Raw genomic sequence first — 60,948 nt, 5'->3', positions numbered from 1 at the left:
CGCGGCGCCCCGGCCTGGGCAGGGCCGGTCCCGCAGCCCCGGAGCGCTCCCGGCCCGGCCCCCCCCGCTCCGCCAGCCCCGAGGCCGCGGCGGGGCCCGAGCCGCGCTGGGCGCCCTCGTCTCCGTCCTTCCCTGCCCCGGCCCAGCAGCTCCGTGGGGCTCCGGCCCGCCGCACCCCAGGGGAATGAGGGGGGACCGGCGGGGCGGCGCAAGAAGGGACACCCCGATCACAGCGGGTGATTTTAGCTTTACTCTCTTCCGGAGGACAGGAAGAGGAACCCGGCTGCTCCTCGGCTGGCTCAGAGCTCCCACATGCCAGCGGTGGGAGCTGGCTTCCCCACCCTGCCCACTTAAGCCCGGGAGAGCTGGAGCAGCACGGAGGGAGGGCAGCGGTGCAGCCGCTAAGACGGGAGCAGGGGGAATTGACAGCTGCCCCTCCTCACCAGACTAAAAAAATACCCAGGTGGCTTTTCAGTTTTGGATTATCTTTATTTTACAGTTTATAAAAAGCTTTACCCAATGCGTGTGCTCCATGAAACTTCCGTGCCGTCGTGCAAATTGCCGTGGACTTTGGCTTCCATGTGCACCTGCTTCACTTTCCTGCCCTGGCCCTGGCAGAGGCCGCCGCGTCCCTCGGTGGATGAAGGTTCCTGACGGTGCAGCAGCGGCCGCCCGCCGCCTTCGGGGCGCCCCGGGGCAGCTCCACCTCGGGTGTTCAAGGGGAGCTCCTCGGGAGCACGGACCACGCAGTGAGGTGTCCTGCCTTTGCGATGGCATTAATTCCTTCAGGAACACGAATAATGTGTTTTTAAAGAGCTTTCTCATGAGTGCCTCAGGGAAAAAAAAAAATGAAATTACGGGACTAACATCCTAATCTTCATTTCTTGTATCAGAGGTGAATTCTGAAGGCCCAGAGTCTACAATTCACCAAGTGTTTGGGAGGTCCTGGACAGAGAAGTCCATTTTGGGCTACCAAAAGCACTGGGTACTACATACCTTTGTGGGTTTTCCAAGCAAGGCAAACACCCTAGTCCAGGAGCCAGCCCCGTGGCCTCTCTCCCGGGCCACCCTGGCCAATCTACCCACAAGACATCAATATGATGGATGGCGAAGCAATGGTGTTTATTGCAGGGAAATTTGACAATTTATAACCTAGGGTCACTGTGTTACTCCCATCTACATACGTCACACCTAAGTGCTATTGGCTAATTGCAGGTTTTGCTATCCTAACAGAGAGGGGGTCTAGCAGCTTCTCGTTACATCCCGAATTCTTCCGCAGCGCAATGCCCTAGACTACAACATATTCCCCTCTCTCTATGAATAATTAGTTTGCTAAAATATAAGGTATATTAGTCTTAAAAATTCGAATGTTATTTTTTTATACGTATTTCTAAACACTTTGTCTAACTTATCTATATTATAAAGTTTTAAAAATGGATAATATAAAATTGAATAAAATATAAAATACTTAACTAAAAGGCTAAAAGCTTATAAAATGGATACTACAGTTTTCATTAGTAAATATGAGGCACAAGCGGTGACTAAGTATATTTTTAAAGCATCTGTTGCCTTTCTATAAACAAAATGTTAACTTTTTCTAGTCAGCTTTTAACAAAGGATACAAGCTTATTTAAAACACAGGGTCCAAAGATTAGCACGAATAAAATCATCACAACTGGTCCAATCAGGGTAGACACCAGGGTGGTTAGCCACAGAGATTGGTTGAACCAGGACTGGAACCAGTTTTGCTGGGCTTCTCTCTCTGCTCTCCGTTGAGACAGCCTGTCTCGTAGCTCTGCCATGGTGTCTCTCACTACTCCGGTGTGGTCAGCGTAGAAGCAGCATTCTTTGCTCAGGGCGATGCAGAGGCCTCCTTGCTGCATGAATAGAAGGTCGAGACCTCGCCTGTTCTGCAAAACAACTTCAGAGCTTCAGAGAGGGAGGAGACTGACTTTTCTAAAAAGGATATGGATTTCTCAATTCTCTGTAGATCTTCATCTACAGTCATCTGTAGCTGAGAGAGACTCTGACTCTGGGTTATCAGAGCGGAGACACCCGTGGCTGCTCCAGTTGCTCCCAAGCCGAGCAGCATTGCTATTGCCAGTCCTGTCAACAGCTCTCTTTTCTGAAGGCGGCCTGCTCGCTCAAGGTACTGGTCCACTTCTTCTTTGGAGTGGTATAGGACCCTGGGGATGATAACAGCTAATACACGAAAGTCAGCAGAGGAGTTAAAGCTTTGGGTGTAAATGCAAGGGCTTGACTATTAGATCATGGGTTTTCAGCTTGTACCACAAAACTGGGGCTCACTGCTTCAGGTGTTATAACTATAAACAGCACAATTACTATAAGCAGTTTACCATGTAAATGACACCATGCTTACAAACTCACAGTTAAAACTTTTAACGTTAAATGAACCTTTAAAGATGCTTACACTACCTCTTAAAGGAAAATACTTATATTTTATACTAACATAACAATTACTACACAGACTAAACACTTTATCTTAAACTATTATCTAACTACTTTTAACACACGTGTTCTGGTATATATGTAGTCTAAGCGTGAAAGCAATTTGTTAAAAGGATAAACACACAATTACAATTTACTTTATATATAGTTAGATGGAGTCTGTACACTTCCCAAATCTTCTACAGAATTTCTCCAACACGATTCAGTCCTGGAATGTTCACTGCTCCTGTGATGTCAGCTGGCAGCTGATCGGTGACTGAGGGCTTCGATGTTCAAGTTGTTCCTCAAACCCTTCTAAATCTTAAAACAAAGGACAACTGAAAAATTAATAGAAACACCACATCATAATAACAACATAAAATTTCTGTTGGCAACTGTCTGTGTATTGTTCAGACACAACTGTGTCCTGACAGGTCCACTTCTGATCCAAGTCTGGAGTACCAAGGCTGTGTGATGACTTCTCTGTTCACTGGATCTCGTGTGTTCAGAGGCAGACAGTCTGGTCAAATGGACAGGTGACTTTTCTGAACCTGCCAACAAAACACAGGCACTTCTCTCTTAAAGTTAATGAATTACACTAATCAAATTGCTTTTAGGGTATCAATTTCCCCCGTTTTCTTAAAAAAATAAAAATGAAATGTATTTCTGTTCAACATTAACACAAAACCTTATACACAATCAGTAAAAACCTATAACAGTTAAAAATCAATCAATATAAAAATACTGTTAATTATTAAAACACTGCACCAGCATATTTAACAAACAAACAGAAACAAAAAATCAGTGAAGGATTGGATCATCACCTCTGGAAAATGATTCTCCAAGCCCACTTCAAAATTGATCCAGCTGTCATATTAATAGGGTCAAATTGCAAAGTCAAAAAGTGACTCAAATACTGATTTAGGACAGAAAACATCTGGATCTGTTAGCAAACATTCTGTCCAGGTAAAGTTAAGACTTGGCCAGGGCCTTAGACTTTAAACTGGAAAGATGCCTCTTAACTCATTTTTAAAACAAGGTTTTCAATAGCAACAGCTATGAGATGCTTACAGCACAGCAAACTGTTAAAATGCATTTGTACAAAGCAAATGATCAGAAGTCTTAGGTACCAGACTAATTAAATCATTCAGCAGTTGGTTTAATTTGAAGCTTCTTTTATGGCAGCTAATCCTTAGCAATGGTATATCTTTTTAAAATTCTGGAAACACTGAAAAATAATAAAGTTATAGCAAACAAAACTGCAAAAATTGCAACAACTAAATAGAACTCCCAATGAAGTCTAGGGTGTCACAGTCTGCATTCATTTCTGTCCACAAGCAGGTGTTCATCAGTGGTTTATCACAGTTGCTTCAGTTGTAGCTGTCTTCATATTTCTAGGAAAATAACTATACTTTGCAATTTAAACAAGTGTTTCTAATAAAACATAAAACAATTTAAATTAAACAACATTTAAACTTAACAATAATTATTTATAACAAAAGGAAATAACAAACTTAACCTTAAAAGAATATCCAAGTTAGAAAACTCAACCCAAAAACATTCAAGCCCAAACATTACAAAACTTGACTATCCTCAATTCTACCAACACCCAATCTATACCAAATAAAAACACAACTCAATCTTATTCTGTTACTACAAAAAGCAACTAAAAGCCTGATATATACTCCTTAAACACAATATAACAATAACATGGATTCACTGTAAAAATTATAAAAATAAACCAAATACATCACAATTCTATGTTATCTAGCTTTGAGAATAACCCACAATAACTGCAAATATTACTAAAAATACTCATTCACAACAAGAATTTGCCTAATATATGTTGAAATTAGTTAAAATTCTAAAGTGCAGCTTCTCTAAAAAAAAGCCACAACACAGGATTGGGCAAGTTGTCATTTAGCTTTTGTAGCACTTTTCAGGAACATCAAGTCTAATTTTTAAATTAAAATCTAAAATCCAAATTGATATCTATGCTGTTATATGTGTTTTATTTACCAAAAAAAATTCACATTAAAATTTCCTTATTAAAATTGTCAAAAACTCAGCAAATGGGTAATATATAATTAACATAACTTTAAAATTACTGAAACAAAGCAAGAATCTTTTAAGTTTCTTGGGATACAAAAATACAGCATTTAAACTTTTTAATCTATTTTTAAAGGCACTTCAATAAAAACTTATTTTTAAATCTCAATTTTAATTACAACAATTTGCTAATTTATAAATAATACAATTTATAAAGCTTCTAATTTTTAAATTGTCTAATTAAAACTCTCTCTTTTTTATCACTCACATATTTAGTGTGCAAAACCCCTGTAAGAATAAAACCTGCTTTAAATATCTTAGGCATCGAGCCACACACACGCCTATGAAATTCAGCGCAGCAGTGACAAAAAAGGGAATTATTTCCTTAACCTGCGAATAATCACCTCTAAGATTCTGTGATGCAGTTGCCACTGCACACAGCCACAAGCGGCCTTTTTATGAACAGGCAAAAGAACAAAGGCAATCCCAATTTCTCCCTTCTTGTCTGCAAAGAAACAGAGAAGGGAGAGATGCTTCTCAGAGGAGCATGGTAAAAAGACACGTGGTGTAGAATATGGAACAGCTGATGGTTCAGCATCTCTTCCACTGCAAGATCTAGGGGATAGCTGATGATACCCTGGAGGCAGGAGTAGGAATATAAAGGAGCTCAAGGCTATCTGCTCTTAGGTTTTAGCACTGTGACCTTTACCTTAACTTACATTTAAGTGTTTCTTACAGTGTAAATCCCTTTTGTTTTGATTTTAACAGAGTACAAGAATTCAGGGAAGTAACAGTGGCATACAGCCTTTAATTTCCCCTGGTCTTCTCACCCAGCAATGAGGTCTCACAACAACAATACAACAATAAATAGTTATAGAAGGTAACTCACTGTGCTGAAGAGTTCTTCAGAAGGATGGGAGCCACAATTGAGGCAGATCCTTGGACAGACAAGCCAGAGGTGTTTAGGCCTTGTGTTTCCTTGTTACCCCAGAACCAGCCCCTAAAAGGGAACACAAAGTTCACACGCTTGTATTTGAAATGAACACCATCTAAAGAACAAAACATCCTAAAAAAGCTACATATCATACAAATAATCCAGCTAGCTTCTTTATGCTGCTTTTCTGTGGAGCAACAACTTTACAGAATTAGATCTTGCTCTATCAATACAATGTTTTATTATTGATGGGCTTGTTAAAATCAGAGTGAACTCCAAGCACCCAGATATTCACAGCAGGCAAACATCTCTCTGAATACAACTGAAAAGGCCAGAAGGGCTGCTCCATGTTACCTGTAATAGCCATGTTTGTCTCTGGAGTACATCAGGTGATCAATGCATGGCCTTTCATCTATTTTTTTTTCCCCCTGTGTTCCTCCTTTCCATCCTTCTGCGTAGCCTTGTAGCAGATAAATCTGTTCAATAAAGGGCCCACCTGACTCTGAGCAGAAGGCAAAGCAGAGGATTTGTCAGCATGAAAACCCACACTGCAAAGATGAACGGGCATCATCAGTGGCAGTTAAAAATCTGCTAGAAATGCTAATATACTAATATACACTACCCTCTTCCCTGATTTCCATATAAAAAAGGAAAGGAAGTTGTGTGTGAGCCAGAAAAGCTAAAAGGCTCGGGCAATGTGCTCACCTGCCATCCCACACAGCTGGGTGTGACTTAATGCACCAAACACCAGGGAATCGTTGCCAGCTGGGCGATGGACACCACGAAGCACACAGGTTTTCAGTGCTGTCAGCAGCTGCAACGGGAGGATTGCCTCTGAGAAACTTACCAAAACAATGAAAATAAAAAAAAAAAAAATTAACATCTATTTTCACAACATGTGTTTAAATTTATATACTATATTCATTTATATATAACACACAATATATAAAGTATCAAAATATATTATTTTAACATGTATACATATATTATTATATATTAAATATATTATATACATTTTAATTATATATATATTTATTATATATATAATACATCTATTAAATAAATATAATGTAGATATATAGATTAAACATAAACCTGTTTGTATATATTTGCATTACTTCTATTTCTTTACCTTTCTGGTTGCACATATCTCTATATCTTTATATATTTAATATACATTTCTATGTTTTTATTTTTGTAGTATTTATTTAAAAGCCCCGAAGCAAACCTAATAAAAACCAAACAGTCCCTTTATCTTAAACGGTATTTAAAAATCTTTTAATATATATTTTTTATCAGATTTCTATACCTTGTTGATATACATAACACATAACACATCCTAAAATATATCATATTACCATCTATACGTACAGAAATCATATTATAGATTATAAATCAATATATATGTATATATTTCTTTTACTTATTTTTATGCCTACATATATATATATATATATATTTCTCTATACCTTTACATATTCATTCTTGAAATATTTTATTTATTTTTTTCTTATTTATTTAAAAACCCTGCCTCTAACTAAATAAAAACCAAGCAGCCCGTTTATCTTCAATATTTTTTAGTATCTATTTTGATCATCATTATACTTCCAGGTATATACTCGGTGGATAAAGTGCCCCCGACCCGCCCGCACCTCTCACCGTTCCGGCACACAGAGCATCCCCTCCTCGGGCCGCTCTGGACCCAGCGCCGGGGAGCGACCGTTGGGAGCCGAAGCCATCGGGGGGTTCCTCCATTTCCCCGGGCCGGGGGGAGAGCACGGAGCGAGAGGAGCGGCGGGAAGGTACGGGTCGCCGCGAGGGCCAACCCCAAAAACGCGGCCGCGGCAAGGACCCCGTCAGAGAGAGGCGTCCTCACCGCTGCCTGTCGGCGCCCGGCTGGCTCGCGTCCGGCCCTGGCGCCGCTGAGCGTACAGCCCGTGTCGGCACGGCCGGAAAAGCCGCGGAAAATTGCGCCGGAGCGGCGTCGGCGTCGGGGTGTTTGTCAGGCAGTCGAGTAGACACCCACCGCCCGGGGTCCTTGCATTTTCCCGCCTTTTCGGCCGCCATGCTTGGAAGGTCAAAGCCAGCCGCGACTCGGCAGCCATCTTGTGAGTCGCGTGACGTCACTTCCGCCCTTCCTCGTCGCCATCTTTGTTGTGGCTGAAGCCACTTCCGGCCGAGCGGCCATCTTTGTTGTGGCACGATCGAGGCCCCCGCTGCTCTCAGCGCGTCTGTCTACCTTACTTGCCTGAACGAAAAACCCGACGAAGCCGGCCGACTCCGAGCACTCCGCCCGATTTTCCGCCGCCTTTCCCGGGGCGAGGCTCAGCGGCTCCGGAGCTGGGCTAGATCAGGACCCCCAAAATGGGCATTGGGACCCCCAAAATGGGGATCAGGACCCCCAAAATGGGCATTGGGACCCCCAAAATGGGGATCAGGACCCCCAAAATGGGCACCGGGACCCCCAAAATGGGCATTGGGACCCCCAAAATGGGGATCAGGACCCCCAAAATGGGCACCGGGACCCCCCTGAACCTCCCAGGAGCTCTGCAAGGTCCCCCTGTCCCCGTTGAGACCCCCGAGATGTCCCCAAATGCCCCCAGATGTCCCCAAACACCCCCAGATGTCCCCAAACACCCCCCAGGTGTCCCTGAGCCCCCCCAGGAGCCCCCAAACGCCCCCCAGGACCCCCGGAGCCCCCAGCCCCACCTGCAGCACGGCGCGGGCGCGGCGCAGCCCCTGCACGGCGCGGTGATACTGCGGCAGGTCTGCCATGTCCCCACTGTCCCCATCTGTCCCCTCGGGGTCACCCAGAGCAGCCAGAGCCTCCTGCAGGGCGGCCACGCGGCGAGTCTGGGCCTGGGGGGGACATGGGGGGACATGGGGGGGTCACAGGGGGGTCACAGGGGTCACAGGGGGGTCTAAGCCTGGGGGTGTCCCCAGTGTCCCCCACCCCTCAGGGGTGTCCCCAGAGCCCCCCAGCCGTCCCCCAGCGCTGACCGTGGCGTCGCGGCGCAGCGGGAACTCGGCGAAGCTGCGGCGCATGAGGTCGTGGGGGCGCAGGGCGGGGGCGCGGAGCAGCAGCAGAATCATGGGGTACGTCAGGCGGAACCGCGACTGCAGCGGGGACGGACGGCCCTGGGACGGGGGACAGGAGAGGGGACACGTGGGGACAGGAGAGGGGACATGTGGGGACAGGAGAGGGGACACGGTGGGACAGGAGAGGGGACACGTGGGGACACGGTGGGGACAGGAGAGGGGACACGGTGGGGACAGGAGCAGTGACACAGCGGGGACAGGAGAGGGGACAGGAGAGGGGACAGGAGAGGGGACAGGAGAGGGGACACGTGGGGACAGGAGAGGGGACACAGTGGGGACAGGAGAGGGGACAGGAGAGGGGACACGTGGGGACAGGAGAGGGGACACGGTGGGGACAGGAGAGGGGACACGGCGGGGACAGGAGAGGGGACACGGTGGGGACAGGAGAGGGGACACAGTGGGGACAGGAGAGGGGACAGGAGAGGGGACACGTGGGGACAGGAGAGGGGACACGGTGGGGACAGGAGAGGGGACACGGCGGGGACAGGAGAGGGGACATGGTGGGGACAGGAGAGGGGACACAGTGGGGACAGGAGAGGGGACACGTGGGGACACGGTGGGGACAGGAGAGGGGACACAGTGGGGACAGGAGAGGGGACAGGAGAGGGGACACGTGGGGACAGGAGAGGGGACACGGTGGGGACAGGAGAGGGGACACGGCGGGGACAGGAGAGGGGACACGGTGGGGACAGGAGAGGGGACACAGTGGGGACAGGAGAGGGGACACGTGGGGACACGGTGGGGACAGGAGAGGGGACATGGTGGGGACAGGAGAGGGGACACGGTGAGGACACGGCGGGGAAAGGAGAGGTGACATGGTGGGGAAACATGGCGCGGACATGTGGGGACACGGTGGGAACACGGTGGTGACACGGCGGTGACACGGTGGGAACATGGCGGTGACACTGGGGACACAGTGGGGACACAGCGGTGACACGGCAATGACACAGTGGTGACACTGTGGGGACACAGGGGGAACATGGCGGTGACACAGCGGTGACACAGTGGGGACACAGCAGGGACATGAGGGGAACATGGTGAGAACATGGCGGTGACACTGTGGGGACACACTGGGAACATGGTGGTGACACCGCGGGGACACGGTGGGAACATGGCAGTGACACTGTGGGGACACAGCAGTGACACAGTGGTGACATGGCGGGGACACAGCGGTGACACGGCGGGAACACGGGGGGAACATGGTGGTGACACTGTGGGGACACACTGGGAACATGGCGGTGACACTGTGGGGACACGGGGGGTGTTGGAGTCTGAAATACAGACTGTGTGCCCTTGCTTTTAATTTTTAGTTCTGGGATTCAAGAGAACACTGAATTTCATATTATATGAAATTCATGATCATGTTTTCATAGTGATACATGAAAACAAATGTTAAAGTTAGATAAGAAAAGTAGGTGTGTAGATTAGAAAGTTTCTTAAATCACTGGGTGAAAAAGTAGTTTAGAGAACAGGAGACAAGATGGAGGATTTAGGGTGTTGTCCCTTGTCTTTCTTCTTTCTTCTTCATGTCCTTCTCCTGGAGGTTTTTGGGTAATAGTTAGTGATTGGATAGAAAATGCCGCAGTGCATCACAGAGGTGATGGGTCATTGGGTCATTAAGAAAAATAATATACGTGTCTATTGTTAATTGGGTAAAAATAGGTATAAAGATAAAAGAGCTGCGTAATTCGGGGCCATTTTGTGTATCAGACATGAAGTGTGCCACAAGGCCTTGTTTGTACCATCAGAGGAAAGAAATGTACCAAATTGCAAAGATTAACCTTGTAACCAGCCTGAAGAAACCTGTTAACTTTTGTAAGGATCCTGCAATAAACACGAGAAACAAGATTCTAAGGAGCTCGAGAGTTTACTTCGAATAATGAGAATTGAGATAAGTGGAACTCCCCACGAGGGAGGATCCCAGAAGAATTCAGCCCAGAGAAGGCTGGGGAACTATAGAAAACTGTATTCACAGAGAATTCAGCCCAGAGAAGGCTGGGGAACTATAGAAAGGCTGTATCTACAGAAGAATTCAGCCCAGAGGAGGCTGGGAGACTATAGAAAGCTGTATTCACAGAGAATTGAGCCCAGAGAAGGCTGAGAGACTAAAGAAAAGATATATCCACAGAGAACAGAGCCCAAAGGAGGCAAGAAAAGAGAGACAGAGGTAACAAGTGGTGCCCCGTGTGAGGACAAACTCACAGAAGCTTCAATCAACACCTGCAGGATCACAGCAACCAGTTCCTGAAAGAAATCCGTCTGGAGAAAAACATCTGCTATCACATTCCGAAATTCCAAGGGCCCTGGACTCGGAACACTGGATTCTGCTGGTCGGTAATCTGAAGATAGCCAGGTCTGGTAAGCTGTATACAGTCTAGGTAATGGGGTTGAATATTTATAAAGAGAGATTGTTTAAACCCAGGATATGGGGGAAAATATAAATATGATGTTTAAAGAGATAATAGCCCCGGGAATGTGGGGAGTTGAACTGCCCTTTCTGAAAGCGCGGGAAACCCAGATAATTCCCCAGCGGCGTGGTTCCCCTGTCCCTGTCCCTTCAGAGAACGTGGGGGGACGAGGGAGGAATGCGAGGGAAAACTGAACATCGGGAAGCTTGTGTTACTTCAGAAAGCAGAGTGAGCAGTTTGTTATATTGTTAGAGGTTAAAAGATTGCATGGAGAGATATGATGGTTTATATAGAGTCTTTTTGGAATTATTGCAGTTAGAAGAAATCGCGGGGGGGGGGGAATGGAAAAAAAAAAAAAAAAGTTAGAAAAGTTCCACACTGTTTCTGAAACCACGCCTTTAGAACAGCCCCCTGCCCTGCACCCTCCATGCACGTCAGAGGAGCCAGAGCGAGGGAGTGAGCCTACCCCGCCCTCTGACGAACTGAATAACACAGAGATGTTAAAAAAGGCTGGTAAAGGTGTGTCTGCCCAAGAGGGGACACGGAGGGGGGTATTTGCTCAGCAGGCAACCCCGAAAATACCCGCCCATCAGGCGGAGATAGAAGCTGCCCAAAGAGGAGAGGCTTCAAAGAGCGGCGGGAAACGGCGGGATGGCCGCGCCGCGGAGTGACCCCGAGCAAAGGGGGGAAAGATTAGAAAAAATAAATATATTAGAACGCTGCCATAGACAGACAGCGAAAGAAAAGGGGCTGGCCAAAGTTATAAAGGCACACCCCGGAGGGAAAGCACAGCCGTGATCTATAAAGGAGAAGACCCGGCCCTCCAGAGGGGAGATTGGCGGGGTCCCTGTCGAGCCGCGCATGCGCGTTTCGGCACTGAAGCCGAGCCTGTGAAGTTCGGAAAATCAGCCCGGCTGGCTCAGCCGGCAGAGCCTGAGACTCTTGATCTCAGGGTCGTGGGTCCGTTTTCTGGGACAAACAGCAGTCACCCAAAAAGGGATTTATCTCCTGAAAAGGAGTTTCTTCCTAAATATAAGTTTTTAGAGTTTTTTTCTCAGATTCAAAAGCAGCACTTGATAGCACACAGCAGCTAGAAACGCTGTCGCCATGACAACCACCGGTAAAACAACTCAAGCAACTTCGATGAAGCTACAGAAAGCAACAAAACAAAAGAGAAAGAACAGAAAGCTGGACATCTCAGAGAGGGACAAAAAAAAAAGAGTGTTTTAATAGGACAATTAGAAAATTAGAAGCTTTACAAATTGTATTGTTGGTAAATCAGCAAATTGTTGTAATAATGATTGACATTTAAAAAGAAGTCTCTATTGAATGAAGTGCCTTCAAAAATAGATCAAAAAGTTTATAGATATTTTATAGTAAAATATATATAGATGTTGTATTTCTAATAATATCTGCTGGTTTTATTTTTACAAAATAGCATGGGAAATGATATTTATACATCCCAAGAAGTTTAAAAGATTTTCCTTCTGTTTCAGTATTCCCAATATATGAAGGTTTTGAAAAGGTTATCTTCTCTATACATCTACTGATAATGTAATACTGTATCATATGGAGTGATCATCAAGCATTATTACTGTAGTTACAGTCAGTTTCTGCAAGAAGCATTTCTTTAAAATTGAGTTAAAAGATCATATGATTAACCCTACAGAAAAAAGATTGAATGACAAGTTTCTTTTATTTTTAACCTTTCCTTTCATTTGAGTAACTGTATTGTGAAGTTAGTTCAATATAGTTTTCAGTAATTTCAAAATTATGTTAACCATATATTACCCATTTGCTTGGTATTTTTTATAATTAGGCAATTTTCATGTGAGTCCTTTTGTTATAAAAAAACATGTATAACAGCATATATATCAATTTGGATTTTGAATTTTAGTTAAAAAGTTAGACTTAATGTCTCTGAAAAGTACTACAAAAGCTGAATAGCAAATTACCAAATCTGTGGTGTTGTTTTGTTTTGTTTTTTTTTCTAGTGAAACTGCATTCTAAAAATCCTAACAAATGTAAGCATATACCAAGCAAATTCTTGTTATGAATTGATATTCTTAATAACATCTACAATTATTATGAGTTATTCTCAAAACCAGATAACACAGAATAATGATAAATTTGTTGCATCCCTATAATCTCTATAGTGAACTAATATTCCTATTATATTGTGTTCAAAGAAGTGTATACCAAACTTTTAATTGCCTTTTTAATAATAATAGAGTAAGATTAAGTTGTGTTGTCATCTGATATAGATTAAGTGTTATTAGAATGAATCAAAGTTAAATTTCACTATGTTTAAGTTTGAGTGTTTTTAAGTTAAGTTATAACTTTGGTATTTTTTAATGTTAAGTATTGTTACTTCCTCCTATCATAATTAATTTCTAACAGGTTTAAATTTAAATTGCTTTATGTTTTATTGAAGATGTTTGTTTAAATTGCAAAATATAGTTATTTTCCTAAAAAGATGAAGATGAACACCTGCTTGTGGACAGAAGTGAATGCAGTCAGTGACACCTTTGACTTCATCGAGAGTTCTATTGTTTGTTGTTATATTATTATTGTTATATTGTTGATATATTGTTATTGCTATTGTTATAGCTTTCTTATTTTTCAGTGTTTTCAGAATTTTAAGAAGATGTACCATTGCTAAGGGTCAGCTGCCATGAGAGAAGCTTCAGATTAAACCAACTGCTGGATGGTTTAATTGATCTGGTATCTAAGGCTTCTGGTCATTTGCTTTATACAAATGCTTTTAAAAGGTTTGCTGTGTTTTAAGCATCTTATAGTTGTTATTTTTAAACCCCTTGCTTTGAAAATGAGTTAGGAGACATCTTTCCAGATGAAGCCTAAGGCTCTGGCCAAGCCTTGACTTTACCTGGATGGAGAATTTACCAATAAACCCAGAAGTTTTCTGCATCAAAACAATATTCAGGTCAATTTGACTTGGCAATTAGTGAATTAATATAGCAGCTGGATTTTACAGTGGGCTTGGAAAATCGTTATCCGGACACGATTTTCCAATCTTCCATTGATTTATCAGCTGTGGCAGACTCTGGGATGAGAGTATATATTTAGTACATTTAGCAATTCATATTACAGATTATTCAGATAAGTTTAATATCGCATAATATTAATTATGCATCTTCTTAATAAGTTTTGATTTCTGTAAAAGTGTTATTTCTTATGTGTATACATGTGCAAGTGTTTTAATTTGATGGTTTTTCATTGTCATAACAAAAAAACAAATACCTTACTTAATTATATAAAGAAAAAGGGGGAGACCAAGGCTATGCCTCAGAAGTATAAAAACCTGATATATCTTAAATTTTTGGAAAAAGAGTAAAGATCTTATATCTATTGCAAATAATTCTTGAACAGTCCTTTTTAAACAAGTCTTTTATGAAGCCAGTTCCATCAATTATCAGGTATTGTTCTAACAGTACTCAAGCAAAGTTGAGAGAGATCTCTTAAGTTCTGGTCAAAAGTTCAGAAGCAAGAAGATTAAAAAATCTATTTCAATTAATAATTTGGAAGAAAGTGTATGTTTGTGTATTCACAGGTTCAAAGCAAAAGTCACTTCCTAGCAAAGAACATGAAAACTCATCAGCTGCAGAGACAAGCAGACAGCCCGAAGAGCAGAAGAGCGAGCACACTGATGTGAACTGTATCAAGACCACAGTTGACAGCAGAACAGCTTGGATCCCACATACAAGAACAGTGAACTTTGGGTTTCATGTGAAACAGTGGGAAAGTCGATATTTTAAAGCCTCATTTGTTAAAGCATGGTGTGAACAGTGTCAAGATTCAGAATCTTGCACGAGAGATAAAGTCCTTGAATATGAAGGTGAATCAGGTATCACCCTTAAGCTGTATCATTTTGTTGATCACTTTGTGATGCAATTTCACCTGCATCACTTCTTTTAGTTAACTCAAAAGAAAGTATACCTTATCTCAGAAAATAGATTTTAGTATAATATCCAATTTTTCTGTGTTAAAACAGAATGAAAATGAGATAATGAATGTTGCTCCAAATCATGCTCTATACAAAGAGGCAACATCTTAATGTAATCTTATGTCAATCTTAGTTACACCTGATTGTGAAGAGTTTGACTTTTGAAATTTTAGATAGAGATTTATAACAACTTAGCTTTCAATTCAAGTAGCTTCAGCAGAAACTTTAGAGCAATTAGACAAATTAAGCTACTGGTCAAGTAAACAACCTAGATCTATTTCTCTAGCTTTGGGTAGTTAGTTAACTAATGTTCAAAACTGGAGGTAGAGTGCTCTGTAGAACAGAGCAGCAGTTCTGTTGTTGGTGCATAAGGCATGAGTGAATGAAAAATAACCCTTCTTGAAAAGTAATCAAACAAAAGCTTTGGGTTGATTTTTTTTTAATTTTTTTTAAAGAGAGGGGCAGATGTTGGAGTCTGAAATACAGACTGTGTGCCCTTGCTTTTAATTTTTAGTTCTGGGATTCAAGAGAACACTGAATTTCATATTATATGAAATTCATGATCATGTTTTCATAGTGATACATGAAAACAAATATTAAAGTTAGATAAGAAAAGTAGGTGTGTAGATTAGAAAGTTTCTTAAATCACTGGGTGAAAAAGTAGTTTAGAGAACAGGAGACAAGATGGAGGATTTAGGGTGTTGTCCCTTGTCTTTCTTCTTTCTTCTTCATGTCCTTCTCCTGGAGGTTTTTGGGTAATAGTTAGTGATTGGATAGAAAATGCCGCAGTGCATCACAGAGGTGATGGGTCATTGGGTCATTAAGAAAAATAATATACGTGTCTATTGTTAATTGGGTAAAAATAGGTATAAAGATAAAAGAGCTGCGTAATTCGGGGCCATTTTGTGTATCAGACATGAAGTGTGCCACAAGGCCTTGTTTGTACCATCAGAGGAAAGAAATGTACCAAATTGCAAAGATTAACCTTGTAACCAGCCTGAAGAAACCTGTTAACTTTTGTAAGGATCCTGCAATAAACACGAGAAACAAGATTCTAAGGAGCTCGAGAGTTTACTTCGAATAATGAGAATTGAGATAAGTGGAACTCCCCACGAGGGAGGATCCCAGAAGAATTCAGCCCAGAGAAGGCTGGGGAACTATAGAAAACTGTATTCACAGAGAATTCAGCCCAGAGAAGGCTGGGAAACTATAGAAAGGCTGTATCTACAGAAGAATTCAGCCCAGAGGAGGCTGGGAGACTATAGAAAGCTGTATTCACAGAGAATTGAGCCCAGAGAAGGCTGAGAGACTAAAGGAAAGATATATCCACAGAGAACAGAGCCCAAAGGAGGCAAGAAAAGAGAGACAGAGGTAACAGGGGGAACATGGCAGTGACACTGTGGGGACACGGGGGGAACATAGCGGTGACACTGTGGGGACACACTGGGAACATGGCGGTGACACAGCGGTGACACAGTGGGGACACAGCGGGAACACGAGGGGAACACAGTGAGAACATGGCAGTGACACGGCGGTGACACGGTGGGAACATGGCAGTGACACTGTGGGGACACACTGGGAACATGGCAGTGACACCGCGGGGACACACGCCAGGCACTGACCAGCATCATGCGGTGCAGATCCGACAGCTCGGGCACGGCTCCCTTGCAGAGGATGATGACGGTGCCGGTGGCGTCCAGCCCGCGGCGGCCGGCGCGCCCCGACATCTGCGTGTACTCGCCTGTGGGGACGCAGAGCCGCCGGCGTCTTCTCCTCACGGATCCTCCCACTCTTCCCCTCACGGCTCCTGCCCTTCCTCCCCTCACCTTTCCCGTCGCTTTTCCCGCTGCTTTCCCCTCGTGTTTGCTGCTCTTTCTCCCTCAGATTTTCCGCCTTTTTGCTCTCTCATTTCCCACCATTTTTCCCCTCACGTTTTCCCGCTCTTTTCTCCCCTCAGGATTCCCGCTCTTTTCTCCCCTCAGGATTCCCGCTCTTTTCTCCCCTCAGTTTTCCCGCTCTTTTCTCCCCTCACGTTTTCCTGCTCTTTTCTCCCCTCACGTTTTCCCGCTCTTTTCTCCCCTCAGGATTCCCGCTCTTTTCTCCCCTCACGTTTTCCCCCATTTTCTCCCCGTTTCCCCATTTTCTCTCTTCACATTTTCCCCCATTTTCCCCTCATGTTTCCCACTGTTTCCACCCTCACATTTCCTGCCCTTTTCCTCTCACGTTTCTGCCCTTTTTCCCTCACGTTTCCGCTCTTTTTTCCCCTCACGATTCCCGTCGCTTTTCCCGCTGCTTTCCCCTCGTGTTTGCTGCTCTTTCTCCCTCAGATTTTCCGCCTTTTTGCTCTCTCATTTCCCACCATTTTTCCCCTCATGTTTTCCCGCTCTTTTCTCCCCTCACATTTTCCCCCATTTTCTCCCCGTTTCTCCATTTTCTCCCCTCACGTTTTCCCCCATTTTCCCCTCACGTTTCCCACTCTTTCCACCCTCACATTTCCTGCCCTCTCCTGCCCGTGTTTCTTTTTCCCTCACGTTTCTGCTCTTTTTTCCCCACACCTTTCCCGATGCTTTCCCCTCATGTTTGCTGCTCTTTCTCCCTCAGATTTTCTGCCTTTTTACCCTCTCGTTTCCCCTCTCTTTTCCTCTCACGTTTCTCACTCTTTTCTCCCCTCACGTTTTCCCGCTCTTTTCTCCCCTCACGTTTTCCCTCACGATTGCAACTCTCCTCCCTCCATTTCTCCTCTTTCCTCCCATTTCTCCTCACTCTTTCCTCCCCTATTTCTACATTTTCCCAATTGCCTTTTCCCTCATTTTCCCTCTCAGCTTTCTCCCATTTTCCCTCTCCGCTTTCTCCCATTTTCCCCTCAGCTTTCTCCCATTTTCCCTCTCAGCTTTCTCCCATTTCCCCTCTCAGCTTTCTCCCATTTCCCCTCTCCGCTTTCTCCCATTTTCCCCTCAGCTTTCTCCCATTTTCCCTCTCCGCTTTCTCCCATTTTCCCCTCAGCTTTCTCCCATTTTCCCTCTCAGCTTTCCCCCATTTTCCCTCTCAGCTTTCTCCCATTTTCCCTCTCCGCTTTCTCCCATTTTCACCTCAGCTTTCTCCCATTTTCCCTCTCCGCTTTCCCCCATTTCCCCCTCACGTTCCCACCCGCTCTCCCCCCAGCCCCACATCCAGCCCCTCACCGGGCAGGAGATCCCGGAAGCCATTCCCGTCGTGTTTGCGGATGGAATCGAAGACGACGGTCCTCGCCAGCATGTTCACCCCCATGGCGAAGGTCTCGGTGGCAAACAGCACCTGGGCCAGGCGTGGGGCAGCCATGGGGTGGGATCCCCGTGCCCCACAGCTGGCTGTGCTGTTTTTCCCCGCTCACCTTCACCAGCCCCTGGCTGAAGAGCATCTCCACCACCTCCTTGAGCAGCGGCAGGACCCCGCCGTGGTGGACGCCGATGCCGCGCTGCAGCAGCTCCGACAGCTGCAGCACCTGCGGGGAGGAACGCGCTGGATCCCCTCCTCCAGGTACCAACCCTTCCCTCTTTACACCTCACACCCCAAAATCGCCCTCCTTGTCCCCGTGGGACCCTAAAATCACCCAAAATCGCCCTCCCTGTCCCCTCACACCCCAAAATTGCCCTCCCCGTCCCTGTGGGACCCCAAAATCGCCCTCCCTGTCCCCGTGGGACCCTAAAATCACCCAAAATCGCCCTCCCTGTCCCCTCACACCCCAAAATCCCCGTCCCTCACACCCCAAAATTGCCCTCCCCGTCCCCTCACGCCCCAAAATCGCCCTCCCTGTCCCCTCACACCCCAAAATTGCCCTCTCACACCACAAAATCGCCCTCCCACACCCCAAAATCGCCTTCCCATGCCCCAAAATCTCCCTCCCCGTCCCCTCACACCCCAAAATCGCCCTCCCACACCCCAAAATCACCTTCCCACACCTCAAAATCGCCCTCCTTGTTCCCCTCACACCCCAAAATCACTGTCCCACACCCCAAAATTGCCCTCCCACGCCCCAAAATCTCCCTCCCGGTGCCCTCACACCCCAAAATCGCCCTCCCACGCCCCAAAATCGCCTTCCCACACCCCAAAATCACCCTCCCACACCCCAAAATCACCCTCCCCACACCCCAAAATTGCCGTCCCACACCCCAAAATCACCTTCCCACACCCCAAAATCACCCTCCCACACCCCAAAATCACCCTCCCACACCCCAAAATCGCCCTCCTTGTTCCCCTCATGCCCCAAAATCGCCCTCCCACGCCCCAAAATCGCCCTCCTTGTTCCCCTCACACACCAAAATCACTGTCCCACACCCCAAAATCACTGTCCCACACCCCAGAATCTCCCTCCTCATCCTCTCGGGGCCCCACCTGTGGCAGGCGCCGGTCGGAGCCGCGCAGCCGGGCCAGGCAGCGCGTCAGGAAGTGCCGGACCTGGGCGCGCTCGGCGCCGCTCAGCAGCTCCAGGGAGCCCAGGGCGGCCGCCTGCTCCTCGCAGCGGCCACGGGAGAAGGTGAAGGTGACGGCCGGGAGCAGCTCCCGCTCACGGAGGGTCTGCAGGAGGGACAGCCAGACCCCACGCTCCTGGGGGGAGAGAAGGGTCAGGGGGACCCCCAAACTGACCCATGGGACCCACAAACTGACCCCAGACCCACAAACTGCCCCATGGGACCCCCAAACTGCCCCATGGGACCCCCAAACTGCCCCATGGGACCCACAAACAGCCCCCAGACCCACAAACTGCCCCATGGGACCCCAAAACAGCCCCCAGCCCCATGGAGGGTCTGCAGGAGGGACAGCCACACCCCACACTCCTGGGGGGAGAGAAGGGTGAGGGGGACCCCCAAACTGCCCCATGGGACCCCAAAACAGCCCCCAGCCCCATGGAGGGTCTGCAGGAGGAACAGCCAGACCCCACACTCCTGGGGGGGGAGAACAGGGTCAGTGGGACCCCCAAACTGCCCCATGGGACCCACAAACTGACCCCAGCCCCATGGGACCCCCAGTACCTGCCCAGGGTTGGGGGTTTGGGGTCACTGGGACCCCCTGGGACCCCCAGTACCTGCCCAGGGTTGGGGGCTCCCATGGTGGGCTGCCGTGCCCCGAAGCTCTGCGCGTGTTTGCTGCTCTGCTCCTTCTTGGCCTCCACCGCCGCGTAGTACCTGGGACAGGGGAGGGGCAGGTTTGGGACAGGTTTGGGGCAGAATTGGGTCAGAATTGGGGCAGAATTGGGTCAGGTTTGGGTCAGGTTTTGGGTCAGGTTTGGGTCAGGTTTTGGGGCAGGTTTGGGTCAGATTTGGGTCAGAATTGGGTCAGAATTGGGTCAGGTTTTGGGGCAGGTTTCGGGGTCAGATTTAGGCAGAGATTTTGGGTCTGATTTTGGGCAGGTTTTGGGTCAGGTTTTGGACACATTTTGGGGTCAGATTTTGGGTCAGCTTTGGGTCAGCTTTGGGTCAGGTTTTGGGTCAGCTTTGGGTCAGGTTTGGGTCAGGTTTGGGTCAGGTTTGGGGTCAGGTTTGGGGTCAGGTTTGGGGTCAGGTTTGGGTCAGAGTTTGGAGCAGGTTTTGGGGCAGGTTTTTGGGGCAGGTTTTGGGGCAGGTTCAGGGCAGGTTTTGGGTCAGATTTTGAGTTAGATTTGGGTCAGGTTTTGGGTCAGGTTTGGATCAGATTTGGGTCAGAATTGGGCAGGTTTTGGGTCAGGTTTGGGTCAGGTTTGGGTCAGAATTGGGCAGGTTTTGGGTCAGGTTTTGGGTCTGATTTGGGTCAGGTTTGGGGTCAGGTTTGGGGTCAGGTTTGGGTCAGATTTAGGCAGAGATTTTGGGGCAGATTTGGGTCAGGTTTTGGGGCAGGATTTGGGGTCAGTTTAGGGTCAGGTTTGGGTCAGATTTGGGTCAGAATTGGGCAGGTTTTGGGTCAGATTTGGGGCAGATTTGTGTCAGGTTTTGGGCAGGATTTGGGTCAGATTTTGGGTCAGATTTAGGCAGGATTTGGGTCAGATTCAGGCAGTTTCAGGTCAGATTTTGGGTCAGATTTAGGCAAGATTTGGGTCAGATTTAGGCAGTTTCAGCTCAGATTTATATCAGGTTTTGGGGTCAGATTTTGGGTCAGTTTCAGCTCAGGTTTGTGTCAGGTTTTGGGTCAGGTTTCAGGGCAGATTTTGGGTCAGATTCAGGCAGTTTCAGCTCAGATTTGGGTCAGGTTTTGGGTCACATTTAGGCAGGATTTGGGTCAGATTCAGGCAGTTTCAGTCTCAGATCTGGGTCAGGTTTTGGGGTCAGATTTTGGGTCAGTTTCAGGTCAGGTTTGTGTCAGGTTTTGGGTCACATTTAGGCAGGATTTGGGTCAGATTCAGGCAGTTTCAGCTCAGATCTGTATCAGATTTTGGGGGTCTCACCCCTGGGTGCTGAAGGCCCCCCCTGGGCCCAGCAGCTGGAACAGCTGGTGCCGGTTCCGGGCGCTGTTCCCGGTGAACAGGAAATGCTCCAGCGGCACCGGGCGGCGCGGGGTGCTCAGAACACGGACACAGCGACGCTTGGTGCGACTGACGGGGTGAGAGACACCCTGAGAGCGCTCCCAGGGACCCCCAAACCACCCCTGGGACCCCCCAAAACCTCCCCAGGGACCCCCAAAACCCCCCAGGACCCCCCAAACCCCCCTGAGAACCCCCATAAACCCCTCAGAGATCACTAAAGCCCCTCCAAGATCCCCCAAAGCCCCCAGATCCCCCCCATGTCCCTCTCAGAGACCCCCAAAGATCCTCAGGACCCCCCCCCAAACCCCCCCAGGATCCCCAAACCCCCCTGAGAAGCCCCCAAACCCCCTGAGGACCCCCCAAAATCCCCCGAGAACCCCCCAAAGCCCTCTCAGGACACCCCAAACTCCTCCAAGACCCCCTCAAACCCCCTGAGGACCCCCCAAACCCCCCGGGGATTCCCCAAAGCCCCCCCAGGACCCCTCAGGACCCCCCCAAAGCCCCCCCAGGACCCCCCAAAGCCCCCCCAGGACCCCCCAAAAGCCCCCCCAGGCCGTACCCGACCCACTGGGCGAACTCGAGGGCGTTGGGGACGGTGGCGCTGAGCAGCACCAGCTTCACGTGCTCGGGCAGCAGGATCAGCACCTCCTCCCACACCACACCCCTCTGGGGGGCACGGGGGGGTCAGGGGGACCCTAAAACACCCCAAAAACACCCCAAAACACCCTCAGGAACCCCAAAACCCCCCAAAACACCCCCAGGAACCCCCAGAGATCCCCTAAACCACCCCAGAACCCCCCAAAACCCCCCAGACCACCCCAAAACCCCCCCAGGATCCTCCAGAGCTCCCCAAAACCCCCCCAGGACCCCCCAGAACTCCCCTAAACCCCCCCAGGACCCCCCCAAAGCCCCTCAGGACCCCCCAAAACCCCCCCAGAGCCCCCAGGACCCCCCAGACCACCCCTAAACCCTCCCAGGACCCCTCAGAGCCCCCCTAAACCACCCCAGACCCCTCCTAATCACTTCAGGACCCCCCAGGGCTCCCCAAAGCCCCCCAGAGCCCCCCAGAGCCCCCCAGAGCCCCCCCAAAGCCCCCCAGAGCCCCCCCAGAGCCCCCCCAGAGCCCCCCAGAGCCCCCCAGAGCCCCCCCAGAGCCCCCCAGAGCCCCCCAGAGCCCCCCCAGAGCCCCCCAGAGCCCCCAGCCCCACCTCATCGTCGTTGACGCAGTGAACCTCGTCGAAGATCACCCACTCCAGGTCCCGGATGGCGTCGCAGCCGTTGGACAGCATCGACCTGGGGGGGAGGAAATGGGGCTGGGGGGGGTCCCGGGGGTCCTGAACCCCTCCCCAGGACCCCCCAGGACACCCCAAAGCCCCCCCAGGACCCCCCAGGACCACTCCCCAGCTGAGGATCTCGGTGCTCATCACCAGCCACGCGGCCTCGGGGCGCAGCCGCACGTCCCCCGTCAGCAGCCCCACGTCCCCGAAGGTGTCGCGGAAATCCCCAAACTTCTGCTTGGACAAAGCCTTGATGGGGGAGGTGTAGGTGGACCTGGGGGTACACGGGGGGGTCACCCCAAAAAAACTGTGGGGGTTTTGGGGTCCCCTCAACGGTTTTGGGGTCCCTGGGGGCAGTTTTAGGGTCCCTGGTGCAGTTTTAGGGTCCCCCAGAGCAGTTTTGGAGTCCCTGGTGCAGTTTTGGGATGGTGCAGTTTTGGGGTCTCACTGGGTCCCCCAGAACAGTTTTAAGGAGTCCTGAGAGCACTTTTAGGGATCCCCAGAATGGTTTTGGGGTCCCAGGGCGGTTTTGGAGTCCTGAGGGCAGTTTTAGGGTCCCCCAGAGCAGTTTTGGGGCCCCCTGGTGCAGTTTTGGGGTCTCACCGGGTTTCCAGAGCAGTTTTCAGGGACTCCTGGGGTGGTTTTGGGGTCCCTGGGGCAGTTTTGGGGTCCCTGGGGCAGTTTTAGGGACCCCCAGCCCAATTATAGGGACCCCCAGCCCAATTTTGGGACCCTCAGCCCAATTTTGGGACCCCCAGCCCCATTTTGGGGTCCCCCAGCCCCATTTTGGGACCCCCAGCCCCATTTTGGGGACCCCCAGCCCCATTTTGGGGTCCCCCAGCCCCATTTTGGGGTCCTCACCGTGTCATGTGGCGCCGGGCCAGCCCCATGGCGTACTCGGCCAGCGCGGTTTTGCCGGCCGAGGTGTGAGCGTGAGCGGCCACCAGCAGCAGTGACGGCGCTCCAGGCACAGCCGCGCGCAGCTGGAACGGATCCGGCTTCAACGGCCACTGGGGAGGGGGGGAAACGGGTCTGGGGGTCACTCTGAGCACCCCAAAAACCCCAAAATACCCCAAAACCCCCCAAACCAACCCCAAGAATCCCCAAAACCACCTCAAGACCCCCCCAAATCTCCCCCAAGCCCCCTCAAGACCCCCCAGGGCCCCCCCAGGACCCCCCAAATCCCCCCCAGGACCCCCCAAATCCCACCCTGTGGGTGGGCTCCGGCAGCAGCTCCTCAAACCCCTCCAAACCCCCCCCCCAAATCCCCCCAAGACCCCCCAGGACCCCCAAATCCTCCCCAAACCCCCCTCAAATCCCCCCCCAAGCCCCCTCAAGACTCCCCAAACCCCCCCACATCCCCCCCAGGACCCCCCCAAATCCCCCCCAAATCCCACCCTGTGGGCGGGGTCCGGCAGCAGCTCCTCAAAACCCCTCCACGGGGGTGGCGGCGTCGATGAGCTCGGCCCAAACCTCCTCGGGGGGCTCTGGGGGGGGCACCGGGGGGTGGAGACCCCTCCCCATTCTGCTGGGGGGGGGTGGGAAATGAGGGGAGGGGTCTCTGAACCCCCCTGAACCCCCCCAGAGACCCCTCCCCCATTCTGCTGGGGGGGGTGGGAAATGAGGGGAGGGGTCTCTGAACCCCCCTGAATCCCCCCAGAGACCCCTCCCCATTCTGCTGCTGAGGGGGATGGGAATGTGGGGAGGGGTCTCTGAACCCCCCCTTGAACCCCAAATCATCCTGGGGGAGTGGGGAATGTGGGGAGGGGTCTCTGAACCCCCCTGAACCCCCAAACCTCCTTGGGGGGCTCTGGGGGGGCACCGGGGGAGGAGACCCCTCCCCATTCTGCTGGGGGGGGTGGGAATGTGGGGAGGGGGTCTCTGAACCCCCCTGAACCCCCCCAGAGCCCCCCCAGAGCCCCCTCCTCACCCTGGGGGGGTGTTGGGAACATGGGGAGAGGTCTCTGAACCCCCCCAGAGCCCCCTCCTCATCCTCACCCTCCTGGAGTGCTGGGAATGTGGGGAGGGGTCTCTCAACCCCCCCCAAGCCCCCCTCCCCACATTTCCCACCTGCCCCAGCAGCTCCTCCAGGCTGTCCGAGCGCCGCGGGGGGGGTCGGGGGGGGCGCAGACCCCTCCCCAATTCCTCCCGGGGGGGGGTGGGGGAGACCCCCGGGCTGGGCCGGGACCCCCCCCCAGCTCCAGGGGCTCGAGGGTCTCCAGGAGCCCCGACAGGGACAGAGACCCCCCCGAGGCTGGAAATGGGGAGGGGGCATTTGTGGGGGGGTCTGGGGGGGTGAAACGACCCCTGAGACCCCCAAATCTGCCCCCCCAGAGGGGATAAAAACCCCCAGGGACCCCCCCAGACCCAAAAGACACCCCCAAAAGACCCCCAGACCCCAAATTTCCCCTAAAAGCCCCCCCAAATCCCCCCCAAACTCCCCCCAAAGACCCCCAAGACCCCTCCCCAAAACCCCCAGATCCCAAACCCCCCCAAAACCCCCCAGATCCCAAAACCCCCCAAAACCCACTCAAAGCCCCCCAAGACCCCTCCCCAAAACCCCCCAGACCCCCTCAAAGTCCCCCCAGACCCCAAAACCCCCTCCCCAAAACCCCCCCAGACCCCAAATCTCCCCCAAACCCCCCCAGACCCCAAAGCCCCCTCCCCAAAACCCCTAAACTTGAAAACCCCCCCAAATCCCAAAAGCCCCCCCAAACCCCCCAAAATCACCCTCAAAACCCCCCCAAAAAAACCCCCAGACCCCAAAGCCCCCCCAAAACTCCCTCAAAGCCCCCCCAGACCCCTCCACACCCCAAATCCTCCTCCCCAAAGCCCCCCCAGACCCCAAAACCCCCCAAAAAAACCCCCAGACCCCAAAGCCCCCTCCCCAAAAGCCCCCCCAAAAATCCCCCAAACCACCCCCCAATACCCCCCAAAACTCCCCCAGACCCCAAAAGCCCTCGAAGCCCCACCAGAGCCCAAAGTCCCCTCCCCAAATCCCCCCCAGACCCCTCCCCTACCTCGGGGCTGGAACTGCACCCCCCATTTCATCCCGGGGGGGGTCGTCAGCAGCTCTGGGGGGGGGAGGGGAGCGGGTGAGACCCCCCCCAGAACCCCAAAAATGAGGGGGAGGGGCTCCCTAGGGTGGGGGAGGGGCTTCCCGGAATTTGGGGAGGGGGCTGTGGAATTGGGGAGGGGTCTCAGGAATTTGAGGAGGGGTCTCAGGAATTTGGGGAGGGGTCTCTGGAATTTGGGGAGGGGTCTCAGGAATTTGGGGGGGTCTCTGGAATTTGGGGAGGGGTCTCTGGAATTTGGGGAGGGAGCTATGGAATTTGGGGGAGGGGTCTCAGGAATTTGGGGAGGGGTCTCAGGAATTTGGGGAGGGGTCTCTGGAGTTTGGGAGGGGTCTCAGGAATTTGGGGGGGTCTCTGGAATTTGGGGAGGGGTCTCTGGAATTTGGGGAGGGGGCTGTGGAATTTGGGGAGGGGTCTCAGGAATTTGGGGAGGGGTCTCAGGAATTTGGGGAGGGGTCTCTGGAATTTGGGGAGGGGTCTCAGGAATTTGGGGAGCGGTCTCAGGAATTCGGGGAGGGGTCTGTGGAATTTGGGGAGGGGTCTGTGAAATTTGGGGAGGGGTCTCAGGAATTTTGGGAGGTGTCTCTAGAATTTGGGGGGGTCTCAGGAATTAGGGGAGGGGTCTGTGGAATTTGGGGGGTCTCAGGAATTAAGGGTCTCAGGAATTTGGGGAGGGGTCTCTGGAATTTGGGGAGGGGTCTCTGGAATTCGGGGAGGGGTCTCTGGAATTCGGGGAGGGGGTCTCAGGCATTTGGGGAGGGGTCTCTGGAATTTGGGGGTCTCTGGAATTTGGGGAGGGGTCTCAGGGTCTCAGGAATTTAGGGGGGTCTCAGGAATTTGGGGAGGGGTCTGTGGAATTTGGGGAGGGGTCTCAGGAATTTGGGGGTCTCAGGAATTTGGGGAGGGGTCTCTGGAATTTGGGGAGGGAGCTGTGGAATTTGGGGAGGGGTCTCTGGAATTTGGGGAGGGGTCTCAGGAATTTGGGGAGGGGTCTCTGGAATTTGGGGAGGGGTCTCAGGAATTTGGGGAGGGTCTCAGGAATTTGGGGAGGGGTCTGTGGAATTTGGGGAGAGGTCTCAGGAATTTGGGGAGGAGTCTCTGGAATTTGGGGAGGGGTCTCAGGAATTGGGGAGGGGTCTCAGGAATTTGGGGGTCTCAGGAATTTGGGGGTCTCAGGAATTTGGGGAGGGTCTCTGGAATTTGGGGGTCTCTGGAATTTGGGGAGGGGTCTCAGGAATTTGGGGAGGGGTCTCTGGAATTTGGGGAGGGGTCTCAGGAATTTGGGGAGGGGTCTCTGGAATTTGGGGAGGGGTCTCAGGAATTTGGGGGTCTCAGGAATTTGGGGAGGGGTCTCAGGAATTTCGGGAGGGGTCTGGAATTTGGGAAGGGTCTCAGGAATTTGGGGAGGGTCTCAGGAATTTGGGGAGGGGGCTGTGGAATTTGGGGAGGGGTCTCAGGAATTTGGGGAGGGGTCTCTGGAATTTGGGGAGGGGTCTCAGGAATTTGGGGAGGAGTCTCTGGAATTTGGGGAGGGGTCTCAGGAATTTGGGGGGGTCTCAGGAATTTGGGGAGGGGTCTCAGGAATTTGGGGGGCTCTGGAATTTGGGGGTCTGTGGAATTTGGGGAGGGGTCTCAGGATTTGGGGAGGGGTCTCTGGAATTTGAAGGTCTGTGGAATTTGGTGAGGGGTCTCAGGAATTTGGGGGGTCTCAGGAATTTGGGAGGGGTCTGTGGAATTTGGGGAGGGGGTCTCAGGAATTTGGGGGGGTCTCAGGAATTTGGGGAGGGGTCTCTGGAATTTGGGGAGGGGTCTCTGGAATTTGGGGGTCTGTGGAATTTGGGGAGGGGTCTCAGGAATTTGGGGGTCTCAGGAATTTGGGGAGGGGTCTCTGGAATTTGGGGGTCTCTGGAATTTGGGGAGGGTCTCAGGAATTTGGGGAGGGGTCTGTGGAATTTGGGGAGGGGTCTCAGGAATTTGGGGAGGGGTATGAGGAATTTGGGGAGGGGTCTCTGGAATTTGGGGGTCTCAGGAATTTGGGGAGGGGTCTCAGGAATTTGGGGAGGGGTCTCAGGAATTTGGGGAGGGGTCTCTGGAATTTGGGGGGCTCAGGAATTTGGGGAGGGTCTCAGGGAATTTGGGGAGGGGTCTGTGGAATTTGGGAGGGGTCTCAGGAATTTGGGGAGGGGTCTCTGGAATTTGGGGGGTCTCAGAAATTTGGGGGGGTCTCAGGAATTTGGGGAGGGGTCTGTGGAATTTGGGGAGGGGTCTCTGGAATTTGGGGAGGGTCTCAGAATTTGGGGAGGGGTCTGTGGAATTTGGGGGGGTCTCTGGAATTTGGGGAGGGGTCTCTGGAATTTGGGGAGGGGTCTCTGGAATTTGGGGGGTCTCAGGAATTTGGGGAGGGGTCTCAGGAATTTGGGGAGGGGTCTCTGGAATTTGGGGAGGGGTCTCAGGAATTTGGGGAGGGGTCTGTGGAATTTGGGGAGGGGTCTCAGGAATTTGGGGAGGGGACTGTGGAATTTGGGGGGGAGCTGTGGAATTTGGGGGTCTCAGGAATTTGGGGAGGGGTCTCAGGAATTTCGGGAGGGGTCTGTGGAATTTGGGGAGGAGTCTCAGGAATTTGGGGAGGGGTCTCAGGAATTTGGGGGTCTCAGGAATTTGGGGAGGGGTCTCTGGAATTTGGGGGTCTCAGGAATTTGGGGAGGGGTCTCTGGAATTTGGGGAGGGGTCTGTGAAATTTGGGGAGGGGTCTCTGAAATTTGGGGAGGGGTCTCAGGAATTTGGGGAGGGGTCTCTGGAATTTGGGGGTCTCTGGAATTTGGGGAGGGGTCTCAGGAATTTGGGGAGGGGGCTGTGGAATTTGGGGAGGGGTCTCTGGAATTTGGGGAGGGGGCTCAGGAATTTGGGGAGGGGTCTCTGGAATTTGGGGAGGGGTCTCTGGAATTTGGGAAGGGGTCTCAGGAATTTGGGGGTCTCAGGAATTTGGGCGGGTCTCAGAAATTTGGGGAGGGGTCTCAGGAATTTGGGGAGGGGTCTCTGGAATTTGGGGAGGGGTCTCAGGAATTGGGGAGGAGTCTTAGGAATTTGGGGGGGTCTCAGGAATTTGGGGGTCTCAGGAATTTGGGGAGGGGCCTGTGGAATTTGGGGAGGGGTCTCTGGAATTTGGGGAGGGGTCTCTGGAATTTGGGGGGGTCTCAGGAATTTGGGGAGGGGTCTCAGGAATTTGGGAGGGGTCTCTGGAATTTGGGGAGGGGTCTCAGGAATTTGGGGGGGTCTCAGGAATTTTGGAGGGGTCTCTGGAATTTGGGGAGGGGTCTCAGGAATTTGGGAGGGGTCCAGGAATTTGGGGAGGGGTCTGTGGAATTTGGGGGTCTCAGGAATTTGGGGAGGGGTCTCTGGAATTTGGGGAGGGGTCTCAGGAATTTGGGAGGGGTCTGTGGAAATTGGGGAGGGGTCTCAGGAATTTGGGGGGTCTCTGGAATTTGGGGGGCTCTGGAATTTGGGGGGCTCTGGAATTTGGGGAGGGGTCTGTGGAATTTGGGGAGGGGTCTCTGGAATTTGGGGGTCTGTGGAATTTGGGGAGGGGTCTCAGGATTTGGGGAGGGGTCTGTGGAATTTGGGGAGGGGTCTCAGGAATTTGGGGAGGGGTCTCAGGAATTTCGGGAGGGGTCTCAGGAATTTCGGGAGGGGTCTCTGGAATTTGGGGAGGGGTCTCAGGAATTTGGGGAGGGGTCTGTACCTGTCTCAAAATCCACCTCCTCCTCCTCTTCCTCCCCCTCCCCCGGCTGGGGGGTCCGGAGCTGCTCCAGGGTGGGCTCGTCCTCACCCCCTGGGGGGATTTGGGGGGTCTTAGGGGGATTTGGGGGGGTTTTGGGGGGTCCCAGGGAGGTTTTGGGGGGTCCCGGGGGGGTTTTGGGGGTCCTGAGGAGGTTTTGGGGGGTCCCTGAGGAGGTTTTGGGGGGTCCCAGGGGTGTTTGGGGGTGATTTGGGGGGGTTTTGGGGGGTCCCTGAGGAGGTTTTGGGGGGTCCCTGAGGAGGTTTTGGGGGGTCTCAGGGGTCCCATACCTGGCCAGAAGGGGACACTGCAGCCCCCTCCCCTCAGCCCCTCGCCGGGGGGGCCGGGGGGGCGCAGCAGGGAGGGGGAGGAGGAGGCCGAGAGCCCCACGGAGGGGAGCAGCTCCTGGGGGGGAGGGGAGAGCTGAGACCCCCAGAGACCCCCCCAAAACCCCTGAGACCCCCCCAAAACCCCCAGAGACCCCCAGAGATTCCCCCAAAACCCCCTGAGACTCCCAGAGACCCCCCAAAACCCCCTGAGACCCCCCCAAAACCCCCTGAGACCCCCAGAGACCCCCCAGACCCCCCAGACGCCCCCAGCCCCCCCCGGTGTCACCGGTGGCCGGGGGAGGGTCCCACGGGGCGCTCCAGCTCCAGCAGGGCCACGGCGAAGTCGTAGAACTCGGGGACCCCCCGGTGACGCCGAGAGCCGGGGCTGAACTTGGGGTGCAGGAACAGCCCCGAGACCCCCCGGTGGTCACGGGGACCTGGGGAGGGGACAGGGGGTGACACCGGGGACAGGGGGTGACACCAGGGTCAGGGAGTGACACTGGGGATGGGGTGACCCTGGGTGCTCCCCCGGGTGTCCCCCAGGTGTCCCCAGGTGTCCCCAGGTGTCACTGACCGATGTCCACGCCGAGCCAGCCGGGTTGCTCAGTTGAGGTGAAGCAGTGAGCGGCGCTGAGCACGAAGTGAGGGGACACCAGCGAGCCCTGGCAGCGCTCCTGGCCCCGCCCGGGGCGCTGTGGGGACACCAAAGTGTCACCCATGGGTGACACAGGTACCACAGGTGTGTCCCCAGGTGTGTGTGACCCCCCCCAGGTGTCCCCAGGTGTGTGTGACCCCCCCAGGTGTCCCCAGGTGACACAGGTACCACAGGTGTGTCCCCAGGTGTGTCCAGGTGTCCCCAGGTCCCCCCAGGTGTCCCCAAGTGTCCCCAGGTGTCCCCAGGTCCCCCCAGGTGTCCCCAGGTGTCTCCAGGTCCCCCCAGGTGTCCCCAGGTGTATTTCAGGTCCCCCCAGGTGTCCCCAGGTGTCCCCAGGTCCCCCCAGGTGTCCCCAGGTGTCCCCTCACCGTCACTGTCACCGTCACCTCCCAGGGGTTTCTCTCTCTGTCCCCGGCGCGGGCGAACTCGAGGCTGACCCCGCACAGCCCCAGCGTGGAGCTCTCGTCTGGGGGAGATTTTAAGGAAATTTTGGGCAATTTTGGGGTTTTTTGGGGGTTTTTGGGGTTTTTTTGGGGGGGGAGTTCTGGGGTTTTTGGGTTTTTTTGGGGGAGGTTTTTTGGTTTTTTTTGGGGGGTTTTGGGGTGTTTTTTTGGTGTTTTCTGGCTGTTTGGGGGTGTTTTTCTGCCTGTTTCCCCTGTGTTTCCTGTGCATTTTCTGGCTGTTTTTGGGGTGTTTTTCTGGCTGTTTTCTGGCTGTTTTTGAGGTGTTTTTCTGGCTGTTTTCTGGCTGTTTTTGAGGTGTTTTTCTGGCTGTTTTCTGGCTGTTTTTGGGGTGTTTTCTGTGCATTTTCTGGCTGTTTTTGGGGTGTTTTTCCGCCTGTTTCGGGGCTCTCGGGTACCGATCATGCGGTGGAACACCTCCTGCAGGTCCTCGGTGTCCCTGAGGAAGAAGAGGTGCTGCTCCCCCGCCTTGTGCGACGCCAGCGCGTTCAGCGTCTCGGCGTGAGCGTCCTCGCCCAGCCCGAAGGCGTAAACGTCTGCGGGGAGGGGAAAAACGGGCTCAGGGCAGCCTGAGACACCCTGAAATGCACCAAAAACACCCAAAACCACCCAGAAACACCCCAAAAACATCCAGGAACACCCCAAAAACACCCAGACACCCCAAAACCACCTGGAAACACACCAAAATACCCCGAAAACACCTGGAAACACACCAAAATACCCTGAAAACACCCAGAAACACACCAAAACCACACCAAAATACCCCAAAAACACCCCAAAAACACCCAGAAACACACCGGAAACACCCAGAGACACCCCAAAAACACCTGGAAACACACCAAAATACCCCGAAAACACACCAAAATACCCTGAAAACACCCAGAAACACACCAAAACCACACCAAAATACCCCAAAAACACCCCAAAAACACCCAGAAACACACCGGAAACACCCAGAGACACCCCAAAAACACCTGGAAACACACCAAAATACCCCGAAAACACCTGGAAACACCCTGAAAACACTCTGAAATACACCAAAACACCCCAAAAACCCTAAGAACACCCCAAAACACACTAAAACCACATCAAAGTATCCCAGAAACACACCGGAAACACCCAAAACCACCCCAAAACACCCCAAAACCACCCCAAAACAGCCCAGAACACCCTAAAATACACCAAAAACACCCCAAAACCACACCAAAATACACAAAAACACCCCGAAACACCCCAGAACACCCTGAAACACCCCAAAAACACCCCGAAACACACCAAAACACCCCGAAATACACCAAAATACCCCAAAACCACCCCAAAACCCCCTGAAACTACACCAAAACACCCGAAACCCAACCAAAAACACCCCAAGACCCCCCAAACCCCCCCAGACCCCCCCAAATCCCCCCCAGGACCCCTCCAACCCCCCCCAGGACCCCCCAAAGCCCCCCAGGCTCACCCAGGACCCCCCTAAACCCCCCCCAGACCCCCCTAAACCCCCCAAAGCCCCCCCAGCTCACCCAGGACCCCCCAAACCCCCCCCGGACCCCCCAAAGCCCCCCCAGGACCCCCCCAAACCCCCCCAGGACCCCCCAAAGCCCCCCAGGACCACCCCAAACCCCCCCAGGACCCCCCAAAGCCCCCCCAGGACCACCCCAAACCCCCCCAGGACCCCCCAAGACCCCCCCAGCTCACCCAGGACCCCCCAAAGCCCCCCAGGATCCCCCAAACCCCCCCAGCTCACCCAGGACCCCCCAAAGCCCCCAGGACCCCCCAAAGCCCCCCAGCTCACCCAGGACCCCCCAAAGCCCCCCAGGACCCCCCAAACCCCCCCAGCTCACCCAGGACCCCCCAAAGCCCCCCAGGACCCCCCAAACCCCTCCAGCTCACCCAGGACCCCCCAAAGCCCCCCAGGACCCCCCAAGCCCCCCCAGCTCACCCAGGACCCCCCAAAGCCCCCCAGGACCCCCCAAAGCCCCCCCAGCTCACCCAGGAACTCCTCCCGGCTGTCCCGGGGGTCTCTCCCAATGCTCAGCAATTCCCGGATCTGCTGCAGCACCGGCACCGGAGACCCCCCCCATGTTGGCCCGGCCTGGGGGGCGGCAGGGGAGTCAGGGGGGTCCCCCGGGGGGGATTTGGGGGGTCCTGGGGAGGCATTGAGGGGTCCCAGGGGGGATTTGGGAGGTCCTGGGGGGTATTTGGGGGATCCTGGGGGGATTTGAGGGGGATTTGGGGGGATTTTGGGGGGTCCTGGGAGGATTTGGGGGGTCCCTGGGGGAGATTTGGGGGATCCCGGGAGGGATTTGGGGGGTCCTGGGGGGGATTTGAGGGGTCTTGGGGGGGATTTGGGGGGAATTTGGGGGGGGATTTTGGAGGTTCCGGGAGGATTGGGGGGGATTTGGGGGTCCTGGGGGATCCCGGGGGGGATTTGGGAGGTCCTGGGGGGGATTTGGGGGATCCCAGGGGGGTCCTGAGGGGTCCTGGGGGGGATTTGGGGGGTCCTGGGGGGCATTGGGGGGTCCCAGGGGGGATTTGAGGGGGGATTTGGGGGGGTCCCAGAGGGGTTTGGGGGATCCCAGAGGGGTTTGGGGGGTCCCAGCAGATTCCAAGGAGGTGCTGGGGGGTCCTGGGGGGATTTGGGGAGTCCCAGCAGATTCCAGGGCTCCCAGGGAGGATTTGGAGGGTCCCGGGGGGTCCTGAGGAGGATTTTGGGGGGTCTTGGGGAGGCTCTGGGGATTTTGGGGGGCTTTTGAGGGGTCCTGAAGAGTCCCGAAGAATTGGGGGGCGGGGGGGAATTCAGGGAGGTTCCAGGGGGTCCCGGGGAGGTTTTGGGGGGGTCCCAGGGTATTTTTTGGGGAGTCCCAGGTTATTTTTGGGGGGGGGTCCCGGGTTTTTGAGGGTCCCGGGATATTTTGGGGGGGTCCCGGGGGTCTCACCGTTGCTCATGATGACGATGACGTGTCAGGTGCTGTTGGTGACGGGCGGGGGTCGCAGCCCCCGGAGCTGCTCCGCCCGTTCCTGCTGCACCAGCTGAGCGTAAACGGCCCGGAGAGCCCCGGCCAGGTTGGTCCCGGGGGCCTGGGAGTGGGCTGGGGGGACACGGGGGGGTCAGGGGGACCCCAAAAAACAACTGGGGGACCCCAAAAACCCCCCGGAGACCCCCCAGAAAACACAGAGACCCCAAAAACCCCACAGAGACCCCAAAAATCCCATAGAGATCCCAAAAACCCCATAGAGACCCCACACAGAGACCCCAAAGCCCGGAGAGCCCCGGCCAGGTTGGTCCCGGGGGCCTGGGAGTGGGCTGGGGGGGCTCAGACGGGTATGGGGGACCCCAAAAAACAACTGGGGGACCCCAAAAACCCCCCAGAGACCCCCCAGAAAACACAGAGACCCCAAAAACCCCATGAAGAACAGAGAAACCCCCACATAGAGACCCCAAAACCCCACAGAAATCCCCCAGGAACCCACCCGGAATCCCTTCCAAACCCCCCATAAACCTCCTTAAATCCTCCCCAAACATCCCCAGATCCCCCCAAATCCCCTCCAGACCCCCTGGGATCCCCCCAAATCCCATCAAACCCCCCAAATCTCCCCAAATCCCCCCAGCCCCTCACTGTCGCTCCGGAGCTCCTGCAGCCGCTGCCGGACCCCCCCAGACCACCCCAAATCCCTCATAAAACCCCCCATAAAACCCCCCCAAATTCCCCCAAATCCCCCCCAAACCCCCGCCAAATCCCCATAAACCCCCCCAAAACCCCCCAGACCCCCCAAATGACCCCCAAGACCCCCCAATCCCCCCTCACCATCGCTCCGGAGCTCCCTCAGCCGCTGCCGGACCCAGGCGCTCTTCCCCAAATACCCCCCAGACCCCCATAAAACCCCCCAAATCCCCCCCAGACCCCATAAAAGCCCCCCAAATCCCTCATAAAACCCCCCAAATCCCTCCCAAATCCCCCCTCACCCTCGCTCCGGAGCTCCCTCAGCCGCTGCCGGACCCAGGCGCTCTCCCCCAAATCCCCCCCAGACCCCCATAAATCCCCCAAATCCCCCCAAAATCACCCCAGACCCTCATAAAAGCCCCCCAAATCCCCCCCAAATCCCCCCGAAATTCCCCCAAATCCCCTCCAGACCCCCCAAATCCCCCCTCACCATTGCTCCGGAGCTCCCTCAGCCGCTGCCGGACCCAGGCGCTCTCCCCTGCCCGGGGGTCGCTGGGGCTCAGCTCCACCCAAGCCTCGGAGCCGAACGTCACCACCCCATAGCGGGGAGCTGCCCCATAGCTGGCGATCCGCGCCCCACAGCGCTCAGGGGGGGGTTGGGGGTGTTTTTAGGGTGTTTTTAGGGTGTTTTGGGGGTGTTTTGGGGGGGGGTTAAGGGTGAGGGGGCTGGGGGGGGCTCACTGAGGGCCACTCGGGCCCGCTCGGCGTCGGGGGCGGTTTCGGGGTGTTTTTAGGGTATTTTGGGGTTTTTTTGGGTGTTTTGGGGTGGTTTGGGGCAGTTTTGGGTGGTTTTGGGGTGTTTCTTGGGGGGGTTTGGGGGCGGCTCACTGAGGGCCGCTTGGGGCCGCTCGGTGTCGGGGCCGGTTTCGGGGTGTTTTTAGGGTTTTTGGGGTGTTTTTAGGGTGTTTTTGGTGTTTTTGGGTTGTTTGGGGTGTTTTTGGTGTGTTTTGGGTTTTTTGGGGGGGGTTTTAGGGTGTTTTTGGGGGTTTTGGGGTCGCACCTTCTCCACCAGCTCGCTGAGGGCCGCTCGGACCCCCTCGGCATCGGCGGCCATTTTGGGGTGGTTTGGGGCGGTTTTGAGGTGATTTTTGGGTGTTTTTAGGGTGTTTTGGGGGGTTTTTGGGGGGTTTTCAGGGTGGTTTTTGGGTGTTTTTGGGGTCGCACCTTCTCCACCAGCTCGCTGAGGGCCTCTCGGGCCCGCTCAGCATCGGCAGCGGCGATGCTGCGAGAGGAATCCAGGAGCAAAAACACCGAGAGAGCCGAGCCCGAATCCAAACGGATCCTTCTCTTGGCAGTGGAGCCTGAGACCCCTGGGAGACCCCCGGGACCACCGTGAGACCCCCGGGAACACCGTGAGACCCCTGAGAGACCCTCAGGACCCCCCCAGGACCCCCCAGACCCCTCCAGGACCCACCAGGACCCCTCAAGACCCACCCAGGACCCCTCAGGACCTCCCCAAAACCCTCCCAGGATCCCCCAAAACCCCCCCAGGACCCCCCGGGACCCCCACCGTGGGTGCTGTTGGCCTCGGCCGCCTCCACACTCTGGGTCAGGGACGCCAGGAACGCCTCGGCCGCTTCCTCGGGGGTGTTGAAGGAATTGGGGTCTCGGGGAGGCACAGGGGTCACTGCCGGGACCCCCCCGAGACCACCCACGACCCCCCAAAACCTCCGGGACCCCCTCCGGGACCCCCCAGCCCCCACCAGGACCCCTCAGGACCCCCCAGGCCCCCTCCCCACCTCTGCAGCGGGGTTTGGTTCTGCTCCAGGCCTCCCCAGGACCCCCCAAAACGCCCTCAAGAGCCCCCAGAACCCCCCCAGGAGCCCTCAGGACCCCTCAGGACCCCCCAGGACCCTCCTAGGACCCCTCAGGATCCCCCAAAACCCCCCCAGGACCCCTCAGGACCCCTCAAGATCCTCCCAACCCCCCCCAGACCCCCCAGGACCCCCCAGAACCCCTCCCCACCTTTGCAGCGGGGCTCGGTTCTGCTCCAGACCTCCCTAGGACCCCCCAAAACCCCCACAAGAGCCCCCAAAACCCCCCCAGGACCCTCCTAGGACCCCTCAGGATCCCCCAAAACCCCCCTAGGACCCTCCCAGACCCCCCAGGACCCCCCAGGACCTCTCCCCACCTCTGCATCGCGGTTCGGTTCCGCTCCAGGACCCCCCAGGACCCCCCCCAGACCCCCCAGGATCCTTCAGGTCCCCCCTAGGACCCTCCCAGCCGCCCCAGGACCCCTCCCCACCTCTGCAGCGGGGTTTGGTTCCACTCCAAGACCCCCCAGGACCCCCCCAGACCCCCCAGGATCCTTCAGGACCCCCCCCAGCCCCCCCCCAGACCCCCCCAGGACCTCCCGGGACCCCTCCCCACCTCTGCATTGCGGTTCAGTCCCGCTCCAGGCCCCCCCAGGACCCCCAAAACCCCCCCAGGACCCCCCAGCCCCCCCCAGAGACCCCTCAAGACCCTCCCAGCCCCCCCCAGACCCCCCGGGACCCCTCCCCACCTCTGCATCATGGTTCAGTCCCGCTCCAGGACCCCCCAGGACCCCCCCAGGACCCCCAGAACCCACCCAGGACCCCCCAGGCCCCCCCCAGGCCCCCCCCAGAGACCCCTCAAGACCCTCCCAGCCCCTCCAAACCCCCCAAAACCTCCCCCAAACCCACCCAAACCTGCCCAAAACCTCCCTGGGACCCCCCAAATCTGCCCCAAACCCACCCAAAACCTCCCAGGGATCCTCAAAACCTCCCCAAATCCCCCAAACCTGCCCAAAAACCTCCCTGGGACCCCTCAAACCCACCCGAACTCGCCCCAAAACCTCCCAGGGACCCCCCAAACCTCCCCAGGACCCCCCCAAACCCCCCCCAAGCCCCCCAGCCTCACCAGTTTTTGGGGGTCGGGGAAGGGGGCCCGGCAGATGCTGGGGGGTGCGGGGTGGGGGCAGGGCAGGCGCTGCCACAGCTCCTCGGCCACGAAGGGGGCGAAGGGGGCCAGGAGCCGCAGCCCCAGCTCAGCCGCGGCCACCAGCGTGGCCAGGACAGCGGGACGGAGCTGCGGGGACTGCAGGGACACCTTGGCCACCTCCTGGGGACAGAGGAGGGGATTTGGGGTGAAAAACCTCAAAATTGGGATATTTGGGACACCTTGGCCACCTCCTGGAGACAGGTTTGGGGTAAAAAACCTCAGATTTGGGATGTTTGGGGACTCCTGGGGACAGGAGAGGGGATTTGGGGTGAAAAACCTCGGATTTGGGACACCTTGGCCACCTCCTGGGGACAGAGGAGGGGATTTGGGGTGAAAAACCTCGAATTTGGGACACTGGGGACACCTTGGCCACATCCTGGGGACAGGAAAGGGGATTTGGGGTAAAACACCTCAAAATTGGGACGTTTGGGGTTAGGGAGCCCTAACCCTGGGAACAGGAGAGGTGATTTGGGGTGAGAAACCTCAAATTTGGGACATTTGGGGACACCTGAAACACCTGAGGAACCTCTTGGGGACAGGAAAGGGGTTTTGGGGTGGAAAACCTCGGATTTGGGACACTGGGGACTCCTGGGGATGGGTTTAGGGTGAGAAATCCCAAATTTGGGACATTGGGGACTCCTGGGGACAGGTTTGGGGTAAAAAACGTCGAAATTGGGATATTTGGGACACCTCAGCCCCCTCTTGGGGACAGGGGAGGGGATTTGGGGTGAGAAAACTCAAATTTGGGACATTGGGGACACCTGAGTCACCTCCTGGGGACAGGGGAGGGGTTTTGGGGTAAAAAACTTTGAATTTGGGACATTGGGGACTCCTGGGGACAGGTCTGGGGTAAAAAACCCTGAAATTGGGATATTTGGGACTCCTGGGGGCAGATTTGAGGTGAGAAATCCCAAATTTGGGACATTGGGGACAGCTGAAACACCTGAGGAACCTCCTGGGGACAGGAAAGGGGATTTGGGGTGAAAAACCCCAAAAATGGGACATTGGGGACATCTCAGGAACCCCCCGGGGGACAAAGGGAGAGCGAAAGGTCTGAAATGGGGAGAGAGACCCCAAAATGGGGAAAAAAAACCCTAAAAATGGGGAAAAAAACCCAGAACAGGGAGGGGGGACCCCAAAATGGGGACAAGAACCCCAAAATTGAGTCAGGAATCCCAAAATGGGGACAAGAACCCCAAAATTGAGTCAGGAATCTCAAAATGGGGACAAGAACCCCAAAATGGGATCAGAAACCCCCCAAAAATGGAATTGAGAAACCAAAAAGGGATCAGGAACCCCAAAAATGGAGATGGAAAACCCCAAAAACTGAGACAGGAACCCCAAAAAATGAAGCTGGAGAACCCCCAAACCCCGACACCCAGAACCCTGAAACCCGAGTCTAAAACCCCGAGACCTAGAACTGGGTCTAGAACCCCAAAACCTAGAACCCAGTCTAGAACCGAGCCTAGAACCGAGTCTAGAACCGAGTCTAGAACCCAGTCTAGAACCCCGAAACCTAGAACCTAGTCTAGAACCCAGTCTAGAACCCAGTGTAGAACCGAGCCTAGAACCCCGAAACCTAGAACCGAGCCTAGAACCCCGAAACCTAGAACCGAGTCTAGAACCCAGTCTAGAACCGAGCCTAGAACCGAGTCTAGAACCGAGTCTAGAACCCCAAAACCTAGGACTGAGTCTAGGACCGAGTCTAGGACCGAGTCTAGGACCCTGAGCCCAGACCCCCAAAAAGAAGCTAAACATAGAACCCCAAAAAAGTGTTTTTGGCAGTTTTTTGCGGTTTTTGGGGTGTTTTTGGCGGGTTTTGGGGTGTTTTTGGCAGTTTTTGGGGTGTTTTGAGTGTTTTTTGGGGTGTTTCGGGGTGTTTTGAGGTGTTTTTGGGGTCCCCACCAGGTAGACATCGCAGAAGCTCCTCAGCCAGAAGCTCTGGACTGCTGTTTTGGGGTGTCACCTGAGACATCTCTGAGGCACCTGAACTGTGTCACCTGAGACACCCCTGTGTCACCTGTGTCACCTGAGACACACCTGAGACACCTGAACTGTGTCACCTGTGTCACCTGCTGTCACTCCTTGCTCCCTTTTCTGTCCCAGACTGGTCCCAGTGCCCATCCCAGTCCCTCCCAGTCCCTGTTTAACCCCTCCCAGTCCATCCCAGTTCCTCCCAGTGCCCCTTTAACCCCTCCCAGTCCATCCCAGTCCCTCCCAGTCCATCCCAGTCCCTCCCAGTTCCATCCCAGTCAATCCCAGTTCATCCCAGTCCATCCCAGTCCCTCCCAGTTCCATCCCAGTCCATCCCAGTCCCCCCCAGTCCCTGTTTAGTCCCTCCCAGTCCCTCCCAGTTTCCCCAGTACCGGTTCCGCGCTGGGGCTCCACGCTGGGGTCGCTCACCACGGGCAGCAGGGCCCCGCTGAACGGGTGCCTCACCTGCCGGCCCTGCAGGTGCTGAGGGGGCGTGGTCAGCCCTGGCCCCGCCCCTTTAAGAGCAAGCCCCGCCCCCTTTCCAGCTCTGGACCAATCCCAGCCAGGCCAGCCCCCCCCCCAGCCCTTGGCCACACCCCCAGAGCCATTTCAGGCAGCAAAGCTCCACCCCTTTAACACAAGCCCCGCCCCTTTACCCTTATATGGTCAAAGGGGAGGGGCCAAACCTGGACAGCCAATGGCTGCTCTGCAGGGAAAGCCACGCCCACACCAATTAAAAGGTCCCAAAGCCCTGCCCCCAGGTCAGGCCCCGCCCATTCAAGCCCCACCCCAGGTGAGGCCCCACCCATTCAGGCCCCACCCAAATTCAAGCCCTGCCCCCTTTGAGGCCCCGCCCCCAGGCAAGGTCCCACCCATTCAAGCCCTGCCCCATTCAAGCCTCACCCCCAGGTGAGGCCCCGCCCCCCCTTGAGGCCCCACCCATTCAAGCCCTGCCCCCAGGTGAGACCCCACCCCTTTGAGGCCCCACCCCCTTGAGGCCCCACCCACTGAGGTACCACCCATTTGAGGCCCTGCCCCTTTTGAGGCCCCACCCCTTTTGAGGCCCCACCCCTTTTGAGGCCCCACCCCTTTTGAGGCCCCACCCCTTTTGAGGCCCCACCCCTCACCAGGTAGCACGGGTCCCGCGGGTGCATGGCCACGGCCACGTCACCAAAAATGGTCTCGGGACGAGTGGTGGCCACCGGCAACTCCAGCCCTGGGGACATCAGGGGACAGCTCGGGGACACCGGGGGACACTTGGGGACAGCTTGGGGACACCAGGGGACATCAGGGGACACTCGGGGAAAGCTTGGGGACACTCGGGGACATCAGGGGACAGCTCAGGGACATCAGGGGACAGCTTGGGGACACCGGGGGACAGCTCGGGGACAGCTCAGGGACACTTGGGGACACCAGGGGACACTCGAGGGACATCAGGGACACTCAGGGGACACTTGGGGACATCAGGGACACTTGGGGACACACCACAAAACCCAGGATCCCATCCCCAGAGCCACCCCAATGTCCCCAGAGCCACCCCCAATGTCTCCAGTGCCACCCCAAGTTCCATCTAGGAACACCCGCTAGACTCCAACTACACCCTACATCACAAATTTCAAATTACAGGGGCCTGGGACTTGGCCTTTTACACCTACACCCAGGCTGGGCAGCAGGACAGAGCAGCTCCGGGACAACTACACCCAGACACCCGTGACACACAAGACAACAGACGAGGGGACACAACGGGGAGACAAAACTCTGGGCCACAAGAACGGCCACAAGGACCAAGAGAACGCGGAACGAGATGAGCCGGGTGAGAATGAAGGCGAGCTGATGAAGCTCGCAGAACCCGGGAGGAAGAAGATGCTGACGGAATGACGAACTCCAGCAACTGCCAAGACGGATGCCCGAGAATCTGAGGGCCACAGCCCCCTACCTATCTCTGCGTTTCTTCAAGACCTAAGCCGCAGCAATGGATCCTCGCGGCGCACAGCTGTTGACACAGCTCAGAACAAGACCTCTAAAAGACATCCGATCGGATGCTTTTAAAAGAGAGACGCGATTCCAAGGCCTCTGAGAGATCCTGAGGCAAAGCTTCGATGGCATCGGGCTGAGGAGCCCAGAGATCGGAGATGGTACGAGTGACGCCGGAGTTTCTGGTAAGCCCCCAGAAGAGATAAGGCAAGGCACATACAACACAAGAAGCACAAAAGACACAGAAGGCACGACGGACAAGTGATACAACACGCCCCGGGACTGCTCTGTCCTGCGCACCTCAGCACTGTGAACAAAAGTGAGGCTCTCCCTTCACGTGGCCTAAGGGGCCACAGCCTGGACCTCCCCGTCCCCAAAGCTGACTCAAAAATCCCAGGTCACAAGTCCCAAGCCGGCACCCCGCTTTCAGCCCCTCTGCAATTTGTAGCCTTCGACTTAGCTCTCGGATGCCCGGCGGGGAGGATCCACACGAGGACGCCCTGGAAGGCCGTTGCGCTATCCGGGAAGTTCCTGCCATCGCCAGGATGTCGTTTCCTGGTCAGCTACAATCTAGAAGACCAAATATCAATGCAGGATCTTAGCGGCACATCTGTGAAAACCCAGCACTTACCTTCTCTAGAGAACGCCCAGGTTCATGGGCTGCACACTTCACCCCACAGGGAGGCAGAGGCTTGCTTCACAGCAGTATTGGCTGACAGAGCCAAATTACCACCACCTCAAGGAGGGGAGGAAGACTCTCCAGTCAGTGAGGGACAGGGAGCCCAGGGTACCCCAAGGATGGAAACCCCATCTTATATGACAGCAGTAGGCCCTAGCACCCACTATCTCTTCCTGGCTGGCCCTAGCACCAGGGGCACTGCCTGCAGCTCTCGGGGGTTCTGGCACTCTGCTGCTTTAGGGTTCCTGCCTGCAGCTGTCTCAGGGAAACGGGAGTGTTGTTAGGGCTGCTGTTTAGGGTTTGAATAGTCCTGTACTCTACCTTATATCCCAACCTGTACCCTTTTTATTTTCACTGTTTGTCTCCAGCCCTCGAGCCCTCGACCTCTGAAGCCCTCCCTCAGCCTCTCTGTGTCACTGCCAAGCTCCCGCACTGAACCCTACAAACTTAGTTAGAACCCTACGCTTGCAACCGGGGATGCTCCTTATCCATAGGCCCCAAGAGATGTCCATTAGCCCGGACCAGGCAATCCACAGTTGCTCCCTACCCTACCTAAGTTTGGCCCTGAGACAGGGCAGAGGCTGACAGAGCCGAACTCTTTGCGGAGGCTAGGCACGAAGCCCTGCCAACCGCCGCCTCGAGGAGGGGTGGGAGCAATCCCCGGCTGCGGAGGGACCGAGAGCCCAGGGTGGGGCGGGGCGGGAAACCCCCTGTTTCCCCAACCCTACGGATCGTCCCCCCACTATCTCCTGGCTGGCCCTAGCACCAGGGGTACTGTCTGCAGTACCAGGGGTTCTGGCACTCTGCTGCTTTAGGGTTCCTGCCTGCAGCTGCCTCAGGGAAATGGTGGCACTGTTAGGGCTGCTGTTTAGGGTTTGGGGTGGGGTACACCTGAACTCCACCTTACCTATACCCCTTCTTTTCACTGTTTGCACAGCCTTTTTATTTTTGGAATTCTTGTGACAGATTGAGGGCACCGGGGAGGGACTGCCAAAGTGAAATCAAAAGGGAAAAGGAGAAAGATCACCCCTGCAAATCCACACCGGCTCAGCTGTTCAGGTGCTGCTTCCTGGCAAAAAGCTTTGTCCCTCACCACCTCCTTTAAGCGGTGCTCCACATCCAAGTGCATCCAGGTGCTCCCCCAGACCCTATGAGATGCTCTCACCATCACTCCATCAGATGCCACTGGGAGCCCACCAGAAACTCCTCTCCTCCGGCACATCCATGCCAATGTTGATTTGCCACTCGTATTTGACCCTGTAATAACGGCAAAATTGTTGCCCTCCGTCAGGTACGTGTTGTTAGACGCAGGTTTTTCGTAGCCATCTTTTCAAGAATGGGGTTCCCTCCCTGCTTGATTGCTAAATTATCCATAAATTCTGGAAAACCTAAATGAGAAAAAGAATCTAAAAGACTGAGGAGTTAATATGGGAACCTTTACATCATTAAAGTAGTATGTTTTGAAATAAAGTGAATTCTTTCAGTCCAACTACAAAAATCCAATTCCTAAAAATAAAATAACCAAAAACCAAACAGCATCAAATTCCCACCAATATCATCAATAAAATCACAATACTGCCACCAGCCAAGGGAAAAAAATCTTAACCTAGAAAAAATCCAAACCGCCTCAAAAAGTTTCAACACTGAAACAGAACTCATCCTAACACTTCAACTAACAATACTAAAATAAATTTTCAAAACAAATATTCCCTCTATGCACACCACCAATACCACATAAAACAAATAAAGTACTCTCATCACAGCACCCCCGAATCAAAAACCTAAACTGCCCTAAAATCTTTAAAATAATCACAAATTAACCCCAAAATAAAAACTTTAATCTAACAAAAAAAAGAAAACAACCCAAAACAGGTAACACCAACAAAACAAACACCATACAACCAACTACCAGCAAAAACAGACGCTATGCTCTTTCACTAACAGTTCTTATCACATCAGCAAAGTTAAACATAAATAAAAAACAACCCTATTGAACTCCACAAAACAAATCACATCAACTATTAAAAAAAAATTAAACCAATGCACTGAACTCAAAACCATTCAATTAACCCTAAACATTAGTAAAAAAAAACCCAAAGCTCTACATTTATAGTAATACATAAATACTCACCAATACTCTATAAAAAAATTTAATAGCTAATTGAAAACATAAAAAACCAAACTACTAAAAAATTAAAAAGCATCACCCCCAAAAATACACCTATAAAAATCCACCATATAAATGCCTGTGTCCCCAGAAATGAAACTAAGAAACACAACCGAAAGAAATCCAAACTTATCATCAACATCTAAACTAAAAAGCACAACGTTAAATAAATAGAACATATACATTATTACACACCAACTACAAACAAAATAAAATTCTACCATCAACTACTAAAAATCACCTTAAAACCACTCAATAAAAAACTTTCAAAAATTGAAAACTGCATCTAACAAAAGCCACCTAATTAACACCCAAAACTCAGCTAACCAAACAAACCCTACCCAATCTGAACCCCTACATACAATAAACAAAACCCACTAATCGATATCAAAATCTATTTTAATTCATTCTACCTAAAATACAAACAAACCCATTCATAAAATCATCTTTATTCAAAAACCAAATTTCACTTAGTATACAACACAAAAAAATCAAACACACTGTGTACCACCAAAAAAATCTAATATTGAATAAAAACCACATATAAATGCCTCTACTTACTAAACATTACTACCACTATTTATATTTACCTGTATCTGTATAAAAGCATATCTAAAATTAAAAAACATTAATTTGACCATTAAGCCAAAGATATACACTAAAAAATAAAATGTTCTAAAATTAATTATATCCCCATCATCTGTTTTATGCCCAAACAAATTCTATAATTTCAAAACTAAAAAAGAAAAAAAATTCTTTGAACATACACTCTGTATACAGTACTAATACAGCCTCACCCAAATTCTCTCTCAACTCTATTGTTTAACACAACAAAAAATCCATTTTTTACTTTGTTAAAGTAACTTCGCATTGATTAATGAATACAAAATGATTGCCAAAACCGTAACAAGTTCCTCTAAAACTATTCAACTTTACTCTGATCCAAAAACCCAGGCTACCACCAAAACACCCCACGGCTCAAAAAGATCCACGCCACAGCCCAACTCCAAAAACATCCAAACCACACGTGCAGAAAAACCCTTCTAAATCTCCTGCTCTTTTCTCCACAACAAAAGAAAAAAATATCTAACATTATTCATCCTTTTTTTCCTCTTACCTATGCCCTACTTATTAAAATAAACATTTTTTTTTCACTTTTCCTCAAAAAAAAATTCCTTTAAAATCAATTAAAAAACAGACTGAAACCTCCCCTCTATTAAGAAACACATTCATTTTAAAACATTTCCTCCCAATGGGTCTTAAACCTTTCCAAGGTTTGGATCCCGTTCCAGTGCACCAGAACCAAATCAACCTGCTCTGGCTCTGGAAACATCAGCGACACCAAACCCAGAGCACGAAGCACCTCGCCGCTCCTACCCCGCTGTCCCTCGGCCCTGCTCTCTCGCGTCCTACGCTGCAGAGCGCTGGGAGCCAGGTTCAGCCCCGAGAATTGTCACATCCATTTCCTCGGACATTCCAGCTTCCACGGGGATATTGCGGGGACCCCCTGCATTCCATTCCCTAGTACAGCAGCAAGACAAAGTTCTCCCCCAGCCCGCGTCTCCAGAAAATCGTGTACAAGCCTTAAACAAGCTCCGAGGTTTGAGAAATACGGTCTGCCCAACAAGCCCAACTCTGCATCCAGAGGAAATGAACATCACAAACAGATTCACGCACACCAGATGCACGGGACGCTGCCAGCTTGGACCTGCAATTAACTCGGCAATGGAAAAACCTGAGCTCGAAGCCCTCACGTGAAGGTGCAAAAGGTATTGGACACAGTTTCTAGAAGGCGCCACATCGTTATTTAAAGGCGCGGCTCGGCTAAAGAGCAACACCGACAAAGCCCCCAGACAAAAAGGCCGGAAGGTCGGGCTTTTCCCCCCTCCCCGCCTCCCAGCGGCTTTGGCCAGGGCACTCTGCAGCTGACGAGCCACACGTGTGCGCCAGCGGCCCTCGCCGGGACTCGCTCCCGGGCTGACGCCGCTCCAGGTGCGGGGGGACCGGGGGAGCCACGCGAGCCCCGGCAGCGGCGGCACTCGGCACCCGGGGGCGGCCCCGCGCTCCCGGCCCCCGGACGGAGCGCGGCTCCCGGCAGGAAAGCGGCTCCTCCGGCGGGCGGGGGCGGCCCCAGCCCCGGGAGAGCCCGGCCCGAAGGGACCCCCGCGGTGCCCGAGCCCCGCGCCCGGAGCGGGCGGGATGGACACAGCTCCGCGCCGCGGCTCCCGCCTGCCGGCCCGGCAGAGCTCACCTCGCCTCCGCACGGCTCTGTAGCTCCCTGGCAAGAGGAAATGAAAAAGGAAAAGGAGAAAAGTCCCCCCTGCGAACCCACGCTGGCTCACCTGCTCAGATGCTGCTTCCAGACACAAAGGTTTGTCCCTCGGCACCTCCTTGAAGCAATGCTCCGTGTCCAAGTGCATCCAGCTGTTCTCCCAGACTATATGAGATGCTCCTGGTATCGTTCTATGAGACACCCCCGGGGAGCCCACCATAAACCCCTCTTCTCCAACTGCTCCGTGCCCAAGCGAACTGAGGGAAACCCTCCCCCTAAAACAGCCCCGGGCAGGACCCACCTGCTCCTCATCAACCTCACACCTGTGGCTGCCTCAAAACAAATCCAGCACCTTCTGGAATGAGCTCAGCACCTTCGGGAAGGCGCTCAGCACCCTCGGGACAGATCCAGCACCTCCTAAAAGGTGCTCAGCACCCTCGGGACGGATCCAGCACCTTCTGGAAGGCGCTCAGCACCCTCGGGATGGATCCAGCACCTTCTGGAAGGGGCTCAGCACCTTCTGGAAGAGCCTCAGCACCCTCGGGACGGATCCAGCATCTTCTGGAAGAGCCTCAGGACCCACCGGGCGATCACGAACCTCAGCACTGCTCAGCACCTGGTGGGCGGGGCCGCATGAGGAGCGGGGCCACGGGGCACAGCCCGAGAGCGCCTGGGAACTGCCGGGGGTCACGGGCGGTGCCGCCTGTCCCCCATCGGGCGGATCGAGGCGGCCTCGGGTCCGGGATCGGTCTCGGGATCGGTTCCGGGCCCGGATGGCGGCGGCGGTTCCCGTTGCGAACTCGGCCCCCCCCGGCGGCTCCGGGACCGCGGCACGAAGGGGGCGAGGCCAGGGAGAGGGGGGCCCGGCACAGGTGTGAGGGGCGGGGGCACGGAGCGCGTGCGCAGCTCGGGACAGCAGAGCGCGTGCGCGGCGCGGGGCCGCCTCAGGTGTGCGGGACGGGGCCGGCACAGGTGTGAGGGGCTCCAGAGCGGCTGCGCGGGGCGGGACCGAGGGCATTTAAACCCCGGAAGGGCGGCGGCCGCCATTTTCTCCAGTACCGGGTGGAGGCGGCTGCGACCGCTCCGGTGCGGCGCTTCTCTCTCTTCTCCGCTTTTATCTCTCTTTTCTGCTTTTATCTCTCCTTTCTCTGTTTTTCTCTCCTGTTTCTCTCTCCCGTCTCCTTCTCTCCCCTCTCTGCTCTTGTCCCCCGTCTCCCCCTCACACCGCCCGCTCCCTCTCTCCCCTCACCTCCCCGCCCGCCCCCTCCTCCCCAACCTGACCCCCGCCTCTGTTCCTCCTCTGTCTCTTCCTCCCGCTCCCTCCTCACCCGGCCCAACCTGGCTCTGCCCTCCGTTCTCCTTCTGTCACCGCTCCCTTCCCTGCTCCTTCTTTCTCCCCTCCGCCGTCCCTGCCCCGGCCGCCCCGGCCTCTCTTCTCCCTGTGTGCCGTACGCCCCTGTTTGTCCGTGTCCCCCTTCTCCTCTCCTTGGCGGCGCTGTCGCCCCTCTGTCTCTGCCGCCCCTTCCTTCTCTGTCCGTCGTCCCTTTCTGTCTTCCCCCGCAGCCGCGGGGCTCGGGGCGCCGGATAATAAAGCCCAGAGGGCCGGAGCCGGCGCCCCCGGCGGGAATCCCCTCACGGGGGCCGGAGCCGCGGTGCGGGTCCCCCCACGCACACACCGCCCCACACTGCCGGGTGTCCCCACATCACACTGGGGGCTGAGGGGGGCCGGGGCTGGGAGGGGGGCTTAGGGTGGGCCCCCTCCTCCGGAGGGGTCCTGGGGTGGGTTAGCGAGGGTTGGGGGGCTGCGGGGGGGGGATTTGGGATGGGGGGGTTTGGGAAGGGCCCCCTCGTTAGGAGGGGGTCCCGGGTGGGGGGGTGGGTTAGGGAGGGCCCCCTCCGGAGGAGGGGGTCCCGGGGAGGGGCGGGGGGCGGGGCCCCCTCCGGAGGGGGGGCCTGGGTGGGAGGGGCTGGGGGGGTTCTGCCCCCCCTAAGCCCCTCCCACTCTGGGCCCTCCCCTCCGGGCGGGGCTCGGCCCGGCCCCTCCCCAGGACCCCTCCTCCGGACAGGGGCCCGCGGGGGGGGGGGGGGGCGGGGTGGGGGGGGGGGGGCGGGGGGGGGTGGGGGGAATAGGAGGGGGAGTGCGGTCGTTTGACACAAATGTGCGATTACGGTGCAGAGTGACATCACCCCACCTGCTGCTGATTATAAACATATCCATGTGTATAAATATAGAATATCAGTATGATAGAAGTAAATATTAAAAATATTTTAAGGAAGGGACTTTTTGTTTATTATTTGGTTAAAGGCATGGCATTTAAATGAATAATATAGAAATGAAAATATACACATCTAGAATAAAGAAATGTATATAGGGAGATAGATAGATAGATAGATAGATAGATAGATAGATAGATAGATAGATAGATAGACAGAGATATATACATAGCCATAAGAAAGAAATAAATACAAGTTATCTAAATCTAGAAAAGCAGGTTAATATTCAATATGAAAAATATACGGATAGATGGTAATGTATTTGAATACATGTTATGCATTGTATCTATATGTATAAATAAAGAAATCAGTATGATAGAAATAGATATTAAAAATATTTAAATCAAGGGACTTTTTGTTTATTATTTGGCTAGAGGCGTGGCATTTGAATAATATAGAAATGAAAATATACACATCTATACTAAAGAAATAAATAGAGGGAGATATATATATGTATATATATTTATTTATGAATAGCCATAAAAAAGAAATAAATACATGTAATCCATATCTAGACAAGTAGATTAATATTCAGTATGAAAACTATATGGATAAATGGTAATATATTTTATATCTGTTATGCATTACATCTGTGTGTATAAATATAGAAGATCAATATTATAGTAATAGATATTAAAAATATTTAAATGAGGGACTTTTTGGTTTTGTTTGGTTAAAGGCATGGCATTTAAATGAATAATATAGAAATGAAAATATACACATCTATACTAGAGAAATAAATAGAGGGAGATATATATATGTATATATATACATATACATATATAAATATAGCCATAAAAAAGAAATAAATACATGTAATCCAAATCTAGACAAGTATATTAATATTCAGTATGCAAACTATATGGATAGATGCTAATATAATATGTTTTAATATCTGTTATGTATTATATCTATGTGTATAAATATAGAAGATCACTATGATAGAAATAGATATTAAAACTATTTAAATCAAGGGTCTTTTTATTTTTTATTTTGTTACAAGCAGGGCTTTTGAATAAATAATATAGAAAGGAAAGTATACACATCTATACTCCAAAAATGAATATAGGGTGGTACATATATATATATTAATATATATAGCCATAAAAAAGAAATAAATACAAGTAATTTAATCTAGACAAGTAGATTAATATTCAGTATGAAAACTATATGGATAGATGTTTATATAATAAATTTTAATATCTATTTAATATCTATTATGCTAATAGAATATACTTTAATATCTGTTATGTATTATATCTATTTGTATAAATAAAGAAGTTCAATATGACAGAAATAGATATTAAAAATATTTAAATGAAGGGCCTTTTTGCTTTTTATTTGGTTAGAGGCAGGGCTTGCTAAGTTCCGATGGGGGGTTTTTTGGGGCGTTCCTTGGAGAAGGGTTTCTGGAAGGGGGTTGCACACGTTGTTTCTTGCCGGGGCTTCTTTGCACGTGCGGGGGCGACCCCCGCCCAGCCCCGGGCTGAGCTCTGCGGCAGTGCTGCCACCTTGTGGCCACAGAGCGGTACTGCACCTGTGCCCCGGCGCGGGCGGGGCCGAGCCGAACCGAGCCGAGCCGAGCCGAGCGGAGCCGAACCGAGGCGTGCCGTGTCGAGCCGGGACCCCCCCCCCGCAGGAGCCGGGTCGGGCTGATTGCCACACTGAAGTTTGCGGCCGGCCGGTAGGACCCCGGCAGAGGCGTCGACTCCAATGCCTGCCGCCGCAGGCGCAGCCGCCGCCCACCTCCGGAGCCGCTGAGCCCCGCCGCCACCGTCCTCGCCCCGGGAAAGGCGGCGGAAAATCGGGCGGAGTGCTCGGAGTCGGCCGGCTTCGTCGGGTTTTTCGTTCAGGCAAGTAAGGTAGACAGACGCGCTGAGAGCAGCGGGGGCCTCGATCGTGCCACAACAAAGATGGCCGCTCGGCCGGAAGTGGCTTCAGCCACAACAAAGATGGCGGCGAGGAAGGGCGGAAGTGACGTCACGCCCCTCACAAGATGGCTGCCGAGTCGCGGCTGGTTTTGACCTTCCAAGCATGGCGGCCGAAAAGGCGGGAAAATGCAAGGACCCCGGGCGGTGGGTGTCTACTCGACTGCCTGACAAACACCCCGACGCCGACGCCGCTCCGGCGCAATTTTCCGCGGCTTTTCCGGCCGTGCCGACACGGGCTGTACGCTCAGCGGCGCCGGGGCCGGACGCGAGCCAGCCGGGCGCCGACAGGCAGCGGTGAGGACGCCTCTCTCTGACGGGGTCCTTGCCGCGGCCCCGCTTCGGCTCGGCTCGGCTCGGCTCCGCTCGGCTCGGCTCGGCTCGGCTCCGCTCGGCACGGCTCCGCTCGGCTCCGCTCGGCTCCGCTCGGCACGGCTCCGCTCGGCTCCGCTCGGCACGGTTCGGCTCGGCTCGACACGGCTCGGCTCGGCTCGGCACGCCTCGGTTCGGCTCCGCTCGGCTCCGCTCGGCTCGTCTCGGCACGCTTCGGTTCGGCTCCGCTCGGCTCGTCTCGGCACGCTTCGGTTCGGTTCGGCTCGGCTCGGTTCCGCTCGGCTCGGCCCCGCCCGCGCCGGGGCACAGGTGCAGTACCGCTCTGTGGCCACAAGGTGGCAGCACTGCCGCAGAGCTCAGCCCGGGGCTGGGCGGGGATCGCCCCCCCACGTGCAAAGAAGCCCGGCAAGAAACAACGTGTGCAACCCCCTTCCAAAAACCCTTCTCCAAGGAACGCCCCAAAAAACCCCCCATCGGAACTTAGCAAGCCCTGCCTCTAACCAAATAAAAAGCAAAAAGGCCCTTCATTTAAATATTTTTAATATCTATATCTATCATATTGATTTTTTATATTTATACACATAGATATATTGCATAATAGATATTAAAATATATTAACGTCCATCCATATATTTTTCATATTTATTATTAATCTACTAGTATATATTTGTCACTAGTATTTATTTCTTTTTCATGTCTCTCTCTGTCTCTCTCTATATATATATATATCTCCCTATATTTATACCTTTGTTATAGATTTCTATATTTTCATTTCTATATTATTTATTTAAAAGCCCTGCCTGTAACCGAATTTAAAAAAACATCCCCTTCACCTTAAAGGATTATTTAAATATTTCTAATGCTTATTTTTATCAAATTTATATACTATTTTGAACTAGCCCAGGGGCACTGGGACCGGCCCAAAGGGACCCCGGCGGTGCCCGAGACCCGCGCCCGGAGCGGACGGATCTGCTGCTCCTGCTCCTGCTGCTCCTGCTCCTGCTGCTCCTGCTGGCAGCCTCAGTGCTGGCAGCACAGGGCAATTTCTATGGGTTGGGAGGAAATGTGCTGTTTCAAGCTGGGATCACTGGCTTCTGTGGGTGGGGAAATCTTGAAGACTCAGCCGAGTCCTTCCTGAGAATTGCAAGGCTCGTGTCCCTGTGATTCTTGAGACAGGGTTTAAGTAGCTGCCATCGACTTGAGACAGCATCGAGTGGGTTTGTTCGAGTGGCAGAAATGATTTCTGTGCCTGGAATAAGGTGTCTTGGGATAAGCAACTCTCTTTGGTGGCAGAATGAACCGGTCTTTTTCCTTTTTCCTTCTTTTTCCTTCTAGATTGCGGAGCATTGGAGACCGGCGGCTCTGTGCTGCTCTTTGTTCACCTGTTGTGCTTGGAAGAGACCTGAAACTGCAGGGAAGCTGCGCTCGCCGTAGTGGCCAGAGGGAGAAGCACCTTGTCCATCTCATCCATCTTGCCGGCCCCTGGCTTTCCTGTGGTCCTTTCCCCTCTGGCTCCTTGTTTCCCTCTTGTCCAATCAAGGACAGAATCCCTCTGTCCTTGCTGTGTGTTCTGCGCTCGGCCTTTTTCTGTGTCCTTCTCCGTGGCTCACTCACGTGCCTTTTTTAATTCCGTCTGTCTCTCTGCTCTTCCCCGTGCCCTTGTTTCCCAGTGGCTCCTTGTGTCCCCTTCCTTGGCTCTGTTCTTTTTCAATCCCTCTCTGTCTTGCTGCCCATGCCAGGTTTTGGGTTTGGGTGGAAGTTTTGGTTTTTTGGTGGTTTGGTTTTGTTTTTGGTGGTTTTTTTGGTGATTTGGTTTGGTTTGGTTTTTTTTCCGTTTTGTTTTGTTTTTCTATTTCATCCTACAGCCCATTCTTTTGTTCTTTCTTTTCTTCCTGTGTCCTCTCTGCCACCACTCCCTCTTTCTGCCTCTGGCCTGTGCCTGGGGTTTTTGGGGAGGGATTTCTGGCACCTGCCCCCCTTTTCTTGTTGCAGCAGAGCTCCTTTTTGGGAGGGGGTCTAGTCCTAGGAGGGCTTCCAATAAAGCAGGGTGCTGCTGTCCAGGACAGTTGGAGTTGTTCTGTGCCTTCTTTGGGGGTGAGGAGCAAAGGCTGAGGGGGACGGGGTGGGCACTGGGGGGCTCCCGTGTCCCTTGGGGCACGCCGAGGTCCCCGGCAGAGGGAGGCAGGCGCTGCGCTGGAGGAGCAAGGTGAGCGGGGAATGGGGAGGGCTCGTGCCGGGTACCCTTGCCCAGAGGGGACCCCGAGCTGCCAGGAAATTCCCTGGGAGGGCTGGATGCAGAATCCAAAAACCTGTGGAGCTGTTCTGGTTTTTACGGTAGGCATTGGCAAGGAACAGGAATGGATCTCTCTAAATTCCCTTGGAAAGAAACCCCCTCTCTGTGCATGCCGTCGTTAGGGTTTTGTTATGTCAGGAACGGCTTAGGGTTAAGAAAGTGGCTTTTGTTTTTCCACCTCTTACTTCCCTGTAAAAAGTGAGTGTATAAAACACATCTGTGCAGCCATGAGGTACTAAAATGCACCGAGACAAATTTCTGTGCCTAAGTTCCATAGTGACGAGCGCGTTCTGCACTCGGGGTTCACCAGGGCTTTATATTTTTGTCATTCTGACCTGTCAGCTGAATGAATGGGTAGAGTTTCAAAGAGAAAGAAATGCAAATTTCAAAAAGCAGAACATTAGAAAGAGAAATATATACCTGAAAAATAAATAAAGGGGAGCTAGGTAGATATATATATATATAGAGAGAGAGAGAGAGATAAAAAAGAAATAAATACAAGAAATCCATATCTAGACAAGTAAATTAATATTCAGTATGAAAACTATATGGATAGATGCTAATATAATAAATTTTAATATCTGTTATGCAACATATCTATGTCTATAAATATAGAAGATCAGTATGATAGAAGTAAATATTAAAAATATTTTAAGGAAGGGACTTTTTGTTTATTATTTGGTTAGAGGCATGGCATTTAAATGAATAATATAGAAATGAAAATATACACATCTAGAATAAAGAAATGTATATAGGGAGATAGATAGATAGATAGATAGATAGATAGATAGATAGATAGATAGATATAGATATATACATAGCCATAAGAAAGAAATAAATACAAGTTATCTAAATCTAGAAAAGCAGGTTAATATTCAATATGAAAAATATACGGATAGATGGTAATGTATTTTAATACATGTTATGCATTGTATCTATATGTATAAATAAAGAAATCAGTATGATAGAAATAGATATTAAAAATATTTAAATCAAGGGACTTTTTGTTTATTATTTGGTTAGGGGCATGGCATTTAAATGAATAATATAGAAATGAAAATATACTCATCTATACTAAAGAAATAAATAGAGGGAGATATATATATATGTATATATATTAATATATATAGCCATAAAAAAGAAATAAATACATGTAATCCATATCTAGACAAGTAGATTAATATTCAGTATGAAAACTATATGGATAAATGGTAATATATTTTATATCTGTTATGCATTACATCTGTGTGTATAAATATAGAAGATCAATATTATAGTAATAGATATTAAAAATATTTAAATGAGGGACTTTTTGGTTTTGTTTGGTTAAAGGCATGGCATTTAAATGAATAATATAGAAATGAAAATATACACATCTAGAATAAAGAAATGTATATAGGGAGATAGATAGATAGATAGATAGATAGATAGAGATATATACATAGCCATAAGAAAGAAATAAATACAAGTTATCTAAATCTAGAAAAGCAGGTTAATATTCAATATGAAAAATATACGGATAGATGGTAATGTATTTGAATACATGTTATGCATTGTATCTATATGTATAAATAAAGAAATCAGTATGATAGAAATAGATATTAAAAATATTTAAATCAAGGGACTTTTTGTTTATTATTTGGTTAGGGGCATGGCATTTAAATGAATAATATAGAAATGAAAATATACTCATCTATACTAAAGAAATAAATAGAGGGAGATATATATATGTATATATATACATATACATATATAAATATAGCCATAAAAAAGAAATAAATACATGTAATCCAAATCTAGACAAGTATATTAATATTCAGTATGCAAACTATATGGATAGATGCTAATATAATATGTTTTAATATCTGTTATGTATTATATCTATGTGTATAAATATAGAAGATCAATATGATAGAAATAGATATTAAAACTATTTAAATCAAGGGTCTTTTTATTTTTTATTTTGTTACAAGCAGGGCTTTTGAATAAATAATATAGAAAGGAAAGTATACACATCTATACTCCAAAAATGAATATAGGGTGGTACATATATATATATCAATATATATAGCCATAAAAAAGAAATAAATACAAGTAATTTAATCTAGACAAGTAGATTAATATTCAGTATGACAATTATATGGATATATGTTTATATAATAAATTTTAATATGTATTTAATATCTATTATGCTAATAGAATATACTTTAATATCTGTTATGTATTATATCTATTTGTATAAATAAAGAAGTTCAATATGACAGAAATAGATATTAAAAATATTTAAATGAAGGGCCTTTTTGCTTTTTATTTGGTTAGAGGCAGGGCTTGCTAAGTTCCGATGGGGGGTTTTTTGGGGCGTTCCTTGGAGAAGGGTTTCTGGAAGGGGGTTGCACACGTTGTTTCTTGCCGGGCTTCTTTGCACGTGCGGGGGCGACCCCCGCCCAGCCCCGGGCTGAGCTCTGCGGCAGTGCTGCCACCTTGTGGCCACAGAGCGGTACTGCACCTGTGCCCCGGCGCGGGCGGGGCCGAGCCGAACCGAGCCGAGCCGAGCCGAGCGGAGCCGAACCGAGGCGTGCCGTGTCGAGCCGGGACCCCCCCCCCGCAGGAGCCGGGTCGGGCTGATTGCCACACTGAAGTTTGCGGCCGGCCGGTAGGACCCCGGCAGAGGCGTCGACTCCAATGCCTGCCGCCGCAGGCGCAGCCGCCGCCCACCTCCGGAGCCGCTGAGCCCCGCCGCCACCGTCCTCGCCCCGGGAAAGGCGGCGGAAAATCGGGCGGAGTGCTCGGAGTCGGCCGGCTTCGTCGGGTTTTTCGTTCAGGCAAGTAAGGTAGACAGACGCGCTGAGAGCAGCGGGGGCCTCGATCGTGCCACAACAAAGATGGCCGCTCGGCCGGAAGTGGCTTCAGCCACAACAAAGATGGCGGCGAGGAAGGGCGGAAGTGACGTCACGCCCCTCACAAGATGGCTGCCGAGTCGCGGCTGGCTTTGACCTTCCAAGAAGGGCGGCCGAAAAGGCGGGAAAATGCAAGGACCCCGGGCGGTGGGTGTTTTACTCGACTGCCTGACAAACACCCCGACGCCGACGCCGCTCCGGCGCAATTTTCCGCGGCTTTTCCGGCCGTGCCGACACGGGCTGTACGCTCAGCGGCGCCGGGGCCGGACGCGAGCCAGCCGGGCGCCGACAGGCAGCGGTGAGGACGCCTCTCTCTGACAGGGTCCTTGCCGCGGCCCGCGTCGGCTCGGCTCCGCTCGGCTCCGCTCGGCTCGGCTCGGCTCGGCTCGGCTCCGCTCGGCACGGCTCCGCTCGGCTCCGCTCGGCTCCGCTCGGTACGGCTCCGCTCGGCTCCGCTCGGCACGGTTCGGCTCGGCTCGACACGGCTCGGCTCGGCTCGGCACGCCTCGGTTCGGCTCCGCTCGGCTCCGCTCGGCTCGTCTCGGCACGCTTCGGTTCGGCTCCGCTCGGCTCGTCTCGGCACGCTTCGGTTCGGTTCGGCTCGGCTCGGTTCCGCTCGGCTCGGCTCGGTTCCGCTCGGCTCGGCCCCGCCCGCGCCGGGGCACAGGTGCAGTACCGCTCTGTGGCCACAAGGTGGCAGCACTGCCGCAGAGCTCAGCCCGGGGCTGGGCGGGGGTCGCCCCCGCACGTGCAAAGAAGCCCGGCAAGAAACAACGTGTGCAACCCCCTTCCAGAAACCCTTCTCCAAGGAACGCCCCAAAAAACCCCCCATCGGAACTTAGCAAGCCCTGCCTCTAACCAAATAAAAAGCAAAAAGGCCCTTCATTTAAATATTTTTAATATCTATATCTATCATATTGATTTTTTATATTTATACACATAGATATATTGCATAATAGATATTAAAATATATTAACGTCCATCCATATATTTTTCATATTTATTATTAATCTACTAGTATATATTTGTCACTAGTATTTATTTCTTTTTCATGTCTCTCTCTGTCTCTCTCTATATATATATATATCTCCCTATATTTATACCTTTGTTATAGATTTCTATATTTTCATTTCTATATTATTTATTTAAAAGCCCTGCCTGTAACCGAATTTAAAAAAACATCCCCTTCACCTTAAAGGATTATTTAAATATTTCTAATGCTTATTTTTATCAAATTTATATACTATTTTGAACTAGCCCAGGGGCACTGGGACCGGCCCAAAGGGACCCCGGCGGTGCCCGAGACCCGCGCCCGGAGCGGACGGATCTGCTGCTCCTGCTCCTGCTGCTCCTGCTCCTGCTGCTCCTGCTGGCAGCCTCAGTGCTGGCAGCACAGGGCAATTTCTATGGGGTTGGGAGGAAATGTGCTGTTTCAAGCTGGGATCACTGGCTTCTGTGGGTGGGGAAATCTTGAAGACTCAGCCGAGTCCTTCCTGAGAATTGCAAGGCTCGTGTCCCTGTGATTCTTGAGACAGGGTTTAAGTAGCTGCCATCGACTTGAGACAGCATCGAGTGGGTTTGTTCGAGTGGCAGAAATGATTTCTGTGCCTGGAATAAGGTGTCTTGGGATAAGCAACTCTCTTTGGTGGCAGAATGAACCGGTCTTTTTCCTTTTTCCTTCTTTTTCCTTCTAGATTGCGGAGCATTGGAGACCGGCGGCTCTGTGCTGCTCTTTGTTCACCTGTTGTGCTTGGAAGAGACCTGAAACTGCAGGGAAGCTGCGCTCGCCGTAGTGGCCAGAGGGAGAAGCACCTTGTCCATCTCATCCATCTTGCCGGCCCCTGGCTTTCCTGTGGTCCTTTCCCCTCTGGCTCCTTGTTTCCCTCTTGTCCAATCAAGGACAGAATCCCTCTGTCCTTGCTGTGTGTTCTGCGCTCGGCCTTTTTCTGTGTCCTTCTCCGTGGCTCACTCACGTGCCTTTTTTAATTCCGTCTGTCTCTCTGCTCTTCCCCGTGCCCTTGTTTCCCAGTGGCTCCTTGTGTCCCCTTCCTTGGCTCTGTTCTTTTTCAATCCCTCTCTGTCTTGCTGCCCATGCCAGGTTTTGGGTTTGGGTGGAAGTTTTGGTTTTTTGGTGGTTTGGTTTTGTTTTTGGTGGTTTTTTTGGTGATTTGGTTTGGTTTGGTTTTTTTTCCGTTTTGTTTTGTTTTTCTATTTCATCCTACAGCCCATTCTTTTGTTCTTTCTTTTCTTCCTGTGTCCTCTCTGCCACCACTCCCTCTTTCTGCCTCTGGCCTGTGCCTGGGGTTTTTGGGGAGGGATTTCTGGCACCTGCCCCCCTTTTCTTGTTGCAGCAGAGCTCCTTTTTGGGAGGGGGTCTAGTCCTAGGAGGGCTTCCAATAAAGCAGGGTGCTGCTGTCCAGGACAGTTGGAGTTGTTCTGTGCCTTCTTTGGGGGTGAGGAGCAAAGGCTGAGGGGGACGGGGTGGGGACTGGGGGGCTCCCATGTCCCTTGGGGCACGCCGAGGTCCCCGGCAGAGGGAGGCAGGCGCTGCGCTGGAGGAGCAAGGTGAGCGGGGAATGGGGAGGGCTCGTGCCGGGTACCCTTGCCCAGAGGGGACCCCGAGCTGCCAGGAAATTCCCTGGGAGGGCTGGATGCAGAATCCAAAAACCTGTGGAGCTGTTCTGGTTTTTACGGTAGGCATTGGCAAGGAACAGGAATGGATCTCTCTAAATTCCCTTGGAAAGAAACCCCCTCTCTGTGCATGCCGTCGTTAGGGTTTTGTTATGTCAGGAACGGCTTAGGGTTAAGAAAGTGGCTTTTGTTTTTCCACCTCTTACTTCCCTGTAAAAAGTGAGTGTATAAAACACATCTGTGCAGCCATGAGGTACTAAAATGCACCGAGACAAATTTCTGTGCCTAAGTTCCATAGTGACGAGCGCGTTCTGCACTCGGGGTTCACCAGGGCTTTATATTTTTGTCATTCTGACCTGTCAGCTGAATGAATGGGTAGAGTTTCAAAGAGAAAGAAATGCAAATTTCAAAAAGCAGAACATTAGAAAGAGAAATATATACCTGAAAAATAAATAAAGGGGAGCTAGGTAGATATATATATATATAGAGAGAGAGAGAGAGATAAAAAAGAAATAAATACAAGAAATCCATATCTAGACAAGTAAATTAATATTCAGTATGAAAACTATATGGATAGATGCTAATATAATAAATTTTAATATCTGTTATGCAACATATTCTATGTCTATAAATATAGAAGATCAGTATGATAGAAGTAAATATTAAAAATATTTTAAGGAAGGGACTTTTTGTTTATTATTTGGTTAGAGGCATGGCATTTAAATGAATAATATAGAAATGAAAATATACACATCTAGAATAAAGAAATGTATATAGGGAGATAGATAGATAGATAGATAGATAGATAGATAGATAGATAGATATAGATATATACATAGCCATAAGAAAGAAATAAATACAAGTTATCTAAATCTAGAAAAGCAGGTTAATATTCAATATGAAAAATATACGGATAGATGGTAATGTATTTTAATACATGTTATGCATTGTATCTATATGTATAAATAAAGAAATCAGTATGATAGAAATAGATATTAAAAATATTTAAATCAAGGGACTTTTTGTTTATTATTTGGTTAGGGGCATGGCATAAAATGAATAATATAGAAATGAAAATATACTCATCTATACTAAAGAAATAAATAGAGGGAGATATATATATATGTATATATATTAATATATATAGCCATAAAAAAGAAATAAATACATGTAATCCATATCTAGACAAGTAGATTAATATTCAGTATGAAAACTATATGGATAAATGGTAATATATTTTATATCTGTTATGCATTACATCTGTGTGTATAAATATAGAAGATCAATATTATAGTAATAGATATTAAAAATATTTAAATGAGGGACTTTTTGGTTTTGTTTGGTTAAAGGCATGGCATTTAAATGAATAATATAGAAATGAAAATATACACATCTAGAATAAAGAAATGTATATAGGGAGATAGATAGATAGATAGATAGATAGATAGATAGATAGATAGATAGATAGATAGAGATATATACATAGCCATAAGAAAGAAATAAATACAAGTTATCTAAATCTAGAAAAGCAGGTTAATATTCAATATGAAAAATATACGGATAGATGGTAATGTATTTGAATACATGTTATGCATTGTATCTATATGTATAAATAAAGAAATCAGTATGATAGAAATAGATATTAAAAATATTTAAATCAAGGGACTTTTTGTTTATTATTTGGTTAGGGGCATGGCATTTAAATGAATAATATAGAAATGAAAATATACTCATCTATACTAAAGAAATAAATAGAGGGAGATATATATATGTATATATATACATATACATATATAAATATAGCCATAAAAAAGAAATAAATACATGTAATCCAAATCTAGACAAGTATATTAATATTCAGTATGCAAACTATATGGATAGATGCTAATATAATATGT

The 60,948-nt window shown here is 51.7% G+C and overlaps 3 protein-coding genes and 1 long non-coding RNA gene across 11 annotated transcripts; all 4 read right to left on the bottom strand.

The window, feature by feature from the left end:
* Positions 1 to 1,427: 1,427 nt before the first annotated feature.
* On the bottom strand, positions 1,428 to 7,287 carry LOC131587525 (GDP-fucose protein O-fucosyltransferase 2-like). 5 transcript variants are annotated; one of them, XM_058855468.1, is made up of 6 exons: positions 7,091 to 7,287; positions 6,137 to 6,273; positions 5,786 to 5,933; positions 5,387 to 5,497; positions 2,911 to 3,019; positions 1,428 to 2,769 (listed from the first exon to the last, which is right to left on the bottom strand). In XM_058855468.1, the coding sequence occupies exons 1-6, from the start codon at positions 7,168 to 7,170 to the stop codon at positions 2,764 to 2,766; spliced, it is 591 nt and encodes a 196-aa protein (XP_058711451.1). In that variant the 5' UTR covers positions 7,171 to 7,287; the 3' UTR covers positions 1,428 to 2,763. The 5 variants fall into 5 exon arrangements, 3 of the variants coding, with proteins under 3 accessions (XP_058711451.1, XP_058711453.1, XP_058711452.1); XM_058855470.1 differs by having other exon boundaries at positions 2,911 to 2,999; positions 7,091 to 7,285; XR_009279375.1 differs by having other exon boundaries at positions 1,428 to 2,999; positions 5,786 to 5,927; positions 7,084 to 7,283.
* An 844-nt stretch (positions 7,288 to 8,131) lies between these two features.
* On the bottom strand, positions 8,132 to 25,702 carry LOC131587504 (superkiller complex protein 2-like; the record flags this gene model as incomplete). Its single annotated transcript, XM_058855440.1, has 14 exons — positions 25,672 to 25,702; positions 24,092 to 24,138; positions 23,513 to 23,661; positions 22,772 to 22,925; positions 22,583 to 22,687; positions 21,934 to 22,040; positions 21,297 to 21,443; positions 19,965 to 20,064; positions 19,274 to 19,486; positions 18,273 to 18,383; positions 18,085 to 18,196; positions 16,525 to 16,643; positions 8,432 to 8,569; positions 8,132 to 8,290 (listed from the first exon to the last, which is right to left on the bottom strand). Coding segments are annotated over exons 1-14 (1,692 nt in total), but the record flags the coding sequence as incomplete, so codon positions are not given.
* A 4,389-nt stretch (positions 25,703 to 30,091) lies between these two features.
* LOC131587526 (complement factor B-like) lies at positions 30,092 to 35,736 on the bottom strand. 4 transcript variants are annotated; one of them, XM_058855471.1, is made up of 7 exons: positions 35,098 to 35,237; positions 33,882 to 34,034; positions 32,935 to 33,037; positions 31,344 to 31,481; positions 30,853 to 30,950; positions 30,404 to 30,521; positions 30,092 to 30,266 (listed from the first exon to the last, which is right to left on the bottom strand). In XM_058855471.1, the coding sequence occupies exons 4-7, from the start codon at positions 31,348 to 31,350 to the stop codon at positions 30,112 to 30,114; spliced, it is 378 nt and encodes a 125-aa protein (XP_058711454.1). In that variant the 5' UTR covers positions 31,351 to 31,481; positions 32,935 to 33,037; positions 33,882 to 34,034; positions 35,098 to 35,237; the 3' UTR covers positions 30,092 to 30,111. The 4 variants fall into 4 exon arrangements, 3 of the variants coding, with proteins under 3 accessions (XP_058711454.1, XP_058711456.1, XP_058711455.1); XM_058855473.1 differs by lacking the exon at positions 35,098 to 35,237 and adding an exon at positions 34,910 to 34,958; XM_058855472.1 differs by lacking the exon at positions 35,098 to 35,237 and adding an exon at positions 34,752 to 34,801.
* Positions 35,737 to 35,832: 96 nt separating this feature from the next.
* Positions 35,833 to 36,849, bottom strand: LOC131587528 (uncharacterized). The gene is made up of 3 exons (XR_009279378.1): positions 36,799 to 36,849; positions 36,178 to 36,273; positions 35,833 to 35,968 (listed from the first exon to the last, which is right to left on the bottom strand). It is a non-coding gene; the product is annotated as an uncharacterized LOC131587528 (long non-coding RNA).
* Between the last annotated feature and the right edge of the window lie 24,099 nt (positions 36,850 to 60,948).

The sequence above is a fragment of the Poecile atricapillus genome, chromosome 22 (genome assembly GCF_030490865.1).
Source record: "Poecile atricapillus isolate bPoeAtr1 chromosome 22, bPoeAtr1.hap1, whole genome shotgun sequence".
NCBI lineage: Eukaryota > Metazoa > Chordata > Aves > Passeriformes > Paridae > Poecile > Poecile atricapillus.
Note: the sequence above shows the minus strand (reverse complement) of the source record. Positions and strands in the feature narration are given on the sequence as shown.

Bases quoted from the DNA above. Each gene is read 5' to 3' on its own strand.
- LOC131587526 (XM_058855471.1), bottom strand. The intron at 30,522-30,852 runs GTGAGGGGACAC...GTGTCCCCACAG, and splicing joins AGGTGACGGTGACAGTGACG to CGCCCCGGGCGGGGCCAGGA. The intron at 30,267-30,403 runs GTCAGTGACACC...TCCCCTCCCCAG, and splicing joins CTGGCTCGGCGTGGACATCG to GTCCCCGTGACCACCGGGGG.
- LOC131587525 (XM_058855468.1), bottom strand. From the start codon at position 7,170: ATGGCTTCGGCTCCCAACGGTCGCTCCCCGGCGCTGGGTCCAGAGCGG. The intron at 5,498-5,785 runs GTAACATGGAGC...GTTCCCTTTTAG, and splicing joins GACAAACATGGCTATTACAG to GGGCTGGTTCTGGGGTAACA. The intron at 3,020-5,386 runs GTGAGTTACCTT...TTAAGAGAGAAG, and splicing joins CTGAAGAACTCTTCAGCACA to TGCCTGTGTTTTGTTGGCAG.